This window comes from Notechis scutatus, chromosome 2 (genome assembly GCF_049901735.1).
Source record: "Notechis scutatus isolate UNSWTSFEM ecotype Mainland chromosome 2, rNotScu1.2, whole genome shotgun sequence".
Taxonomy (NCBI): domain Eukaryota; kingdom Metazoa; phylum Chordata; class Lepidosauria; order Squamata; family Elapidae; genus Notechis; species Notechis scutatus.
In genome coordinates this window covers 25,145,804-25,217,499 of record NC_142010.1, presented here as the reverse complement: position 1 = coordinate 25,217,499, position 71,696 = coordinate 25,145,804, and the positions used below count along the sequence as shown (strand labels likewise).

Here is a 71,696-nt window from a genome sequence, read left to right as displayed (position 1 = left end):
GTGGCGAGGGGAGTGCACTTTTTGGAATCTGAGTTAAAGTTAGGATTAGGGAGTGGAATTATGCACACCATTCACACCGCTTGGTTGCTTTTGGAGAAGCACCGTGAGAAGGTCAAACCTGTCCATATGCCATTCCTTGATCTGGAAAAGGCCTTTGGTCGCATCCCACATAAACTCATTTGGCACATCTACAATCCCCCCAATGTCCCTGAAGCCAATGACCAGTGGATTCAATGATTGCACCAGAGTGTCATTAGCATGGAACATCTCCCTTCATCATCAATGTCAGAGTACATCAAGAATTGGCAATTTGCCCCTGTTATTCATCTTTTGCATGGACACTGTGACATTTGAATTCCAACCATCCCATTGCATGGTCTATGCTCTATGCAGATAATGTCTTCTTGGCAAAGGAACAACATACAAGAGCAAACAGCAATGGAATGAACAGCTTGGCAAATATGGACTTTGACTGAACATCAAGAAAACCAAACATATGCAGTGTGGCCCCCAAACTGATGGAACCATCAACACTGCTGAAGAAAGTAGAGCAATTTAAGTACCTCAGTTCCCTCATATGCAGCGACAGCAATAGCTTTCTGGATGCCCGCACCAATGTCAATATCACCTGGGTGAAGTAGCACTGGGTGACTGGATTCCTATGTGATCGTTGGATACCCCTACACCCCAAGGCAAAGATTTAGAGAATGATAATGCACCCTGTTGCCCTCTACAGATTGGAGTGCTGGCCACTGACAGCAAAGCATGAGGCCCAACATAAGATGGAAATGCAAACATTTCCATGGTGCTTTTGACTAACATGATTCGACCACGCCATGAATGATGATATATGACGTTTACTGAGAGTCCCATCAATCATAGCAAAACTGTGGTAAGGAAGACTTAGATAGTATGAACACCCCCTACACGATAAAGAAGACTCAGAGGCGAGGACATCCATAATGATAATACAAGAATTAAACCTGCAAGATACATGGAGAGACAAATTAAAAAAAGAACCCATATATAAAAGGCACTACTGACAAAATCAGCAAGATCCTCCAAAAACACAACATTAAGACAGTATTTTGCACAAACAGAAAGATATCCACCATCCTAAGAAACCCTAAGGACAAAATCAAGTTAGAAAACCAAGGAGTATATGAAATCCCTTGCACTGCCTGTCCCACCACATACATTGGACAAACTAACAGAAGAATAAGTGCACGCATTGAAGAACATAAGAACTCAATCAAAAAAGAAGAACCGACCTCTTCCCTGGTCCAACACCTCAAAGCCACAGGACATGAGATTGACTTTAAAAATACCAGAACTATCGCCAAAACCGAACACTTCAGCAGCAGAATAATCAGAGAAGCCATAGAGATAGAAAAACGCCCACACAGCATGAATAAATGAGATGACACCTCCCCCCTACCAGCCATTTGGAAACCCGCCCTCATGAACAGACGAGTACCTAACATGAAGAATGACACCAGACCCACACCCATGAGAGCCACACAAGATGCCACCACCACACTTCCAGGTAGAAAACAGACTCACACCCACACAGAAGATGAGACACGACCACGGACCAGAAGCCGCACTGCAGCTGCATCACTACCCACTTCAAACCCCTCCGAGCCATACATGAAGCGAACTGACACCCACCATGAAGATGCAGCACGACCACGAACTTGAAGCCAAACAGCAGGATCACAGCTCACCAGCTCAAATCCCCCAGGAACTAAGACTAACCTGAGCACAACCAAGCCCCCACCTGAACAGAACACGCCTCCAGCGTGTATATATATATATGAGTATTATCGATGCTGGAGTGCTGTAAAGATTGTAAAAGTGATTATAAAATGATGAAATATGTTTAATAAAAATAAATATTTAAAAAAACCATAGCTGTGGTAAGGAAGACTTAGATAGTGTGGACACCCTGTACACGATAAAAAAGACTTGGAGGCGAGGACATGCGTGTGTCTAGAACCTGATAGCCAGCATCCCCATGGCAGACTTGAGATACAGTGGATGGATTGCATCAACAAGGACATGAAATGCATGAATATCACCCCTGAAAGTGCCCTAGATCGAACCAAATGGAGACGGATATGTTGACAAGTAGACCCTGCTATAGTGCGGGAATAATGCTAGGAAGAAGGAATCTGCTTGGATTTTGGAATGGAACTATTTGCAGGTACTTTACCAGCAAGGAAAAAGAAATATATGCAATTATGACCAAAAAAGCAAATATTTTAGGTATTGGTAAAGTATGGTTCACATTTCCTCCAACTGAGATTTTTCTGGACCCTGGCAACAAGGCTGAGGTCCAAACCAGATGAATTACAGATTATGAGACTGCAAATAGCCCAAGCAAGTTATGGCACTGATCAATTTACCTGAAGTCTCTTCAATATCTGCATTGCATTTGCATAGCACCTGAGACTGCTGGGAAGAGCTGCTCACTGAGTTCAGGAGGACTGAGATGAAATCTAGTGGACCAAGGTAGTTGTCCACACACCTAAAGGCATGTGAATCATGTAACTGAAAATCTACAACATTAGAACAGTAATTCATCATTGGAGGTGCTTCTGTGATTACAATTTTATTTTAGAATGTTTGACTTGTTTCAATGCAATACTAGTTTTGCAGCTGTCTTTCATAGTACTCTTTTTTTAAATGTGGATACTGTCCTATTTGTAAGCAAATTCTAGTCTACATGGACAGATTGCTTATCTAGAATCTCTCGTCTGTGCTCTCCAGGCAGAAATTAGGTATCCAACTCAGCCATTCTGTTCTATTGAGCCCCCTCTGCCATAGAGATCCTGCAGGAGAAGGAGAGTAAGGACAACTGTGGGATCTGGCCGGGTGAGAGCTGTGAACCATAAATACAAAGCTTTGGTATCTCCTTACATAACAGATACACTGCTGTTGCTGAACTTAATAGGGATATTAAGGTGGCAGTCCAAGCTGTTTGTGATGACAATGATAATTCAACTGAACAGGAGATTGTGGTTTGAGAGGAAGACTTTGTTTTGGATAGAGGAAGGTATGAATCAGGTATTACACATCAGTCATTTGAAATGAGCAAGGTATCTAAAAAGAGAAGCCACCTTCTGATTGGTGATTCAATTGTAAGAGATGTCAATTTAGGAAAGGATGTGGAGGTTCTGGAAGAGGACAGGTGTCTGCCTGGTGCCACTGCCAGCAGAGAGAAGAGGCACATTGTTAAGATACTCAAGAATGCTAGTAAGGACTGTGGTGTTGGTGTTATTGTACCCATCTGAAAAAGATGAGTTTTCTGTGCAGAATGATTTCTGTTATTCTGTTAACAGCTAATCTGTCTCCTGGCTGGGCATGGATCATTGAAGGAATAGAAGCCACTTTGAGATCAAGACACCCTGAACTCCAATCAACAATTTGTTGATCCTCACCCAGTCTATGCCAAGCAAGAGAGAGAGAAGGTTTACACAACTCGTGCGTAGAAAGAAGAACCTGCTTTCCTGCTGGTGAAAACACTACAGGAACAGACCTGAAAATGCACAATGACATCAACATGGAACCTGAACTGACAGTCAGTAAGAGACTTGGCACCACTGGTTATAGATGTACAGTTAGTGTTAATAGAACCCTGGCTCCCCCACAACAATGGCTAAGGATTGTCTTTTGATTTGGTAGACTTCAATAGGAGAATCTGCAGTCACTTCAGGAACAGTTCCCTAAGCGATTGAAAACTAAACAGCATTGGACTTGGTTAACCTGTACTGACTGTCTACCTTAAATTCTACTGCTCCTTTTCCTGCTGGTAACCCCAGACACCAAGCTCCCTCTAAAGCAGATCATTTTTGTATCTCATTTTTGTAGCTACCCCCACAGGCAAATCTTGTGCAATCCTAGGTTGAGTTGGAACCCCAGGTTATTCTTCTGACAGTAGTTTGGTTGGCAACTGTGGAAAGAGTTAGGCAGATAGAAAGGTGTCAAATCCAGGATGAATTTATTGGGTTTGCAACATTTTTATATATTTTAAACATTGTTTTTTTCCGTAAGTTAATAAACCCCAAATTTTTGTTTACAAACAGCTGGGTCAACATGGAAAAATGTTTTAATCCAGCCTCAGGAGAGACAATTATTTTTTGTTTTAAATCTACCTAGGTATTGCATTTTCAGGATCCTGTCTCTTCAGAATAGAGCCTTTTCTTACAAAAAAAATACTATAACATTTATTTGGTGACCTCTAGGGATGCTACAGGGGCTCAGAATTCTCAACCAACCTAGCCATTGCCGCCCCGAAAATTGAATACTTGAAAACTGTAGTTGTCAAACATCTGGGAAAACAGGTCATGGTTTCTGAGTGCTAATGACATTAGGAGTCTAGAATATTTCAAATGTCTTGAATTTGAAGGTAGTGAAAGCTAGCTTTGCTTTGTGAGCTCAGATACATTAATTATTATGGTAATATAGGTCTCCTTAGAATTGTAACATCACTTGAAGCATATTTCTTTGAATGTGAAGTTTTGTATAGACCATATGTTTAGTAGGAACTCTCACAAATGTATCTTCATTTTATTGCATACTTATTCAGAATATTTATTATTACCTAGAGAAGTTTGTCTGAAGTTCTATATTAGTGTAGGACTCTAATTAGAAATGGATACACAATGCCCAGTGTCCAATTAGACTTCTAATTAGTGCTAGCTAAGCTTCAATAGAAGAATTTGGCCAAGACTCAAGTCAATAAGTACAAAGTAATTGCATGAGTTTCTTCTCTTCAATTCTCTGCCGTGTCTGAACTGCTCAAAATAAAGTAATTCTCCATGGACAAAACATTGAATAAATAAAGTTAATGGTTAATTGTGTCTCCTTTAAATCAGGAGAGGGCAATCTCAGGTCCAGGGCTGCAAGTCCCCTGAAACAAAGTTGTGTAAGTGTGTGTATGCGTGCATATGCCCCCAGAGATACCACTGACTAGAGTTTATGAAAATTGGTACCATAATATCCTACTATTCTGAGATAGAACCCCACCCCCAAGTCATGCTTTAAATCATTGGTTTTAACCCCAGCAACCCCAGCATCCTGGTTGGGGAATTCTGGAATTCCAGAAGTTGAAGTTCACATATATTAAAGTTGCTGAGGTTGAGAAACACTGATTTACAGGCATTCTGCTGAATCCTAATCCTATTGCAACTACCTTAGCGCTCCAAAGTAAGTATTTGAGATTTCCTAGAAGTATTTTTTTATGCCTTCAAGTCAATCAACTCCTGGTAACTGCCAGTCTCTGCGGTCTGTGCATTCTGCTACACATATACAGAACATGAATATGGAAGACAAATTGCCTTGTTTTGTTCACTTCACCTTTTTCCCCAATGGCCTTACAGTACAATTTCTGTATATCAACAAAGAATACCTAATAATTCCAAAGGGAGGGAGGGATAAAGGTCACCCCAAGTCTAATGGTCAAATGAAAATCGCTGTTGTGGCCTGACCGCAGCCAGTTGAGCTGGCGGCAGATTCGGACAGTGAGGAGGTTGGGGAGGAACTTGGGCCAGTCCTGGAGTCTGGGGAAGGCTCTGACAAGAGCTCTGCGTCATGGTGATATGGAGTCAAACAGAGATAGGCATGGTGGCCCATGATGCCAATTGAGAAGGGAATCTTTTACCCAAGCTGCAGATGCATTCTTAAGCAGCCACATTCCCTAAAAACTCTTCCAACATCACAGATTTGGCCCTGACCCAATAATAAAGTGGTCATTGCATTGGTTGCCCGTTCATTTCTGAATTCAGTTCATGCAGAAATTCCTGTGTGGCTCAAATCCTGTGTACCTATGGTACTATCTCTTCTGACAAGATCTGACTTGCCCTGTGTATTTTTTTTAGGGAGGGTGTATAAAATATGCCCATCCCTTGATTGGCTCCACACTTTGGAACTGTTGCAAAATGACTGAAATTTCCAATTTACTTTCACCTTCATGTCTCATGTCCACTCAGTCCCTGTGTGCAGATCAGAACAAGAGGATACATCATCCTCAGATCAGCCAGCAAAAGAATAGCTTGATGCTTAGCAAGCATCAACAAACACCCGGACTGTAAACTGGTGAAATAGGATGAAGCCAGGAAAAATCAAGCAAGAATTGATGTTATATTTATCAAAAGGCACGAAACTTTCCAGAGCTCTAGCAACCATACTGTGAATAACCAACAGTCCCCAAATAGCTTATTCTCAGCCGATTCTCTAAATCATGGCATAATAATGGAAAGCAACAGCTGCCAGTGATCCATCCTTTCTTCCACACCCGGAAAGAAATAGTTCCTGATAATATTCCAGTAAAAATTTTAAAATTGCTGGAAGACAATGGGAAGGAATTTTTTTCTGCAGCTCTTCAATCGAATATGTGAAACAGGGAAGACACCAAATGATTGGCGAAAGTCAACTTTTGTGACAACCCCCCCCCAAAAAAATATGCAAAGAAGTGTACTGAATACAGAATAATCTTAGTCATACCCTGAAAATATTCCTAAGAATAATTGACACAAGAATATACAAAAAAATGGAGGAGCTTCTAAATAACACACAATCCAGTTTCAGAAACAATCTTGGTACAGGAGACACCCTATTCAGCATTCAAGTTCTTGCACAGCATTATGGAGATGTCAATCACAGTGTTTACATGTGCTTCATTGATTTTGAAAAAGCATTTGATAAAATAAGACACAGCAAACTATTACAAATCCTGAAACAAGGGGGATTAGATGACAGAGACATCCAAATCATAAAGAATCTATTTTGGCATTAGGCCGAAAATACTCAGATGATGCAGAAATATGAAAAGGGGTCAGACAGGGGCTGTATTCTGTCTCTGCCGTTGTTTAATATCTACTCTGAGTCAATTTGCAACGAAGCACTAGAAAACATTGGTGATGGCCTCAAAGCAAACAGTGTTCAGATCAACAATTTAAGATATGCTGATGACCCAGTTCTGCTTGCCAGTAAGCATGAAGACCTTCAGTTCCTCATCAACAGAGTCACATAAATATCTGAAAAACACGGCTTGAAGCTTAACACTTCAAAAACCAAGATCATGGTAATCAGCAAACAACCCATTAACTTAGGAAGAAATGCCACTAAAAAAAGTTGATCACGTGCCTCAGTTCTAATTTATATGAAAGCTGGAACATGACTACTGAAGTAAAAACAAGGATAGAGAAAGCTCAAAAAGCATTCTTCAAAATAAAAAAGGTCTTCCGCAGTCATGACATAAACCTCAGATTGAAAATCAGGCTTGTCAGATCTTTTCTATCCTGCTCTATGGAGTGGAGATCTAGTATGTGACCGAAGAGACTTAAAAGCAGTTGAAATGTGGTTTTGGGTTGATAAAATCAGGAATGAGGAGGTGATAAGCCAAGGGAAATCATCAAAACCATAAAAAGCTATGTTCCTTCCTGCTTCAAACACTCTACTATCATCCCAGTGCCAAAGAAGACCTCCATCAAGGAACTGAATGATTATAGAACAGTTGCTCTAACATCTGTAGTTATGAAAATCTTTTGAAAGGCTTGTGCTGTCCCACCTAAAAACCATCACGGATCAAGAGATATTTATATTAGGCATTATACCTGAAACATACAGTAGAGAATTGATATATTTGATTGTAAATGTACTGACAGCAGTTAGAATTGTATTTGCTAAAGATTGGCAAAATGATAAAATTCCAATGGAAGATGAAGTCATTAAGAAAATAATGGACTGCGCAGAAAAGAGTAAACTGATATTTGAAATTAGCAAGAAGATAAACAATTTTATAAAATATGGGATTTATTTTATCAATGGTTAGATAATAAAACAGGGAAATGAAATATTTTATAATACTCTATAATATAAGTATAATAGAACTGTAGAGATAATGTAATGTAAGGATAAATTACTATTGAATAGATTGGTGATGATGAAATGAATGTTATAAAATAGGCTAGGTTAAAATGAGTAGGGAGTTGGGGGTTCAGGGAAGTGTCCTGTTAATCATTAAAGCAATCTGAAAGACCACCCTTTGGGCCCAGCGGGATGCTCTTCACCCAGCTCAGCCAAGAAACTCAGGAGCCCCTCCTCTCTGCCCCCTCCCTGCCCCCCCCCCCCGCAGTGTCTGCTCTGCTCAAGTCAGAGATGGGGGGCAGAACTGGTCCTTGGATTCCCAGAGCGCACAAGGGGGGCTTGTCTAGGCTGGAAACTAAGCAGGGTTGGAGCTGGGATGGGGTCCCCAGGAGAGGATTTCCAAGGCTGGAGAGAGAAGTTTAAAAGAGTGGGACAGGAGAAGACAAAAGCTTCTTTAGCGACCCTCCTGGGATACAAGTGGTTGCAGTGGGAAATCGGAGGCGGGGGGAAATAGGGCTATTTGAGGGGATGAAGAAGAGCTGCTGGCTCAGGAAGCAGAAATGCAGCGGGAATCTTGGGGTCATCTGATATTTACTCTGACAACAGCATATGTACGCAGTTGAGTTTGCAGTTGGGAACCTGATGCATAGCCACACCCCGCCCCGAAGCAGCTGGTGACTCTGCTTTTGGGGAACTTCCATCGGCCAATAGAAACAGCTTCGTGGCGAGGGGAGTGCACTTTTTGGAATCTGAGTTAAAGTTAGGATTAGGGTGTGGAATTATGGACACCATTCACACCGCTTGGTTGCTTTTGGAGAAGCACCGTGAGAAGGTCAAACCTGTCCATATGCCATTCCTTGATCTGGAAAAGGCCTTTGGTCGCATCCCACATAAACTCATTTGGCACACCTACAATCCCCCCAATGTCCCTGAAGCCTATGACCAGTGGATTCAATGATTGTACCAGAGTGTCACTAGCATGGAACATCTCCCTTCATCATCAATGTCAGAGTACATCAAGAATTGGCAATTTTCCCCTATTATTCATCTTTTGCATGGACACTGTGACATTTGAACTCCAACCATCCCATTGCATGGTCTATGCTCTATGCAGATAATGTCTTCTTGGCAAATGAACAATGTGAAGACATACAAGAGCAAACGGCAATGGAATGAACAGCTTGGCAAATATGGACTTTGACTGAACATCAAGAAAACCAAACATATGCAGTGTGGCCCCCAAACTGATGGAACCATCAACACTGCTGAAGAAAGTAGAGCAATTTAAGTACCTCAGTTCCCTCATATGCAGCGACAGCAATAGCTTTCTGGATGCCCGCACCAATGTCAATATCACCTGGATGAAGTGGCACTGGGTGACTGGATTCCTATGTGATCGTTGGATACCCCTACACCCCAAGGCAAAGATTTAGAGAATGATAATGCACCCTGTTGCCCTCTACAGATTGGAGTGCTGGCCACTGACAGCAAAGCATGAGGCCCAACATAAGATGGAAATGCAAACATTTCCATGGTGCTTTTGACTAACATGATTCGACCACGCCATGAATGATGATATATGACGTTTACTGAGAGTCCCATCAATCATAGCAAAACTGTGGTAAGGAAGACCTAGATAGTATGAACACCCCCTACACGATAAAGAAGACTCAGAGGCGAGGACATCCATAATGATAATACAAGAATTAAACCTGCAAGATACATGGAGAGACAAATTAAAAAAAGAACCCATATATAAAAGGCACTACTGACAAAATCAGCAAGATCCTCCAAAAACACAACATTAAGACAGTATTCTGCACAAACAGAAAGATATCCACCATCCTAAGAAACCCTAAGGACAAAATCGAGTTAGAAAACCAAGGAGTATATGAAATCCCTTGCACTGCCTGTCCCACCACATACATTGGACAAACTAACAGAAGAATAAGTGCACGCATTGAAGAACATAAGAACTCAATCAAAAAAGAAGAACCGACCTTTTCCCTGGTCCAACACCTCAAAGCCACAGGACATGACATTGACTTTAAAAATACCAGAACTATCGCCAAAACCGAACACTTCAGCAGCAGAATAATCAGAGAAGCCATAGAGATAGAAAAACGCCCACACAGCATGAATAAATGAGATGACACCTCCCGCCTACCAGCCATTTGGAAACCCGCCCTCATGAACAGACGAGTACCTAACATGAAGAATGACACCAGACCCACACCCATGAGAGCCACACAAGATGCCACCACCACACTTCCACGTAGAAAACAGACTCACACCCACACAGAAGATGAGACACGACCACGGACCAGAAGCCGCACTGCAGCTGCATCACTACCCACTTCAAACCCCTCCGAGCCATACATGAAGCGAACTGACACCCACCATGAAGATGCAGCATGACCACGAACTTGAAGCCAAACAGCAGGATCACAGTTCACCAGCTCAAATCCCCCAGCAACTAAGACTAACCTGAACACAACCAAGCCCCCACCTGAACAGAACACGCCTCCAGCGTGTATATATATATATATGAGTATTATCGATGCTGGAGTGCTGTAAAGATTGTAAAAGTGATTATAAAATGATGAAATATGTTTAATAAAAATAAATATTTAAAAAAACCATAGCTGTGGTAAGGAAGACTTAGATAGTGTGGACACCCTGTACACGATAAAAAAGACTTGGAGGCGAGGACATGCGTGTGTCTAGAACCTGATAGCCAGCATCCCCATGGCAGACTTGAGATACAGTGGATGGATTGCATCAACAAGGACATGAAATGCATGGATATCACCCCTGAAAGTGCCCTAGATCGAACCAAATGGAGACGGATATGTTGACAAGTAGACCCTGCTATAGTGCGGGAATAATGCTAGGAAGAAGGAATCTGCTTGGATTTTGGAATGGAACTATTTGCAGGTACTTTACCAGCAAGGAAAAAGAAATATATGCAATTATGACCAAAAAAGCAAATATTTTAGGTATTGGTAAAGTATGGTTCACATTTCCTCCAACTGAGATTTTTCTGGACCCTGGCAACAAGGCTGAGGTCCAAACCAGATGAATTACAAATTATGAGACTGCAAATAGCCCAAGCAAGTTATGGCACTGATCAATTTACCCGAAGTCTCTTCAATACCTGCATTGCATTTGCATAGCACCTGAGACTGCTGGGAAGAGCTGCTCACTGAGTTCAGGAGGACTGAGATGAAATCTAGTGGACCAAGGTAGTTGCCCACACACCTAAAGGCATGTGAATCATGTAACTGAAAATCTACAACATTAGAACAGTAATTCATCATTGGAGGTGCTTCTGTGATTACAATTTTATTTTAGAATGTTTGACTTGTTTCAATGCAATACTAGTTTTGCAGCTGTCTTTCATAGTACTCTTTTTTTTAATGTGGATACTGTCCTATTTGTAAGCAAATTCTAGTCTACATGGACAGATTGCTTATCTAGAATCTCTCGTCTGTGCTCTCCAGGCAGAAATTGGGTATCCAACTCAGCCATTCTGTTCTATTGAGCCCCCTCTGCCATAGAGATCCTGCAGGAGAAGGGAAGTAAGGACAACTGTGGGATCTGGCCGGGTGAGAGCTGTGAACCATAAATACAAAGCTTTGGTATCTCCTTACATAACAGATACACTGCTGTTGCTGAACTTAATAGGGATATTAAGGTGGCAGTCCAAGCTGTTTGTGATGACAATGATAATTCAACTGAACAGTAGATTGTGGTTTGAGAGGAAGACTTTGTTTTGGATAGGGGAAGGTATGAATCAGGTATTACACATCAGTCATTTGAAATGAGCAAGGTATCTAAAAAGAGAAGCCACCTTCCGACTGGTGATTCAATTGTAAGAGATGTCAATTTAGGAAAGGATGTGGAGGTTCTGGAAGAGGACAGGTGTCTGCCTGGTGCCACTGCCAGCAGAGAGAAGAAGCACATTGTTAAGATACTCAAGAATGCTAGTAAGGACTGTGGTTTTGGTGTTATTGTACCCATCTGCAAAAGATGAGTTTTCTGTGCAGAATGATTTCTGTTATTCTGTTAACAGCTAATCTGTCTCCTGGCTGGGCATGGATCATTGAAGGAATAGAAGCCACTTTGAGATCAAGACACCCTGAACTCCAATCAACAATTTGTTGATCCTCACCCAGTCTATGCCAAGCAAAAGAGAGAGAAGGTTTACACAACTCGTGCGTAGAAAGAAGAACCTGCTTTCCTGCTGGTGAAAACACTACAGGAACAGACCTGAAAATGCACAATGACATCAACATGGAACCTGAACTGACAGTCAGTAAGAGACTTGGCACCACTGGTTATAGATGTACAGTTAGTGTTAATAGAACCCTGGCTCCCCCACAACAATGGCTAAGGATTGTCTTTTGATTTGGTAGACTTCAATAGGAGAATCTGCAGTCACTTCAGGAACAGTTCCCCAAGCGATTGAAAACTAAACAGCATTGGACTTGGTTAACCTGTACTGACTGTCTACCTTAAATTCTACTGCTCCTTTTCCTGCTGGTAACCCCAGACACCAAGCTCCCTCTAAAGCAGATCATTTTTGTATCTCATTTTTTGTAGCTACCCCCACAGGCAAATCTTGTGCAATCCTAGGTTGAGTTGGAACCCCAGGTTATTCTTCTGACAGTAGTTTGGTTGGCAACTGTGGAAAGAGTTAGGCAGATAGAAAGGTGTCAAATCCAGGATGAGTTTATTGGGTTTGCAACATTTTTATATATTTTAAACATTGTTTTTTTCCGTAAGTTAATAAACCCCAAATTTTTGTCTACAAACACCTGGGTCAACATGGAAAAATGTTTTAATCCAGCCTCAGGAGAGACAATTATTTTTTGTTTTAAATCTACCTAGGTATTGCATTTTCAGGATCCTGTCTCTTCAGAATAGAGCCTTTTCTTACAAAAAAAAAAAATACTATAACATTTATTTGGTGACCTCTAGGGATGCTACAGGGGCTCAGAATTCTCAACCAACCTAGCCATTGCCCCCCCGAAAATTGAATACTTGAAAACTGTAGTTGTCAAACATCTGGGAAAACAGGTCATGGTTTCTGAGTGCTAATGACATTAGGAGTCTAGAATATTTCAAATGTCTTGAATTTGAAGGTAGTGAAAGCTAGCTTTGCTTTGTGAGCTCAGATACATTAATTATTATGGTAATATAGGTCTCCTTAGAATTGTAACATCACTGGAAGCATATTTCTTTGAATGTGAAGTTTTGTATAGACCATATGTTTAGTAGGAACTCTCACAAATGTATCTTCATTTTATTGCATACTTATTCAGAATATTTATTATTACCTGGAGAAGTTTGTCTGAAGTTCTATATTAGTGTGGGACTCTAATTAGAAATGGATACACAATGCCCAGTGTCCAATTAGACTTCTAATTAGTGCTAGCTAAGCTTCAATAGAAGAATTTGGCCAAGACTCAAGTCAATAAGTACAAAGTAATTGCATGAGTTTCTTCTCTTCAATTCTCTGCCGTGTCGGAACTGCTCAAAATAAAGTAATTCTCCATGGACAAAACATTGAATAAATAAAGTTAATGGTTAATTGTGTCTCCTTTAAATCAGAAGAGGGCAATCTCAGGTCCAGGGCTGCAAGTCCCCTGAAACAAAGTTGTGTAAGTGTGTGTAGGCGTGCATATGCCCCCAGAGATACCACTGACTAGAGTTTATGAAAATTGGTACCATAATATCCTACTATTCTGAGATAGAAACCCCGCCAAGTCATGCTTTAAATCATTGGTTTTAACCCCAGCAACCCCAGCATCCTGGTTGGGGAATTCTGGAATTCCGGAAGTTGAAGTTCACATATCTTAAAGTTGCTGAGGTTGAGAAACACTGATTTAGAGGCATTCTGCTGAATCCTAATCCTATTGCAACTACCTTAGTGCTCCAAAGTAGGTCTTTGAGATTTCCTAGAAGTATTTTTTTATGCCTTCAAGTCAATCAACTCCTGGTAACTGCCAGTCTCTGCGGTCTGTGCATTCTGCTACACATATACAGAACATGAATATGGAAGACAAATTGCCTTGTTTTGTTCACTTCACCTTTTTCCCCAATGGCCTTACAGTACAATTTCTGTATATCAACAAAGAATACCTAATAATTCCAAAGGGAGGGAGGGATAAAGGTCACCCCAAGTCTAATGGTCAAATGAAAATCGCTGTTGTGGCCTGACCGCAGCCAGTTGAGCTGGTGGCAGATTCGGACAGTGAGGAGGTTGGGGAGGAACTTGGGCCAGTCCTGGAGTCTGGGGAAGGCTCTGACAAGAGCTCTGCATCATGGTGATATGGAGTCAAACAGAGATAGGCATGGTGGCCCATGATGCCAATTGAGAAGGGAATCTTTTACCCAAGCTGCAGATGCATTCTTAAGCAGCCACATTCCCTAAAAACTCTTCCTACATCACAGATTTGGCCTTGACCCAATAAAAAGTGGTCATTGCATTGGTTGCCCGTTCATTTCTGAATTCAGTTCATCCAGAAATTCCTGTGTGGCTCAAATCCTGCGTACCTATGGTACTATCTCTTCTGACAAGATCTGACTTGCCCTGTGTATTTTTTTTAGGGAGGGTGTATAAAATATGCCCATCCCTTGATTGGCTCCACACTTCGGAACTGTTGCAAAATGACTGAAATTTCCAATTTACTTTCACCTTCAGGTCTCATGTCCACTCAGTCCCTGTGTGCAGATCAGAACAAGAGGAGACATCATCCTCAGATCAGCCAGCAAAAGAAAAGCTTGATGCTTAGCAAGCATCAACACCCGGACTGTAAACTGGTGAAATAGGATGAAGCCAGGAAAAATCAAGCAAGAATTGATGTTATATTTATCAAAAGGCACGAAACTTTCCAGAGCTCTAGCAACCATACTGTGAATAACCAACAGTCCCCAAATAGCTTATTCTAACTTCAGCCGATTCTCTAAATCATGGCATAATAATGGAAAGCAACAGCTGCCAGTGATCCATCCTTTCTTCCACACCCGGAAAGAAATAGTTCCTGATAATATTCCAGTAAAAATTTTAAAATTGCTGGAAGACAATGGGAAGGAATTTTTTTCTGCAGCTCTTCAATCGAATATATGAAACAGGGAAGACACCAAATGATTGGCGAAAGTCAACTTTTGTGACAACCCCCCCAAAAAAATATATGCAAAGAAGTGTACTGAATACAGAATAATCTTAGTCATACCCTGAAAATATTCCTAAGAATAATTGACACAAGAATATACAAAAAAATGGAGGAGCTTCTAAATAACACACAATCCGGTTTCAGAAAAAATCTTGGTACAGGAGACACCCTATTCAGCATTCAAGTTCTTGCACAGCATTATGGAGATGTCAATCACAGTGTTTACATGTGCTTCATTGATTTTGAAAAAGCATTTGATAAAATAAGACACAGCAAACTATTACAAATCCTGAAACAAGGGGGATTAGACGACAGAGACATCCAAATCATAAAGAATCTATTTTGGCATTAGGCCGAAAGTACTCAGATGATGCAGAAATATGAAAAGGGGTCAGACAGGGGCTGTATTTTGTCTGTGCCGTTGTTTAATATCTACTCTGAGTCAATATGCAACGAAGCACTAGAAAACATTGGTGATGGCCTCAACGCAAACAGTGTTCAGATCAACAATTTAAGATATGCTGATGACCCAGTTCTGCTTGCCAGTAAGCATGAAGGCCTTCAGTTCCTCATCAACAGAGTCACATAAATATCTGAAAAACACGGCTTGAAGCTTAACACTTCAAAAACCAAGATCATGGTAATCAGCAAACAACCCATTAACTTCTGAAGAAATGCCACTAAAAAAAGTTGATCACGTGCCTCAGCTCTAATTTATATGAAAGCTGGAACATGACTACTGAAGTAAAAACAAGGATAGAGAAAGCTCAAAAAGCATTCTTCAAAATAAAAAAGGTCTTCCGCAGTCATGACATAAACCTCAGATTGAAAATCAGGCTTGTCAGATCTTTTCTATCCTGCTCTACGGAGTGGAGATCTAGTATGTGACCGAAGAGACTTAAAAGCAGTTGAAATGTGGTTTTGGGTTGATAAAATCAGGAATGAGGAGGTGATAAGCCAAGGGAAATCATCAAAACCATAAAAAAGTGATAGAACCCTGGCTCCCCCACAACAATGGCTAAGGATTGTCTTTTGATTTGGTAGACTTCAATAGGAGAATCTGCAGTCACTTCAGGAACAGTTCCCCAAGCGATTGAAAACTAAACAGCATTGGACTTGGTTAACCTGTACTGACTGTCTACCTCAATTTCTACTGCTCCTTTTCCTGCTGGTTACCCCAGACACCAAGCTCCCTATAAAGCAGATCATTTTTTGTATCTCATTTTTTGTAGCTACCCCCACAGGCAAATCTTGTGCAATCCTAGGTTGAGTTGGAACCCCAGGTTATTCTTCTGACAGTAGTTTGGTTGGCAACTGTGGAAAGAGTTAGGCAGATAGAAAGGTGTCAAAACCAGGATGAGTTTATTGGGTTTGCAACATTTTTATATATTTTAAACATTGTTTTTTTCCGTAAGTTAATAAACCCCAAATTTTTCTCTACAAACAGCTGGGTCAACATGGAAAATGTTTTAATCCAGCCTCAGGAGAAAAAGGTCTTCTTCAGTCATGACATAAACCTCAGATTGAAAATCAGGCTTGTCAGATCTTTTCTATCCTGCTCTACGGAGTGGAGATCTAGTTTGTGACCGAAGAGACTTAAAAGCAGTTGAAATGTGGATTTGGGTTGATAACATCAGGAATGAGGAGGTGATAAGCCAAGGGAAATCATCAAAACCATAAAAAAGTGAAAGCTAGAATATTTTGGACATGTGATGCAACACTGGGAAAAATACGGCATCCTTCACTTAATCCTCCAGGGAAAGATTGAAGGCAAACGAGGTCCAGGCCAAAGTAGAACATCATTGGCTTCAAAATCTAAGGGACTGGTTTGGACAAAACTCAACAGCACTTTTTCTGTGTGGCTGTTGATAAAAATCGTCAACATCCGATGAGAGTTAGGGAACAAGAACAAGAACAAGAAAAAGAAGAAGAGAAACAATTTGGTGGATGGAGATGAAGTACCTAAGGGGGTGGCACCTTTGCTCACTAAAGTACAGGGTGCTGTAATTGCAGAGGTGTTTGCAGGATTTCATGCATTCATCAGAGTGACCAAAGCAGCATCGCATCATAAGTGCTGTTCGGTTGTTGTGACTCCCAACAAAGGGACAGAAGGAAACTTGGGTGGGATCACTGCAAATCATCATCAGCCTTCGTTTGGCACGCGCACTGATGCCTCTATGATGGCGTTTCACAATCTTAGTAAAACTCTTCAGATGTGTGGACCTCAACTTGCAGAATCCTAAAAGTTGCCAAGGTTGAGAAATGCTGCTCTGTGCCAAGAAAGAGAGATATCTTGTTTATTGAAGAAGGACGGGTGGCCAAACTGGAAAAAGTTTAGTTTCTTTGCCCACGAGAGGGCTCTCTGGTTTTTCTTTGCTAGACCCGAAGTACCTGCTTGTTTGTTTTTTGGTTTGTTTGGTGTTTTTTTTTTCCTTTTAGCTGCGAACAGCATGCAAGAGTCCCGTTTTGTTTTCCGGGTTATTGGGAAGTTATTGCTGTGATTGCTCTGCTTCCACGGCCGTCTTATTTCGATGCAAGGAGGTCTTAAAAGCAGAGACCTCTTCCTCCTTTTTTGCCTTAACGCTAAAGTAAGAATTCGTTTCCTTCTTTAGATATTCGGTTAAGGGGTCTTCTTGACACGGCTGAGTCTGAGCAGCCCCTCCCCCCTCATCCTTCCGTCCGCCCACCCGCCTGCAGATCCAGCTTCGTTGGAGGGACTTGACAAGCGCAACGCCCGGGGGTCTCTTTTGAACTCCGGCTTTGCTGACGAGATTTTTTCTCCGACTTGGAAAGGGGGAACTGGATGAAGATTTATTTCTCAGTATAGGGCGAGGGGGGAGGGAATTCTGCGGTGAAAAATCGGTTTCTTTCTCTCTGAGGGGAACGTGTTATGGGCAGGGGAACTCCAGGCAGCATGGGAGGGCAAGCAACCGGGCCCTCTTATTTACAAGGAGAATAAGGTAGCAGAATCAGAGGGAAAACATTTCTCTCTCGAGATGACAGAATGAGCCAAAACAGCAAGTGTGTGACCGTTTCTCTCTGTCAGTTACGAAGTATTTTACATGCCTTGTGTCTTGCTTTTGCAGTTTTGCTATTTTTGTTTTCAGCATGGCCCAATATGTAAAAAAATTTTTTCTCTTTTTTTCTCTTATAACTAGTTGCAAGATTTTCTTTGAGATGGACCCCCAGACACTTTGGCTTTCCCAAGACCCAGCAGAGGAAGCAATTTCTTGGGTGCCAGTGAATCTACTGGATGGCTGGTGTAAAAGAAGATCTGCTTGGTCAACATCCATGAAAGACCCAGAAGCCCATCGCTTTGGGAAAGAGGAACCGGAGGTCAAGGTGGATGCCCTGCTCAAAGACATTGAGGAATACAACAGGCAGAGGTTTCGTTCCGACGCTCTTCCTTTGGGAAAGCGTCCCTGGCAGACTCTGTTCCAGCTGGGAGAGGCCGCTCAGAGGTGGCTAAGACCACAGGACCGCACTAAAGAACAGATTGTAGATGTGGTCATCTTGGAGCAGTTTCTGCATGTGCTTCCTTTGGGAATGCAGGCTTGGGTGAGATCCAGGAAGCCAAGTACTAGCCAGGAGGCAGCTCAGCTGGCTGAAGCTTACCTGGAGCAACAGGTATCCTTGCTAATAAGAAAGGAAACCCCTGATTCATAGCCTAATGCTAGGAATGTTGTTGTTCCTCTGACCACAAGCACTGGCCAAGGAAGAAGGGATCTCCAGTAGGCTGGATTCTGAACCCACCTGAATTTGTCCTGCAATAGGTTACAAATGGAATGGGCAGTAGAAAGAGGGAAGGCTAAAAACTTCATCTCCTTTGATAACAGTTGCCAGATTTTCTAGGAAAGCCTGTTCTTGGAGAGCTACAGATATATTTTAGATAAAATATACCGCAATATCTTGGTTCATACTGTGGTTGGTTCATACTGAATATTTTTGTTAAATAGCATGGCTACCAGTCATCAGAATAGTAGAGAGATCAAAAGCATTGATTTATTCCATTTTCTTCCTCTTATAGTGTCCTTTGGCATTCCAGGATGTGGCTGTATACTTCACCCAAGAGGAATGGGACCTTCTAAATGAGGAGCAAAGAATATTGTATTACACCGTCATGCAAGAAAATTCTGAGACCATAACCTCTTTAGGTAAGGTTTCCATTCCTATAAGATAATGGAATCCTTTCTGAAGCTGTCAACTCCATTTTGCTTATACAATAGTCCTTGCGAGATTTATTTATTTATATAGCAAATGTAATAACCCGGGAGCAAGGTACATTTTACTTGGGCATCTGTTTTATCTCCAAAGCAGACTTTTGTGCTGAGACACAACAGGTGCAAGGTTCCCTAAGGTTTCCATGGCTCAGGGTGGACTTTAACCTGGTTCTTCCCAAATCTAGTCCATCATTTCAACTACACTACATTAGTAGACAATTCTAAGCTATTTGGTTCTTGGTATTCTCTGAGCTTGGCTGTTCTCCCACAAATAAGTCAGATGACCAAGAGGTTCAATATCATTTTGCACCGTGCAGGAAATGGAACCAGAGAAACAAGGAAGAAACAATGTTGTCATCAGGGCACTATCAAAAAGGAAATTATATAGATGACAGATTGGAATCTACCTTTATGAGGTGTACCTATATTGGAATTCTGAGCTAGCTAATTTACCCAGCCTGTCCCTGGATAAGACACTTTATTGTGTTAGAATAGCTATAAAGAAAATCAATAATCTTCCTTTATTTTGTTGTGTTTCTTTCCCTTCCTCTAGAGCTTTTGATTTCCAAACCAGATCCAAGTCTCCAACCTGACTGGGATGAAAAGGCACAGAGGACTGATTTCCAGAACTTCAAAGGGAAAGACTCTATTGTTCAAGGAGTTATGAATTGGGAGGACATAACTGTGGTCGGTGAGAAAGTCTTACTCTAACAACAACAACAACAAAAACCTACCTATTTTAAGTCTTATTGGATTACATACGTTACTTTTTTTCAAAGTCAAGCACTTTGAATCACCTCTCACACATCCACACCTCTCACACATGGCAGTTGGAACATACAACATTGATCAGAATGTCCACAATGTCCTTTGGTACATACAGTTTAGCTCATATGCTGGTGACTTTTTCCTTTTCCGCCATTAACTTAGCTGTTGCCCTGCTGATTTCATTACTTCCCACTGTCAGGGACCTGGGCTGGAAGTATAAAATCAGAGACGTGTTTCTGAGGGCTCACATTAACCACTGGATGGATGCCCTCAGCAGAATCTGGGGGACGTCCGTTCCAATTCAGCAGCCCCCTTTGCCCATTTTAATTGGCCCATTGCAGCTGCCGTAACTCTTAAGTCCCAGTAAATCTTAACTCCACCCAATAAGGTAATCTCTTCGTGTCTGCAAATCACAAAAAGTTGCACACACTTGAATCCCTCATCAAAACTGCGACTGAGATTACTTGGGTAATCAGCGGGAAAGATCTTAGACCCATTGAGAGTATAGTGGCTGGCAAAACATCCCAGGAAGACTTGGGTGTTCCCCTAAATCAACCCTAGCCAGTTCCAGCGTGGTAATATGTTGAATTAAAGCCCGAGAAAAACTGGTCTCCACTCAAGACAAAAATTTCATGACTTTTAGGCATCTGGTACTAATTTCTTGCATGGTTTCTGACATTTCCTCACTTTTTTCCTTATTTTAGAATTGCCACCCCAATATCCATATGACCGCTTCCATAATGGCAAATCTGACACGATCTTCCAGATCAGAAGAGATGGGATGACACAGGAGTCTGAGGAAAAGAATAATCTGAGATATTCTTCTCCAGGTAAACTGTTAGGATTAGGGTTTGGGGGGGAGGTTGAAACCACCTGGGGAAGGTGAGGATGGGAAGAAAGAAGAGGACAGATGACACTGTAAGACAGATCCAGATTCCTTTTGAATGAACAAAACATAAGCCTTCAGGAACCAAACATTCTAAACAATGCAGAACTTTGTTTTCCTACAGGCCGTGTATCTGGCACCCCTGAGCCCAGCCGTTTCCCCAGTGTTCAAAATATTCCAGTGCCACAGCAATTTCACTCCATCCTTGTTATTACTTCTATATCTAGAATGTCAGAGAAAGTGAGGTTTTTTTTAGTACTCTGTTACTTCTTTTGCTTCTATCATCAAAACTTAGCATATATCTTCTTTGTTCTTGCAGAAAGCCTGACTACCAGGAAAAAAATGCACCAAGAAGAGTTTGGAGCAGAGCAACTTCAGGAGCCAACGCAGTGGGATGTGCTCTTTGATCCCGAAATTTCTGAACCAATGGAGGTCAAATCTAGAAGACAGCAAGGGTTATTCCTGGAGCTGATACAAGCTTCTAAGGCTGACGAGAAAATGCCCAGCAGAAGCTCCCAAGTAGGTTCTACTGTATCAAAAAGAAACTACCCCTGTTCTGAATGTGGGAAAAGTTTTGATCGCCGTTCCAACTTAATTAAACATCAGAGGATCCACACGGGAGAAAAGCCATACTCCTGCACTGAATGCGGAAAATGCTTTGACCAGCAGTCCAATTTAAACGTCCATCTGAGAGTTCATACTGGAGAAAAACCATATGGCTGCACTGATTGTGGCAAAAGGTTTAGTATCAAGTCACATTTACATGGACACTATAGGATACACACAGGGGAGAAGCCATTTGAATGTGAAGACTGTGGGAAGAGCTTCCGTGTGAAATCTTCCCTAAATAAGCACCAGCGAACCCATACAGGAGCTGCCAAACCATCTGAGATCAAATCAGAGGGTCCCCGGGCAATATTCCCAGAAGTGACACGCGTTTATGCAGCTCCCGAAACAGAAAAAATAATTAAAATTATGAGTAGGAAGCCCCCTATAGAAATCACAGTGTCAAATAAGAATTTTTCCTGTTCAGAGTGTGGGAAATGGTTTGATCGACCTTCACATCTCATCACCCACCAAAGGATCCACACTGGGGAAAAGCCATATCTGTGTATTCAGTGCGGGAAACGTTTTCATCAGCAGTCTAACCTTAATGTCCATTTGCGTCTCCACACTGGGGAGAAACCTTATGGCTGTCCTGAATGCGGCAAAAGATTCAACATCAAATCCCATCTACATGGACACTACAGGATCCACACAGGTGAGAAGCCATTTGAGTGTGAAGACTGCGGGAAGAGCTTCCGGGTGAAATCTTGTCTAAACAAACACCAACACATCCATACAGGAGAAAAACGATACAAGTTTTTCTCCTGATAAAAAGACCTGCAGCTCTATCTTAATTAAATACCAGGTCATTCTGGAGAGGAAGATTACAATGCTTTAAACTTGGGGAAAAGCAACTTTTGCAACAGACGAGACTTTGCCAAAGAGGAAAAGAATTTGCACAGGAGGAAATTCTTCTGTTTTCCTTCCGCAAGAAATAACCATCTGAAAATCTACAGAGAAGGAAGTCCTTGTGGGTGCTTAAATCTGTGGGGAAATGTTCAAGAAGATAGTTCTAGCAGTGATTGGAAAGGGCTGGATTTAAACACACAACTGATCATAGCAGCACAAAAGCAGGCAATTAGTACATGATCCATAGAAACAGGGGTCTACTATCTAGACAAATGCAAACTCTGCAGAGGCGCCTCAGAGACAGGCCAACACATAAGTGTCTAGATACAACACATAGATGCAGGCAGAAACAGCACACTCTGAGCAGCCCAACAAGATAACTAGCATTGTGTACAGGAATATATGCACAGTGTATGTGCCACATCACATCCAGATGGGAGTATCAGCAGAAGGTCATGGAAAATAATAGGACTAAGATCCTGTGGGACTTCCAGATTGAGACAGATAGGCAGGTACTAGCCAATCAACCAGACCTCATGGTAATCGATAAGGATAGAAGACAGCAATGTGATAGATGTATTGGTAACCAAATGACATCAACGTGTGGAAGGAGGAGTATAAGAAATTGGAGAAGTTCCAGGCCCTGAAGAAGGAAGTAGAGGAGAGGTAGAAAGTCGAAGTGGTCCCAGTGGTGGGAGGACTACCTGTGGCTGTGACTCCTAAATTAGGATAATAGTTCCAACAGGCCTCAAGAATAACACCAGAGCTCTCTATTCAAAAGAGTGCAAGGTTAGGAAGCTAAGATCCTACCAGAACCTTCAAACTCCCAGGCCTCTGAAGAGAGGGCCAGAGATTGAAGAAAACACATCACCATTGGGGTGAGAAGGGAATCCTTTGAATGTACAATATAATTCATATGGTACAAGCTGTAACCATTCAAAATGCAACAATTGAGAGATGTTTCCATGTTGTTGTTTTTTTGAAGGAGGCTATTGTTTAGTAAATTCCCTAAGGAACAAAGGCAAATGCTTCTATGGAGTCAGATGGAACTTAAATGTCTTAAACTTTGTGTTTGGAACTTAAATGCCTTAAACTTAGAACACATTGAGAGCCAGTTTGATATAGTGGCTAAGGTGCTGGTCTAGAAACCAGTAGACTTGAGTTCTACTCCCTTCTTTCTCAACCCAACCAACCTCACAAGATTATTAGGGAGAAAATAGGCAGAGGAAGTCGTGTTGGCATAGCACAAAGTTCAGTGGTTCATTTCACCTGTGCAATTTAGCCAACAACCACACAGAAGTGGGTGGGAATACATTAAGTACTTCATTGCTGCCCAAAAGAGCTCACACTTGGATTAGAGTCACAAAGCAAGCACCCTCTGCATTCCCCTCACAACAGATATTTATATACGCTACAGATTGCGTTGTTTTGGATGGTTGAATCCATTTGCCTTATGATACCTCTTTTTTTTTTTTTTTGATGGGTTCTTCCCTTTCTCTGAACAGATATTCTTAATGACCTTATGAGGGTGCCTGGTGACTGCCCATTTTTCCCTTAGAAAGTTCGCACAGCTTCTAGTGTGGTGCAATTAGCTCATGACTTTTATTGTTTTAGCAATGTATAAAATTCAAAGAAAAAGAAGAATGGGACATTAAGGGAAGGAAAAAGTTGGGGGGGGAATATGAGGTACAAGGAAAGAAAGGAAAAACCGGTGACTTCCGACTTTTTTTAATACTGTACATTACAGCCTCAACTTTTTACTTTTACACATTAGTATATAACTAGCCATTTATATCACAAATCTACCTAATTGGCAAAGCTAATGCAGACCCATTGTCATATGGAAGATCTTGTGGGCGATTCTAGGACACTCTAGCCCAGGAAGACCTATAAACTGAAGGAATGCCAGTTCCTTCTGTTGGTAAATGGAAAAAGCTACAGTCCAGGAAAAACCCTCCAGGGAAATGTCATCAGTTGGCCATTTTTTAACTGGAAATCAATGTGGTGCAATTATTTGGTATGTTGGTCCCCTTATATAAAAATAACGAAGATGGGGTAAAAATAACTTTTTTGTTCATGCCCCAAGCTGATGGGAAATGAATCTTCACAGCCCTTAAGCCCTCTGCTGCTTTTTTATGATTGGCTTGAAGGAACTTAGTAAACAATCCTTCCATGTGAAGGATCGATGCCAGGCTGGCTGGCTTTGATTTTCCTTGCAACAAGTGGCATTACTTTCCAGATAGGTAGTTCTGCACCTCAGTATAACCTGAAACTAAGTAATAGTCGTTAGCGTTTTCTAAGAAAATTGAGTTGAGAAGAGAAAATCTTTAGGTTAATCGTGTTTATGGCTTCCCACTCGTGCATAACTTTTACTGAAGCTTATCTGAAAATAGCACAAGATGCTTCAGGAAAAGATGTCCTTGATCTGGTAGCTGTAAGGCAGAAGATTTTAAGACTTGCCTTTCAGGCCCAATGGGAGTCTAAATGGATTGGATGGAATACGCACATTGGAAAAATAAAATTGTCAGATAAGGAATGTAGCTTTTATTTCATGATACTGCTTTCTTCAGAAACATCAGTTGAAAAAACGAAGTGCTTTTCCTCCTCTTCCTGAGTTTTCATTTCTGTTCCATTCCATTTATACATCTAGATGACAGTGTTAAACAGCCTGGTTCACACAACATACCTGAGTCATGAAGACTATGTTGTGTGAACCCAAAAACTGTATTGATTGATTTCACCAATTAGCCCTTAGAGAATTCATCTTTAAACGGTCCTAGTTTTCTGGAGATAAATTAGTCCACACAGGCACAATCTTTAAGTTGAATATTCTGGACAGCTGACTTGGAGGTTAAGTTGGAGGTTTGTCTGAAGTAGTGTGGGGTTTCCTCATGCCTAGACAGGGGGTTGGACTAGAAGACCTCCAAGGTCCCTTCCAACTCTGTTATTCTATTCTAATATCTCTGCCTTCAGTGGCCAGGTCTTAAGAGTCAATTTTGCCCTACAGGTAGTCCTCATATAATAACCATTAGTTCAGTGACTGACCATGATACAAGTCAGGCACAAAAGAGTCTACACATGAAGGGTTCAATTAAATCAACGTATTGCTAAATAAGCTATACATGGAAATCTTCTCAATGAATAGTTAAGCACCTGTTTGGCATTAGATAAAAACCATCAGAATTCAAAGAGGGGTGTGTGTGGATGTAAGGATTCTAGGCTGATCACTTTTTTAAGCTTGTCCCCAGGTCTTGCCCATTCCTTCTCCTACAGGCACTGAACAAATGGTCATTGTGGCCAGTCCCTGAATGTATGGGTGTTTGCAATTCCACATGGTCACACGGATCAAAATTTTGGTGCTTGTGCACGCTTAAAACCATAGGGGCACTTCAACTCCTTTTGCTCGATTATTCTCACCATCTCTGCCCTTGGCTGCCCTGCATAGTGGCATTCTTGTGATTTCCTCCCACTGCTGACAGGGTGTGCCTTATGTAAGGTAGCTGCTGCCCATGGCAGCAGCCCTTTTTCCTGAGGCTTCCTGTGGTTCAAAATGTCAAAAGAATGGGGCGAACCATTTGGAAAGCAACACAGCCTCAGGAAAAATTGTAGTAGTGTAATGGCAATAAGTGACAGGACTTGGCCTCCTTTGTTAAATCACTTTGCCTTTAATCCTTTGATTATAATATTTTTCTGGCTTTCTCTGGCAGTTGCTGAATGTGTCCGAGCAATCTGTCCAAGGGCTTACAATATTCCTTTGCATTAGGATACATTCAGTTAGGCTTTTCAGGCCTACTATGTTTCTACATCAACCTTCTTTAATGATATCTAGAGCATCATGAGGTTTTCTTCCGTACAGTTATTAACTCAAAGGAGTTGAATACTGTGGAAGCCTGGGAATTTCCCTGTATGCAAACCCATCAGCCACATATCTGCATGTAGATATTTTAGCAGTGCTGATTGAAAATTGGTCCCTTGATCCATCAGGATCTCATTTGATATGCCTACAGCACTGAAGATTTTAGCTCCTCTGCTGTTTGCTTGGCGATCACATTGGACCAACTTCATAATGGACCAACTTCAAGGTACCAAGTGACATAGTCACAGACAACCAGGATACACTCATTGTCTTCACTAGATTGTGGCAAAGGGCCTGCAATATCCACGGCTACTTTAGATAAGGAAATAGAGACTAAAATGTACCCTTTTCCATAGGAACATTTTTCTGTTCCCCTTTTAGCTTTACCAACTGACACATAGGGCAGATCTTGCAATACCATCACTCTTCAGTTCTCTGGCCAATACCACTTTATCCAAAATTCTATATCCACCCCTTTTCCTACCCATACATCTGGACCATGGAGTTTCATGGGCTAGCTCTAACGTTGCTTTGTGATATCCCAGAGTAGCTACTATTTGTTAATGTTGTTCCTTTGTATAGGGATGAAGCCTTATTCGTTACAACATCTCTTCTTTTTTCCTGAAATCTGGGTGTTGTGTCCTTGTTTCTCTCCTTTTCTGTTGCTACCCAACAATGTTTTAGGATTGGCTCTTTCTTTTGGAAGGGTCGCAGGTGAATTTCCCATTTAGGAGTCTATCCCTATGGGTTCACCCCTAAAGCTTTGTTTTTCCTGGAACATCTCACTTCTCCTTTAAGTCAAGATTGTTAGGAAGAATCCCAGGTTAGCTCCCTTCCTTTTTCAAGCTGCATTCTCATCCTTCAACTGGTTCCTTGTGGTTACTCCCACTATCTTAGCTTCTTTCTTGACTCCTTTTCTCCAGAGCCAACCTTCAGTAAATGGGAAGTCTTTTCTCATTATTAGGTTATGTGGCATGTTAGGGATTGCTCCTACTACTGTTGTATGTTCCTTTCCCTTTGCCTGTTCTTTGGCTTTAACCAATGCGACCATCTCAGTCTGCTAAAACACTTATAAGAAGCTCTTTCTCCATACATGCTGCCTTTTTGTTACTAAATGAGGATGCAACAGGGTTAGTTTACTCCCAGTATCTACTAAACTTTTCACACTGGCCCCATTACTTTTTGCTGAGATAATTTTTCTTCCCAAAAACATTTGTACTATTGCAGTCATCCTTTTTTTTTGTTTGTTTGTTTCCCCTCTGGCTTTTACAGACCTTGAATAAATGGCCATTTTCCCCACAGGTGTTAACTGCTACAGGTTCCTGACCTCCCAATGCCTTCCTTTGGTTTGGGTAAGAACTAAAGGCTTCTTTCTCCTTTTACCTTTCTCTCTTTCAGCTCCTTAAAGTTCTTATTTTCTGGAACAAGCTTTCTTATTCCTTAACTCTGCCCTTTCCTTTCTAATATCCTCTGGTTTCTATATTGCCGCATACTCTTCAGCTAGTTCAACATTCCTTTGATCTGACTTGGTTATGTTCCTGCACCCAAGACCTCAAATTGGTAGGAAGTATCTGTAGAAAAACTCTTCTAAAATTACTTCCTCTACCACTTTTTCCTTGCTTCTTTCATCTGGTCTCAACCACTTTCTTGCCCAGGTCTTCCCACCCTGACCACAATTCACAAATCCCTTCATGTTTGTTGTAGGTGTAGCTCCTAAACCTCTGCCTATAGATGTAGGGAGTGACTAATATAAGATTGTCTCTTTAACATGAGAGTAAACCACTACTTCTCTTGCTGGAAAACTACTATAAGGTCTCAAAGCTTTTCCTATTAAACAGAGGGCTACTCTGGCCTCCCATTGACAAGCCACTTGCAAGAGGTAGCCACTTTCAAACGTTGTAAAATAATCTGTCTTCCTCTCACAACTTAAGTATTGTGATGTCTTTGGGACCACCTCCACACTCTATGCCTTATGAAAGTTGAATATGCTCCTTCTGGTGACTGTATTTCTTTTATTATTTATGTATTGGATTTATATTGCCTATTCACCCATGGTGACTCAAGGTGGCTTACACAATGTAAAACCATATTTAAAACAGTAAAATTAATAAGAGTCAAATAAATTAATAAAATCTCCTCCCATCCCAGCAACAGCCAGGTCACATGAGCCATTTAATGGGCTCCATCCCACTCTGGGTTCCCCAGGCCCACTGGTAGAACCAGGTCTTCAGTGCCTTAGGGAAGAGAATTAGAGTGGGGGCCATTCTAATCTCTGGGGGAATGATGTCCCAGAGAGAGGGAGCCACCATGGAGAAGGCCCTTCTTCTGGGTTTGAGTAGATAACCACCCCTCAAAATTCTCTTTTTTCCTTTTTACTCTTTTCCCATTCCAGGCAATCTTTCCTTCCCCTCCAGAACAACCCTTCTTCCTCTTTCATTATTTGCAGCCTTTCCTCTTGTTGCAGCCTTATCAGTTACCACAGATTTAGTGTAGACTCCCATTTTTAACCCAGTTAGTAGCCTCTTCTAAGGGAGAAGCTGTCCCTTCTTTTTCTATGTTGGTGTGCTTGGTGTAAGCTCTGGAACAAGGTTTGCTTTCCTCATCCAGGATGTTAATTTCTGTAAGCTCTGGGCTTCACAAGGACCAAGCTCTCTTCTTTTTACAGCTCCCCTTTTAACCAAGGCTTGTTTTTTTTTTTCCCCAGAGCATACTGAACTGCTTGAGTTTAAGCCACTGTCACCTCCACCAGTATGACTGCTCCCTTGTATTGGATATCCCCTTTTTAGATATCCACCTTACTTTATGAATATCCCACTTCATGGATATCCTACTGCCACCATTTTGTCAATGGTTCCTTTATATATACCCATATCAATGGGGTGGAAAAAAATGCCAGAAAGCCAACACAGCCCCACCTAGACACCCATCCACAAAAACTTAAAAGGTTACTACTCATTGTTTACCACCTTTCCCCAATTCTACTACAACTCCCATTTCCCCACTATTCTTTGTTAATCCTACTTCTGGAGAAGGGTAACTTCTATTTCCCACAGGCTGCTTCATGCCATTTTTAGGTTCCCAAACGAACACAACCCACTTTCTCCCCTACCGCTCCCACACCAAATGCGCTACAGCCAGCTGCCTCTCTGCTCGCCTTTTATATCCACAATTGCTGGGCGGGCTAGGGAGCGGTCTTAAAGGGACAGGCAGCCCAGGTGCTGGCTATTTTGTTAGCAGCCATTCCTCTCACATTCAGCAAACGCGCAAGCTGTGATCTGGTGAAATAGAATAAAGGCAGGCAAAATTAGGCAAGAATCGGGATTATACTCATAAAAAGGCACAAAACTTTCCAGAGCCCTAGAAATGATAGAGAATAATTAGCATAAAGGGTCTCTAAGGAAGTAGAATAGAATAGAACAACAGAGTGGGAAGGGACCTTGGAGGTCTTCTAGTCCAACCCCCTGCCTAAGCAGGAAACCCTACACCACTTCAGACAAATGGTTATCCAACATCTTTTTTAAAACTTCTGGAAGATTAATTGTTCTAATCATAAAACTTCTGGAAGATTAATTGTTCTAATCATGTCAGGAAATGTCTCCTTAGTTCTAGGTTGCTTCTCTCCATCCATTAGTTTCCACCCATTGCTTCTTGTCCTGCCCTCAGGTGCTTTGACTCCCTCTTCTTTGTGGCAGCCCCTGAGATATTGGAACACTGCTATCATGTCTCCCCTAGGCCTTCTTTTCACTAGACTAGCCATGCCCAGTTCCTGCAACTGTTCTTCATATGTTTTGGCCTCCAATCCCCTAATCATCTTTGTTGCTCTTCTCTGCACTCTTTCTAGAGTCTCAACATCTTTTTTACATCGTGGAGACCACAACTGGATGCAGTATTCCAAATGTGGCCTTACCAAAGGCATTATAAAGTGGTATTATTAACACTTCACGTGATCTTGATTCTATCCCTCTGTTTATGCAGCCTAGAACTGTGTTGGCTTTTTTGGCAGCTGCTGCACGCTGCTGGCTCGTATTTAAATGGTTGTCCACTAGGACTCCGAGATCCCTCTCACAGTTGCTCCTTTTGAGCAAGGTACCACATATGCTGTACTTGTGCGTTTGATTTTTCTTGCCTAAATGTAGAACCTTACTTTTTTCACCACTGAATTTCATTTTGCTTAGATAGCGCCCAATGTTCAAGTCTGTCAAGATCCTTCTGTATCTTAAGCCTATCTTCTGGAATGTTGGCTATTCCTGCTAACTTGGGGTCATCTGCAAATTTGATGAGTTCCCCATCTATCCCCTTGTCCAAGTCATTGATAAAGATTTTGAAGAATACTGGGCCTAAAACAGAGTCTTGGGGTACTCCACTGCATATTTCCCTCCATGTAGGTGCAGTTCCATTGAGGACAACACGTTGAGTGTGGTTGGTGCAGAGTTTGTCTCCCAATTGATATCAGGGTAGTTGAAATCCCCCATTACTATTGTAATGTGCTTCCTGCTGTTGGAAGTTAAAACCCATCCCTCTCCTAGGAAAATGAAATATTTTAGGATATACAAAAAAGGCAGAATATTTCTCCTAAAAAAAAAAAAGTAGAAACTCAAAAAGGCAGGAACTCATCACCCCCCCCCTCCACCTTTGCTAATGGACCATTACTCTGGCCTGGGCCAGTCTATTTTACATAACAAAGTTCTACTCCAGGTAGAGCTATAATAGGAATTGCCCAAAGCCCTTTCATTACATCATCATCCAGTAAGGCTCAACCAAGCCTGGGACTCAGGACAGCCTACAGAGTTGCCCCTGCATGGCCCCATGGGAGTCTGACAACCAATCAGAATACAAGCTCAAATTCAAATCCCAACAGAGGGTATAAAACAATTGCACTCTCAGCATATCAGCCATTCTTCTTTCCCTTTACCCAACATCTTGAAGTATGTGATTGTCCCTTTTCACTTTGGAGTTCCAAGCCATGTGGTCCTGTCCACCATTAAAGCATCTTTCCAAACAGCCTCCATGTTTCCAGTGTCTTTTCCCCCACTTGGAACTGAACCCAGAAGGATAATTCTTCCAACACTACCTACCTTACTTAGCTGACTACAAAAAGTTTGTCTATTTCCCCTGTTTGGTTGAGTGGTTTATAGTATAGACCTATGGCAATGTCATTCCCCGCCCCCCCTTTAATATTGATTGACCCAAATGCATTCAAGTGGCCCTTGGTTATTCCAGCTTCAGCCTGTTCTGTAAATCATGACATAATAGAGGTGGAAAGCAGCTCCCAAGTGATTCCTCCTTTATTCCGTACTAGGAGGAAACAATTTGGTGAATGGACACTTCCTCCCTGGTGCTCTAAGCCCGAAGCGTCTACAGGATGCATTCATCCGAATGACCAAAGCAACATTGCACCATAAGCTCTGCTCTTTTTTTTAGAGAGAGTAACTCCCAACTATGGAACAGAAGGAGACAGGACGATGCTTGAATGGGATGACTGCTGTTCATCCGCCTTCATTTGACACGCACAAACCACTGATGCCGCCATGCCAGCATTTCGCAATCTTAGCAAAACTATCACATATGTGGACTCCAACTCCCAGAATGCACCAAGCCAATAAAGCCCTTGCCCTCTGAAAGATGAAATATATATATATTTAAAAACCCTTTTCTTTCCCTCTGCCCACAAGAGGGCTCTCGGTTTTTTCTTTGCTAGTCCCGAACTACCTGCTAGCTTTTTTCTCTTCGCTGCGAACGGCATGAGAGATTCCTATTTTGCTTTCCGGGTTATTGGGAAGTTGCTGTGATCGCTTCGGTACATGGCCGTCTTATTTCGATGGAAGAGAAGAAACTCTCTCTCTTTTTTGGCTCAACTCTAAAGTAAGAATTATTTGCCTTCTCTAAATATTCGGGTAAAACGGCTTCTTGACACATGATTGAATCTAAGCAGGTAGAAACCGAGAGGGAGTGAGATTCCCCATCCTTCCGTCCGCCCATCCACCCGCCTGCAGGTCCATTTTTGTGTAGTCGTTCCTAGCCTCGCGGAGGCTCCCTCGGCAGCAGAGAAATTGGCCGGGTTGCAGAGTAGTCAGAAAAGAAGCGGCGGAAGAGGACTGAGATGGAGGGACTGGCAAGCACAGCAGTTTTTTTCTTCTTCTCCAACATGCGAAGGGAACAACTGGACGAAGATTTATTTCTGAGTATTGGGCGGGGGGGGGGTAGGATTCTGCGATGCAAAATCGCTCTCTTCTATATGCAGAGAAAATCCTAAAAGCAGATGAACTCCAAGCAGCATGAGATGGCAACCAACTTGGTCCTCTTGTTTACAGGGAAGCCATCTTAGTACAATTAGAAGCAGGTCGTGGTGATGTTTCTGTGTGGAGAGGGGCAGAAGAGCCAAAGCAGCCAGTGTGTGTCTGTGTTTCTCTCCGACCACCCCATTTATCGCTTAAGAAATATGGCTGTTGGTTTGAGCTCCGTGCTTGGCAATTTGGTTGCAAACGTTTTGTCGAGGAGACATCAATACATTTTGGAATTGTCGAAACAATGTCTCTTCAAATGGTGATGAAACGTTTGGAATCAAATTGCCAAGCTTGGAGCTCAAACTGCCTAATTACCAACCAGAGCTACTAATATTCAAACACATGTCAACACTTGAAGTATTTTACATGCCTTGTGTCTTGCTTTTGCTGTTCAAACCATCTTAGTGGAATTAAAAGCAGATTGTGGTTATATTTGTCTATGGAGAGGGGCAGAAGAGCCAAAGCAGTAGATGTGTGCCTGTAATTCTCTACTCACCCCATTCTGCCAATTATTAAGTATTTTACATGCCTTGTGTCTTGCTTTTGCTGTTCTTGGGTGTAATTTTTCGTTCCCTTTGCTATTTTTGTTTTCAGTGTGGTTCATTGCCCAATAAGTGAGATGTATTTTCCTTTTCTCCTAAAACTAGTTGCCAGATTACCTTTGAGATGGACCCCCAGACGTTTCTTCTTTCCCAAGTCCCAGCAGAGGAAGCAATTTCTTGGGCGCCAGTGAATCTACTGGATGGCTGGTATAGAAGAAGATCTGCTTGGTCAACATCCATGAAAGATCCAGAAGCCCATCGCTTTGGGAAAGAGGAACCGGAGGGCAAGGTGGATGTGAATGCCCTGCTCAAAGACATTGAGGAGTACAACAGGCAGAGGTTTCGTTCGGACACTCTTCCTTTGGGAAAGCGTCCCTGGCAGACTCTGTTCCAGCTGGGAAAGGCCGCTCAGAGGTGGCTAAGACCACAGGACCGCACCAAAGGACAGATTGTGGACGTGGTCATCTTAGAGCAGTTCCTGCATGTGCTTCCTCTGGAAATGCAGGCTTGGGTGAGATCCAGGAAGCCAAGTACCAGCCAGGAGGCAGCTCAGCTGGCTGAAGTTTACCTGGAGCAACAGGTATCCTTGCTAATAAGAAAGGAAACCCCTGATTCATAGCCTAATGCTAGGAATGTTGTTGTTCCTCTGACCACAAGCACTGGCCAAGGAAGAAGGGATCTCCAGTGGGCTGGATTCTGAACCCACCTGAATTTGTCTTGCAATAGGTTACAAATAGAATGGGCAGTAGAAAGAGGGAAGGCTAAGAACTTCATCCCTCTTGATAAGAACTCCTAACTTTCTAGGAAAACCTGTTCTTATTTGGAGAGCTACAGATCTAAAGTCAATATCTTGGTTCACACCCTGCTGATTTACAAACTCTGGGTTGGTGTCCCAGGTTCACATAACATCTTATAGCCGAACCATATTATGACTCAACCCGTGACCTGCTCATATTATAAGTCACTGACTGGGCTGCTACAGCTAAATGGAATGGTTAGTAGTCATTGGAAAAAGTAGACAGATCAAATGAATTAAATCTATCCAATTTTCTTCCTCTTCTAGTGGCCTGTGGCATTTGAGGAAGTGGCTGTATACTTCACCCCAGAGGAGTGGGACCTTCTGAATGAGGAACAAAGAATCTTGTATTACACGGTCATGCAAGAGAATTCTGAGAATATAACCTCTTTAGGTAAGGCTCCCATTCCTGTAGGACCATACAAACCTTTCTGAATGTGTCAGACCCAATCAAAGAATCGGCTCCTCCTTGCCTATGTGGAACAGGCAAATTGCATGTTTGTGTAAAGTCATCTTCCTTACTTTTAAGGTTTTTAGGCAAGCTCTTCATATCCCCAAGGGCTGTTCCTGCCTCGTGCTACCTAGTCTAAATGAAACTCATCATACTTCTGAAAATTACGACTTGACATTGACTATCCAGCATTGGCCAAGGAGGCAAGCAGTTGAAATCTATAATGCTTAGGACTTGCTCTACCAACAGTGACTTTAAATTAGCATAGGTTGATCGGAAAGAGGTGGATGTCAGGAACACAAATAAAATTTTCCACGATTGCACAAATAAAAGTATCCTTGACTTATAACTACAGGGGGTGCTTGGAATTTTGGTTGTAAGTCATTGCACTTGTAACTAAAGGCACCATATGATTGAACTTTGTCTTCCAAGTGTTTAACTCTGTTTTTAAAGTAAGTCACTTTAGTTGTTAAGCAAATAGAAATAGCACTTAGACTTATGTACTGCTTTACAATGCTTTACATCCCCCTCTAAGCAGTTTACAGAGTCAGCCTATTGCCCCCCAACAATCTGAGTCCTCATTTTACCCACTCCGGAAGGACAGAAAGCTGAGTCAACCTTGAGCCTGGTGAGATTCAAAGTGCCATATTGCAGGCAGCCAGCAGGCAGCAGAATTAGCCTGCAGTACTACGCTCTTAACCACTAAACAATAATGATATTAAGTGAATCCAGCATATCCAATAGAAAATTGGCAAATTGAGGTCACATAACCACTGGATGGTGTAACTTGTCTTAAATCTGAGCAAGTTGCCAAACACCCAAAATACAAGTGTCTGTGTGTACCTGCAGCAGTTATAACTTTAAGGGTGAGTCATGAATACCTTTCTTGAAGTCTATCATAATTGTTGTTAAAGAACCAGACATAAATTGAGGACTACCTGTAATGGATTAAATATTCCAGAAATAAAAATGTCTGTTGTATCACATTTCATGCTTAATTTCAAATAATGGTATTTTTTTTCCCCATAGTGAATACTAAGGAATACTTCTAAGATTTAAAAAGTATTCAGCAGCTGAGAATAGCATAGTCCTCTTTAGGAGAATCTGGAATGCCTTCTAACCAATTAAGATATTTTCTAATTTGTGGTTTCTCAAATTTCTATCACAGGAACAAAAGAGAGGTTACTTGGGAACCTGTTTTGTCCCTACAACAAAAATAAGAGACAAGGACAAATGCAAGGTTTCCTGAAGTTCCCATGGCTTGGGCTGGACTGATTCTTCCCAAATCTAGTCCAGCACTTCAACCATACTATACCGGTAGACGATTCTAAGCTATTTGGTTCTTGATGTTTTCAGAGCTTGTTATTCTCCCACAGACATCTCTGAGACAATCAAAAGGCTCGGTATCGTTGTTGTGCAAAATAAGGAAATGGTACCAGAGAAACAATGAAGAAAGAAATAATACCCTGATCAAGGCACAACCAAAAAAGAAAGTGAACTCCAACCAATCATCTATAAACAACCAGCAGACTTCTCCCTTTCATGCACTGATGATGTTATCTTGCTTGGTAAATGAAATGTGTGCAGGAGAACATCCAAAATAACAGAACACCTGCATGTTGCAAAGTGTCAGCTGTTAGTCATATGACCCCAGGAACACTGATGGTTGTAAATGCAACACTCATTGTGAAGTTTTTGTTTTTTTAGTGCCATTGTAAGTTTCAATGGTCACTGAACTAGACAATTGTTAAGTGAGGTTTTCTTGCATTGGAATTCTGAGGTAAGTAACTGCACCTTGCCCAGGATAATACACTTTGTCATATTATATAGCTATAAAGAAAATCAATAATCTTCCTCTCTTTTGTTGTTTCTTTTCTTTGCTCTAGAGCTTTTGATTTCCAAACCAGATCCAAGTGTCCAGACTGAATGGGAAGAAGGGTTACAAATGGCTGATCTTCAGCTCTTCAAAGGAAAAGACTCTATTGTTGAAGGAGTTGTGAATTGGGAGGACATAACGGTGGTTGGTGAGAAGGTCTTACTTTCTCTGACAAAAGAACTCTTATGTTTTATTGGGTTATATATTTTAATTCAAGCACTTTTGAATTTCCTATCTGCCACCCAGACTCAAGGCAGCTGGAATATACAATATCTAATTAATCAGAATGTCCTCAATGTTAGGTTGCATTCCTTTAGTACATAAGGTTTAGCTCATGTGCAGGATAACATATTCCTTTTCTTTCCTTAACATAGTTGTAACTGTTGCCCTGCCTATTTCATTATCTCCCACTGACAAGCAGCTGGCTTGGCTGTAGGATGTCGAGATGTGTTTCTGAGGGCACATGTTAACCACGCAGCCACTCCAGTGGATGCCCTGAACAGAATAGGGGACATTCAGTAAGAGCCATTCCAATTCATCAACCCACCTGTTTTAACTGGCCCACTGCCACTGACGTAGCTGTAAATCCCACTAAGTCTAAGCCCCATACTGTTGTTTCTTTGTGCCTGCAAAGCCACAGAAAGTTCCACACATTTGGATCACTCACCAAAAGTGTTATTGAAGTGTGTCTCATAATCAGTGGGACAAGATCTTCAGTGGACACACCCACTGAGAGTATGATGGACAACACAACAACCAAGAAGGACATGGGTGTTGTCCCTAAATCAACCCTAGCTAATTCCAGCATGGTAATACGTTGAATTATAGCCTGGCAAAAACCACCTGAATGGTTACCACTCAAGGTAAAGCTTAAGATCTTGATGGTTTTGAGACAGTTTAAAAACTCTATTTTCCTGCATCAGTTTTGATGTTTTCTCTGGTTTCACTTCTTTCCTTAATTCAGAATTGCCAATGCAATATCCATATGAGACTTTCCATAATGGTCAATCTGACATGGCCTTCCACATGAGAGAAGATGGAACAATTCAGAAGTCTGAGGAAAGGAGTAATCTGAGGCATTCTTCTCCAGGTGAGTTATTAGAGCAATTGTTTTTGAAACAAACCTGTGAAGGTGCAGGTAGGAAAATAAAGTTCCAAGAAACTGTGAAAGCAAGAAAAGAGGAAAGATCCTTCTACATTATGAATGAGCAAAACATAAACCTTCTGGGAACGGACCATTTATCTGTAGTGGTGCAGTGATTAGAATGCAGTACTGCAGGCTACTTCTGCTGATTGCCAGCTGCCGGCAGTTCGGCAGTTCAGTTCTCACCAGCACAAGGTTGACTCAGCCTTCCATTCTTCCAAGGTCAGTAAAATGAGGACCCAGATTGTTGGGGGCAATATGGTTGCTCTGTAAACTGCTTAGAAGGGGCTATAAGGCAGGGATCCCCAACCTTTTCGCGCCGCGCCCGGTTCCGGCGCTCAGCTGGGCGCGCATGCCGGTTCGGCGTCAGCTGGGCGCCGCCATCTTTTTGACGAAAATCACTTCCGGTGACGTCACGGTGATTTTTCGTCAAATATGGCGGCGCTAGCGCTTCTGGTGAGCTTTTTCGGGTAGAAATGGCTTTCTACCGGAAAAGCTCACCCAGCGCTAGGCGCCGCCATCTTTTTGACGAAAAATTGCTTTTTTACCAAAAAGATGGCGGCGCCCAGCAACCAGCGGCCCGGTAAGGCTTGTTCCGCGTGCCCGGTACCGGTCCGCGGACCGGCGGTTGGGGACCCCTGCTATAAGGCACTGTGAAGTGGTATATAAGTGCTATTGCTATTATCAAAATTCCTGAAAGGAATGTTTCTCTATTAGTTGTTGGGACTCTTACCCCAATAGCCTGGTTATCAGATCCTTGTCCCACTTTACTGGTTAAAGCCACCTGGGAAGTGACATACATTTACGTCCATGAAGTGCTTTGACTTACCTTAGGGAGGAGGTAGTACATGCCATTCTGAAGATATCATCTCCGGACTGATCTCTTCTGTATCATATTAATCCAGTCTCCAACCTCCCTTTTTTGAGAAAGTTGTTGATTGCACCTGAAGAAGCACTGATCATGCTAGTAGAGGCTAACCAGGCTTCAATGGGGAGAAACTGTTTTAAGCTCAGCCTTAGCAAAACTGAGTAGCTGTGAGTTTTTCAAATACCTGTAGTTCCGCTTTTGTCATTACAAGTCCTCCCACAAATGAATTAACATGCCCTTAAGAATTTCCTGGTGAAGAAGGCGGAGCCTCCTCACTGACGGACCGTAGATCGCGACTCTCTGCAGCTATGGTCCGTGCTCTTTCGTTGGAGAGCCCCCATCATTACGATTAGGGGCTGAAGCTGCCTTGGAGGGGCGGCGGAGTAAGGGGAAGCCACAAGCCAGGTTGAGGGGAGCCGCATCTCCCCCCCCCCAGGCTTGGTCTCCCCCGAAGATGACTGCAGCGGTGGTTTAAAATGGCCACCCCAAAGAGGAGGACTCAGCTGGATTAAGATTTGTGCAGGAGGGAAGAAAGAGGTGGATAACATCTGAACCGGGACAACTGGGCAATACAACTAAACAAAAGTACCCCGGGATTAAGGTAACATGGAATTTTTAAGAAAAGAAAAGTGAGCGGCGAAATTACAAAGGGACAGGAAAAAAAATAAGAAAATATTTTTGACAGCTAAGCGGGGCTTCGAACCGGGAAAGGAAGAAGCCGGAACTAAAGATTTAACTAAATTGGACTAAAATATTTTGGGAATAAATAGGCATAAAACAAAGCTGGACTTAAGATTGTCAAAAAATAATAATAATCAACTTTACAAATTGGAGACTGGACTGTGCTGGAATATTGAGGTTCGAAAAACCCTAAATAAAAAAATTGGGGGAAAAGGTGAAGACTTTGTATAATGGAGAGTGCCACCTTTTGACAAAAACTTGAGCTCAGACAAAATGGAAAGCATCCTGTTTCTGAAGGAACTTGTGTGGATATAACATTAAAGAAATATTGAAACAAAGTAAGAATCTTAGAAAGTGAAAGCAGAACCAGAATAAGGGAAAAAGCAAGGAAAGACTGACTGTGGGATTGATTGATTGATGTTTTTGGTATAGACCCTGGGCTGGAATAATTGAGAACTTTAGAAAATTGAAAGAAGAAGGAAAGTAAAAGTGGTTGGTTTTTTTTGTGGACTTTAACGATCATAAAATATAAGAGTGTGTAATGATATCTCTTCAGGAATTAAAAATGGAACTTAAAAATATGAGAGAATTACTACAGGAAAGAGGCGAATCACTTTGCTCTGTTGTTAGAAAAAATGGAAATGGCGATTGAAGAACAAGAAGAAAGAGCTTCAGAGGAGGAGGAGTCGACTCAAGGAGAAGGCATTTTAAATAGACAATTAACACAAAGAACACTACAAAGAAGTGGGGAAAGAAGGAAGGTTAAAAAGTTGAGATTTAAGAAGGCAATCAAAGGGAATACCTGCGAAGTTGGGAAAGGCAGAAAGACCCAGCAGAAAAGGGGAAAGGAAGATATTAAGAAAGAGAGGGATATAAACTGGAATGAGAAAAGATATGGGGAAAAGAAGGGGAGGAGAAGCAGTAAGAAACAGGTGCATGAAATAAAGAAATACGGAAACAGTAAAATGTTGAAAAGAAATTGTTTTTTCAGAGATAATGGTTGATGAATTAAAAAGGGGATTCTGCAGGGTGACAAGGGGTAATAAGAATATTTCTGCAATTAAAAATACTTAGAAAATAGGGTAATATAGATACTGATAACTCTTATTAAAAATCAAGGGGGGAAAATATGCTGCAGAATCCAAATGAAAAGATGTAATGATTATTATTGTAACTTCTTAAAAATAATGGTTTATTGGGAATCAAGATGAGAGAATAAAGGTATATTTTAATCATTGAGGTGTCACACTCAAAGCAGTAAAAGGGGGGGAACCTATACTTATTTTTTTTTAGTGTTAAAATTTGTATTAATCTAGAATTTATAAAAAGAATGTGTAATGGAAAGGGAATCTGAAAGACTAAAGAACCAACTAAATTAATAAGTTAACACAGACTATTAAAAGCAAGGAGAGACATTGGTAACTTTTTTATTATTATTATCATCATTATTATATTAGGCAAACACATTGTTTATCTTTATTTTTAAAATAAATATTAAAGGATTATATTTGAAATAATTGAAATGAAACAAAAAGATGTTTCGATTGAGATTAATGAAAGAGGCTAGAATTAATGTGTTTGATTCTCTCCTTACTGAAAATTTGGAATGGAAAAGGTAATAATAGAATTAAGTATGCATATATGAATGTATAATTGCTGTCATATTTGTATGTAAAGGTGATGACCCGGAAACATGTTGTCCACTAAAAAGAGATTTTTGTTTTTAATGTGAAAAACTGAATAAATTTGTTTAAAAAAAAAAAAGAATTTCCTGGGAGATACTTTGAATCACTATTGACCATCCTTTCCCATTCTTGACTCTTAAATATTTTGGGACTATAGTTGTCAATTGCTCATGCATCCAAGGCCACTGGTCAGGAGTGAGTTGGAAAGTCAAGTTAGGAAAAGTTATTTCCTTTCATATGTTGAAAGCTCCTACAGACCTTGCCTTTTTTTAATGATTGCCAGAAAAATTGTCTGTACCATTGTCATTTGTTATCCTTACGTTACTGGCAAGCATAATTTTGCATCACAGATTAACTAACAGAATCTTCCTATTGAAATCAAGACTGTATTTTTGCCCTTTTCTTGCTTTGCTCACCCACCCCCTTATTTACTTCTTCTGCTTCTATCATCAAAACTTAGCATATATCTTCCTTGTTCTTGCAGAAAGCCTGACTACCAGGAAGAAAATGCATCAAGAAGAGTTTGGAGCAGAGCAACTTCAGGAGCCAACGCAGTGGGATGTGCTCTTTGATCCCGAAATTTCTGAACCAATGGAGGTCAAATCTAGAAGACAGCAAGGGTTATTCCTGGAGCTGATACAAGCTTCTAAGGCTGACAAGAAAATGCCCAGCAGTAGCTCCCAAGTAGGTTCTACTGTATCAAAAAGAAACTACCCCTGTTCTGAATGTGGGAGAAGTTTTGATCGCCGTTCCAACTTAATTAAACATCAGAGGATCCACACGGGAGAAAAGCCATATCCGTGTATTGAATGTGGAAAATGCTTTGACCAGCAGTCCAATCTAAACGTCCATCTGAGAGTTCATACTGGAGAGAAACCATATGGCTGCCCTGATTGTGGCAAAAGGTTTAGTATCAAGTCACATTTACACGGACACTATAGGATACACACAGGGGAGAAGCCATTTGAATGTGAAGACTGTGGGAAGAGCTTCCGTGTGAAATCTTCCCTAAATAAGCACCAGCGAACCCATACAGGAGCTGCCAAACCATCTGAGATCAAATCAGAGGGTCCCCGGGCAATATTGCCAGAAGTGACACGCGTTTATGCAGCTCCTGAAACAGAAAAAATAATTAAAATTATGAGTAGGAAGCCCCCTATAGAAATCACAGTGTCAAATAAGAATTTTTCCTGTTCGGAGTGTGGGAAATGTTTTGATCGGCCTTCGCATCTCATCACACACCAAAGGATCCACACTGGGGAAAAGCCATATCTGTGTATTCAGTGCGGGAAACGTTTTCATCAGCAGTCTAACCTTAATGTCCATTTGCGTCTTCACACTGGGGAGAAACCTTATGGCTGTCCTGAATGCGGCAAAAGATTCAACATCAAATCCCATCTACATGGACACTATAGGATCCACACAGGTGAGAAGCCATTTGAGTGTGAAGACTGCGGGAAGAGCTTCCGGGTGAAATCTTGTCTAAATAAGCATCAGCAAATCCATACAGGAGAAAAGCCATATAAATGTGTCTCCTAAGAAAATTTGACCTAATTCAACACTGCTCTCATCCTGGGTAGAAAAATTGCCTATGCTGTGAAGTTGGGAAAATAACTTTTGCAACAGATAAAATTTCACTAAGCATGAAAGAATTCACACAGGAGAAAATCCTTGCCTGTGTTCCTTTTGGCTGAAATAAGCATCCATAAATCCATACAGAAGACAGATATTATGGGGGACCCATCTGTGGGATAATGTTCAGGAATGATTCACAGCAGAAAACTTGGAGACACATATACATACACCATATATTTAGTTATATGGTTATTTTTCAGTGAATTCCCTAAGAAACTTAACTCTTGCAAATGTTTTTATGGGATCAGAGGGAAACAGTGTGCATTTGGAACTAAAATATTTTTCTCTGAGGCCTTGGAAATGACTAACTTCTACTGTCCTGAAGTCCCCTGTTATTTAAAATGCCTTCTTTAAGGATGGCCCAAAGGAAGCTAGTAAACAGTAGATATTCCATATGAAGAGGTTTATGCCATGCTGGCTAGCCTCGATTTTCCTAGGAACGTGGCATTACCTTCCAGCTAGGTAGTTCTGCATCTCATTGTAACCTAACCTTAGTAATAGTATTAATGTTCTCTAAGAAAACATCAATTTGGACTATTAGAATACCTTTAAATTAATTAATAATAATAATAATAAATAATTTTGTTTCCCACTCATGCATGGCTATTTCACTGAAGTTTGAGGTGCTTCAGAAAAATATGTTCTCAATCCGGTAACTATAAGGCAAGAAGCATTTAAGACTTGCCTTTCAAACCCAGTGGGACTCAAAAGGGGTGTATGAAACGTGCACAGGTTGGAAAAATTGAACATTAGCATATAAGGTATGTTCCTTCCATTCATGATACTGTTTTCTTCAGAAATATCATTTGAAAAAAGAAAGTGACTTCCTGAGTTTTCATTTTTGTTCCAGTCTATTTATGCACCTTATGACTGTAACAGCCTGGTTTACACAAGATAGTTAACTAAGTCATTAAGTGTCATGTGTTATGTGAACAGGAAAAATAAGTTGATTGATCCTATTAATTAGCCTTAAGAGACTTCATTTTCAAAACAAATTGCCATAGGTTTCTGGACATAAAGTAGCCTGTGCACAAGAGCAGACACACAAACACACATACATGCACATGCAGACACATCTAAGCTGTATTGCCTAAACAGCTGACCTGGAAGTTAAGTAATATCTCTGCCTTCTATGGCAAAATCTTAGAATTGAAATGAACATTCTAGGCCAGGGGTCTTCAAACTTGACAGCTTTAAGACTTGTGGACTTCAACTCCCAGAATTCCTCCTCCAGTCATGTTAGCTCAGGAATTCTGGGAAATGAAGTCCACAAGTCTTAAACTTGCCAAGTTTGAAGATACTTGTTCTAGGCACTCCATTTTTGTGGCTCTTGGCTCTCACTATGAGAGCCACATAGAAGTTGTGAAAAGGGGGATAACTTGGTGGATAAATGGTCCAAGCCCCTAAAGTCTATAGTGAATTGAGGATGGTTGTGCCAGGGCAGGATCTCCCCTCCATCATAACAGAAACCCAGGAAGCTCTGGCCTCTCTGCCTTTTCAGCAGCAAGTGGAAGGTGTAACTGCTAAACAGTTGGTGCTGCCCCAATGGTACATAGGTAATTGGGTGAGATGCCAATCAGCAAGGTTGTATGAAAATGGACTCCAGGTCCTACCAATCTTTGCATGCTTGTCTTTGTAGTAATAGTGGGGAGCATTCACAAGTATTTCTATTTTCTTGTTCTACAGCATTTGTCAGTATAACAAATGATCCTTTTAATACCAACATTTCAAAATCAGGTAAAGTTGTAAGAAACAACTTGCTCAAGAATAATCACCTGCCATTTTTAATGCATAACAAACCCAGTTAAATCTGGGTTTCCCACTTATCATCTGCAGACTGTGGGTCTCTGATGTGGAATAAAGACCCATTCCTCTTGTCCTGAAAGAGGAACTTTTTGCCATACAGGTAGTCCTCATTTAACCATCTTTCATTCAGTGACCAAAGTTAAAACGGCATTGAACAAATGGTACTTGAATCCAGTCCCTGAAGATACGTCTTTTACAGCAACCCCATGGTCACATGAGGAAAATTTGGACACTTGGCAGCCCATCTGCACTTAGGATTGTAGGAGCACTTCAATTTCTCCCTCCCTCACACACACACACACCTACCTATTGCCTCCCACCATTATTCCTATCCTTTTGAAGGCTTCTTTCTGCTGCTGTTGCTGAAGCGCAGCCAGCCTAGTAATGTGCAAGGCAACTGCTGTCATGCCTGGCCTTGTTCCTGAGACTGCATGCACCATTCTCCCAAAAACTTGAGAACTTGTTTTCATTTAGAAAACATGTGCAGCCTCAAAAAAAGAAAAAAAAACTACTGTGGGCAGCAGGTGCCTCATGTAGGAAGAAGGTCAGCTGCATGTGGTAGGTCTGGCACAAGGTATATCAAACTGGGGTTCTGCAGTGGGGTGGGTGGCTGCAGCATGGACTCGAGGTAGCACTCCTTGAGGGCAGTGGTGGCACCTTCGGTACTGAGGCCGAGGTAGAAGTCGGGGCAGCTGAGATTACTGAAAATCCTAGGCCTCTATGACAGGGAATTGTGCAGCCGGTGTCCAGATGAAGTCAGAGACACTGACACAACTTGTGGTTTTATATAAATAACTATATATGCACCAAAGAGAGTCAGGCAAACAGGAGCGTCATAAATCATAGAGCACAGAGACATAGGGGTGGAAGGAAACTCCCTCTCCACACCCACAGCAACCAATCAGAGTGCAGATTGCCTCACACATGAGCTACCGGTAGCACTCTTCAATGATCAGTTATAATTGTGTGTTCTGGCCCATCGCACAACCCTACTGCTCCAGCTACTACTAAATTTAAATGTCTTTTAACACTCTATATCAGCCCCAGCACTGGTATCATCAACAGGAGGCAGTCCCTTAACCTTACTTAGTGAGGCTTGAGACTGGAAAAGACCAAGCCAGGAATGTTTTGTACTGAGATGGATCCTCCCTTGATGAATTTGGTTAGTGATGGCAAAGAAGACTGCCAGGATTTCCATAGCTAAGCAATGGGGTTATGTGATGCTATGTTTTACAACTGCATCGCTTATCTGTGGAAATTCTAGTCCCGATTGTCATTGTCAACCAAGGACAACCTGTACAACCTATAATAGTTGTGTTATATGGAAGTCCCAATTTCTTACCATGTTTGTTTTTTGGATGCCTTGCTAATTAGTTAAACTTTGTTTTTGTCTAGGAGATTGTGCTAAACTCTAGAATGCTTATTTTTTTAAAAAAAGCAAAGAACAATAAATTAAAACTTTTCCAACAGATTTAGTCCTGGGATAATAATGCAATGGTCACCATGTAGGTTATACCCACACTGTTAACTGGCAAAACAGAATAAAAGCAAGCAAATCCAAAGAACAATTAACATTATATTCATTAAAGGGCACACCAGAAACCATACTGTGAATAATTAGTACAAACAAGTTCCCAAGAAAGTGGCCTTTGGTTATTCCAGCTTCAGCCTGTTCTGTAAATCATGGCATAACAATAGAGATGGAGAGCAGCTGCCAAGTGATCTCTTCATTCCACACCTCGAAGCAAACAATTTGGTTAACGGAGATTTCCTCTCTGAAATACAGGGTGCTCTAAGCCAGAGATGTCTGCAGGATTTGATGCTCATGCATCTGAATGAGCAAAGCAGCATCGCGCTTTTAGGTGCACATACGACTCCCAATAAAAAGGACAGAAGGAGACGGGGGCGAAGCTTGGATGGGATCATCACTGTTCACCTGCCTTCGTTTGACACGCACACACCACTGATGCTTCCCTGCCAGTGTTTCTCAGCAAAACTCTCAAATGCGGGGGCTTCAATTCACGGAATTGTTAAAGTTGCCACGGTTGGGAAACGCTGCTCTGGGCCAAGCCAATAAAACCCCTCTGTTCGCTGAAGAATGGCGGGAGGCAGTTTAACTGTAACTCAGCAGAGGCAAAGCTAGGAAACGTTTCTTTCCTCTGCCCACGAGAGGGCTGTCGGGTTTTTCTTTGCTAGACCAGAAATACCTGCTAGCTTTCCTCTTTGCTGCGGACAGAGTGCAAAGAGCCCTTCTTTTGTTTTCCGGGTTATCGGGAAGTGGCTTATGATCGTTCCGCTACATGGCCGATTGGCCATCCTATTTCAATGCAGGAAGGCGTAGCAGAGAAAAATATCTCTTTCTCGGCTTAATCGTAAAGTAATTTTCTTTATTTTCCTTCTCCAGCAGCCGGATATTCGGCTAAAAAAATATTCTTGACACAGGGCTGAACCTGGGCAGGTAGAAAGCAGGTGGATCCCCATCCGCATCTTTGTGGATTTGGCCATCCTGCAGGTGCATCTTTGTGTAGTCGTTCACAGCAGCAATCTCTCTTTTGAGCCCCGGCTTTGCTGACCGTTTTTTTTTTTTCCAACCTGGAAAGAGAACTGGACGAAGATTTATTTCTGAGTATGGGGAGGGGGGGGAATTCTGCGATGCAAAATCGCTCTCTTCTCTATGCAGAGAAAATCCTAAAAGCAGATGAACTCCAAGCAGCATGAGATGGCAACCAACTTGGTCCTCTTGTTTACAGGGAAGCCATCTTAGTAGAATTAGAAGCAGGTCAGGGTGATGTTTATGTGTGGAGAGGGGCAGAAGAGTGTTTCTCTCCGACCACCCCATTTATCGCTTAAGAAATATGGCTGTTGGTTTGAGCTCCGAGCTTGGCAATTTGGTTGCAAACGTTTTGTCGAGGAGACATCATCAATACATTTTGGAATTGTCGAAACAATGCCTCTTCAAATGGTGACGAAATGTTTGCAACCAAATTGCCAAGCTTGGAGCTAAAACCGCCTAATTACCAACCAGAGCTACTAATATTCAAACACATTTCAACTTTTGAAGTATTTTACATGCCTTGTGTCTTGCTTTTGCTGTTCAAACCATCTTAGTGGAATTAAAAGCAGATTGTGGTTATATTTATCTGTGGAGAGGGGCAGAAGAGCCAAAGCAGTAGATGTGTGCCTGTAATTATCTCTACTCACCCCATTCTGCCAATTATTAAGTATTTTACATGCCTTGTGTCTTGCTTTTGCTGTTCTTGGGTGTAATTTTTCGTTCCCTTTGCTATTTTTGTTTTCGGTGTGGTTCACTGCTTAATAAGTGAGATGTATTTTGCTTTTCTCCTAAAACTAATTGTAAGATTTCCTTTGAGATGGACCCGTATACATTTCGCCTTTCCCAAGTCCCAGCAGAAGAATCAGTTGGTTTTGCCCCAGTGGATCAGCTCAGTGCCTTCTCTGGGAGAAGATGCATTTGGTCAGCCTCCATGAAAGCTTCAGTAGAAGTGACTACTCTGTTCATGGACATTGAGGAGTACAACAGGCGGAGGTTTCGTTCCGACACTCTTCCTTTGGGAGAGCGTCCCTGGCAGACTCTGTTCCAGCTGGGAGAGGCTGCTGAGAGATGGCTAAGACCACAGGACCGCACCAAAGGACAGATTGTGGACGTGGTCATCTTGGAGCAGTTCCTGCATGTGCTTCCTTTGGAAATGCAGGCTTGGGTGAGATCCAGGAAGCCAAGTACTAGCCAGGAGGCAGCTCAGCTGGCTGAAGCTTACCTGGAGCAACAGGTATCCTTGCTAATAAGAAAGGAAACCCCTAATTCATAGCCTAATGTTAGGAATGTTGTTGTTCCTCTGACCACAAGCACTGGCCAAGTAAGAAGGGGTCTCCAGTAGGCTGGATTCTGAATCCACCTGAATTTGTCCTGCAATAGGTTACAAATGGAGTGGGCAATAAAAAGAGGGAAAGCTAAAAACTTCATCTCCCTTGAGATAGTTCCCAACTTTCTAGGAAAGCCTGTTGTTACCTGGAGAGCTAGAGGTTTAACATAAAGATATTATCCCAGTACCTGGGTGACACAAGTTGTAATGACAAATCCTGGGTTAGAATCCCAGCAATATTATTAAGCCATTTTATGACTTAACTCAATTTCCTGGTTCACCTCATAAGGCAGTGGCTGGATTTCTATAGCTTGCTGAATTACAATCCCAACCAAAAGTCCAAACAGTGAATTGTGTTTCAGTTATAAGAGTACAGTTAAACCTCTAATCTCCCTCCTCTTGCCTTAATATGAGTTGGGCAGGCCCTTCTTCAACATTGTGTTTGTCATTCAAGCTTAATATAAACTTTATATAAACTTGAATAAGGAATTACAAATTCAAGATACAAAGCAAGCATAATTGCTGAATATTTTTGCTAAATGACATAGCAGCCATCAGAATAATAGATCAAATGCATTGCTTTGTTCAATTGCCTTCCTCTTCTAGTGCCCTGTGGCTTTCCAGGATGTGGCTGTATACTTCACCCCAGAGGAGTGGGACCTTCTGGATAACGAACAAAGAATCTTGTATTACACGGTCATGCAAGAGAATTCTGAGAACATGACCTCCTTAGGTACCTATGTACCCTATGACTATCATTAAGTGTTGTACCTTATGATTCTTGACTCTTGACAAATGTATCTTTTCTTTTATGTATACAGAGAGTATTTGCACCAAGACAAATTCCTTGTGTGTCCAACTACACTTGGCCAATAAAGAATTCTATTCTATTCTATTCTAAGGTTCCCATTCCTGTAAGACCATACAAACCTTTCTGAAGGTGTCAGCCCCAACCAAAGAATCAGCTCCTCTTTGCCTATGTGGAACAGGCAAATTGCATGTTTGTGTAAAGTTATCTTCCTTACTTTTAAGGTTTTTAGGCAAGCTCTTCATATCCCCAAGGGCTGTTCCTGCCTCATGCTACCTAGTCTAAATGAAACTCATCATACTTTTGAAAATTAGGACTTGCCATTGACTATCCAGCATTGGCCAAGGAGGCAAGCAGTTGGAATCTATAATGCCTGTGGAACATTGTTTTTATATATGATATCTGCACTGAGATTATTATATGCGCAAAGAGTGAAAGATTTGACTTACCCACTATGGAGGAATGCATGGTAAAGATGATGACAGCTTTGGTCAGAGAAAACCTATTGTCTAAGTTTAAAACTGATTGGAAACTCCTTTACTGACTTTTTGCATAAAACAGGAAAATGGAAATAATTTTAATCATATAAATGATTATATAATAATTATATATTTGATTATTATAAAAAATAGTTGATACTAAAATTGTAAGTAATGCTCTAATGAGAGAATAAGAGGTTAAATTACATTTTTACAACTGCGGTAAAAGAAAATGATAAAATCACTTCTTTATATTTCATTTTTTCTGTACTTCTGGCTGTCTTTTCTTACCTCTTCTTTCTCTTTTATTCTAAATCTTAGTTTTTGTTAGTTCTTATCTTCGTTAAAACTATATATATAAAAAACTAGAACACCCAGGACTACCTCAGCCAACAATGGCTGGAAATTACCATACTGAAAAGGAGAGAATGTAAGGAACACAAGTAGTTAAATAGCCTGAAAAAGAAAATGTCAGTTAGATATCTATCCCAGAAGCTAAATCTTATTTGGGCATCTCATTTCATCAACAACCCTGTATGGTAGGTTGAACTCAGAGAGAAGGACGGATGCTAAGTCACTGGGAGTTTCCATGGCATAGGTAGATTTTAATTTGGTTCTCCCCAAGTCTAATGCACTATAGTCTAATGCACTTTTACTATACTACACCAGCAGATAATTCTAAGCTATTCAGTTCTTGATGTTGTCTGAGCTTCGGTTGTTTTCCTACAAATATCCCTGAAACAACCAACAGCCTTGGTATCATTGTTGCATACTGCAGGAAGCAGCACCAGAGAAACAATTAAGAAAGAAAAAATATTCTGATCGAAGCACAATCAAGAAAGCAACTGAACCCCAACCAAGCGTCTATGAACAACCAGCATACTCCACACACTCATGCATTGATGATGATATCTTGCCTGGTAAATAAAATGTCTGCAGAAAAACAACCAAGTTAAGAGGTCCAAGGAATAAATAGTTCAACTTTGAGCTCCACATCTTCTTTACTATAAGTAGTTCTTGCTTAGTGACAATAATTGGGACCAGCAAGTCTGTCACTAAGCAGCATAGTCACTAAGCATAACACATGACCATGATCAATTTAGGAGTTCAGTTCTCCTTCGGTCATTAAGCAAATAACCATAAGTTGTAAAGCAACATCATGTGGCCACAACCTGCCAGTTTTTCCATTGACTCCTCTTGTTGGAACCTGGTTGTGAAGTGCACAAATAGTGATCACATGACTGTGGGATACTGCAATGATTATAAACACTGTCCACTTGTGAAGTTCCTGAACGGTTATTTATGACATTGCAACAGTCATAAATGTGAGGATTGATCATTAAGTTATTTTTTCAGTGGCATTGTCACTTTGAATAGTTGCTGAACTGGGCACTAAGTGAGGTTTACCTATGTTGAAATTCTAAGCTAACTAACTAACCAGCCTGACCCAGGACATTTTATTGTGTTAAATGGCTATAAAAGAATCAATAATTCTCTTCTCTTTTATTGTGTTTCTTTCTCTTACTCTAGAGCTCTTAATTTCCAAACCAGATCCATGTCTCCAGCTTGACTGGGAAGAAATATCACAGATGACTGATCTCCAGACATTGAAAGGAAAAGACACTATTGATCAAGGGGTTGTAAATTTTGAGGACCTAACTGTGGTTGGTAAGAAGATTATTTTTTTTTTTGACAAAAGAATCCTTTTGTTACATTTTATTGGATTATATAATTTATTTATTTTTATTCAAACATTTAAATCTGTTTACTGCCCAGATCCAGGGGAGTTGGAAGATACATCTAATTGATCATAATATCTCAAATACATAGGTTTTAGCTCATGTGCAGGATGACATATTCCTTTTCTTCCATTAACATAGCTGTAACTGCTGCCCTGCTGATTTTATTACCTCCCACTTTCAAGCAGCTGAGTTGGCTCTACTAAATCAGAGACTATTTCTGAGGGTGCATGCTAACATCTCAGCCATCCTAACCTTCAGCAGAATCAGGGAGACCTTAATAGCCATTCCAATTCATCAGCCCCCTGGAAAATCCTTTTTTAATTAGCCCACTGGGGCTTCAGTAATTTTAAGTCCCAGTAAGTCTAAACTCCACCCAATAAGGTTGTCTTTTCTAGGTGGCCACCACATGCTTTTAGACTTACAGAAGAAATATATTTTCCTGCAATGTTTCCATGATTTCGTCTGCTTCACTTCTTTCCTTAATGTAGAATTCCTGCAGATAGCCCAACAATTTCCCAGTGTTCTTCAATATGTTTCCCGCCCCCCCGCTTCTAATATGTCTCTTTTGCTTTTCTATGGTTTTGCCTCTAATTTACTGAGCTGAGGAGCAAGCAATAATGCCACTAGGATGATCTAGGACAATCTTAGCTCTTCCAGGTATTTCTGAATTGTTGCATCCCTCAGCATGGACTAGGAAGTTGACTGAGAGAGCATTCCTCGCTTTTGCCTAGACTCCTCAGATCACCCTTCAGAATCCATGTGTTTCTGGTTACCACCCTTAGGAACTATTCCAATAATAATTGGAATGTGTTAAATGGAGTTGGAAAGTTGAAACCACATCCTTAAAAAGTATTGAAATTTTAAGCCGTCGTAAAAAAATAATAATTAAGGGGGAAATACTGTATAATTATAAAAATTCCTGAAAGGGTGTCAGGCAGAAGGAATGTATCTCTATTAGACAGTTGTTGAGACTCTTGCTCCAATAGTTTGCTTATCAGATCTTTGTCCATCTTCACTGATTAAAGCCACCTGGAAAGTAACATGTGATTGGGTCCATGCAGTGCTTTGACCTGTTTGAGGGAGGAGATGGTACATGCCATTCTGAAGAGGCCACATTTCGACTCAAGTGATGTAGATCATTTTCATCCAATCTCCAACCTCCCCTTTTTAGGGAAAGTTGTTGGTTGCACCAGAAGAGGTACTGATCATACTACTAGAGGCTAATCAGGCCTCAATGGGGGAGAAACAATTTTAAGCTCAACCTTAGCAAGACTGAGTGGCTGTGGGGTTCTTTGACCATCTATATTTCTACCCTTGTCGTGACCTGCTCTTCCACCAACAACTTTCCTATTGAACCTGAGACCAGAGGTGATATTCAGCAGGTTCTGACCACTTCTGGAGAACCGGTAGTGCAAATTTTGAGTAGTTCGGAGAACCTGCAAATACCACCTCTGGCTGGAGATTTTACAGTATCCTTCCCCTGCCACGCTCACCAAGCGACACCTACAGAACCGATAGTAAAAAAAATTGAATCCCACCACTGCCTGAGACCGTTTTTTTTCCCCTTGCTTTCCTGGCTACTACCTTGTTGCTTCTTTTGCCTCTGTCTTCATTACAGAATATCTTTGTTGCTCTTGCAGAAAATGTGGATACAAGAAAGAATCCTCATCAAGAGAAGCCTGGAGCAGAGCAATTTCATGAACCGTTGCGGTGGAATGTTTCCTTTGATCCCAAACATTCTGAAAAAATGGGGATCAAATCCAGAAGGCGGCAGGAGTTATCACTGGAATTATCACAAGCTTCTAAGGCTAACAAGAAAATACCTAGAAGTAGCTCCCGGTTAGCTACTATTGCAACAAGAAAAAAATATGGATGCTATGAGTGTGGGAAAAGGTTTGATCAGCCGTCACAAGTTATTAAACACCAGAGGATCCACACAGGAGAGAAGCCATATCCGTGCCCTGAATGTGGGAAGCGTTTTAACAAACAGTCCAATCTTAATGTCCATTTACGTCTGCATCGTGGAGAGAAACCTTATAGCTGCCCTGATTGTGGCAAAAGATTCAATGCCAAATATCATTTACGTGGACACTACAGGATACACACAGGGGAGAAGCCTTATGTATGTGAAGACTGTGGGAAGAGATTCCCTGTTAAATCTTCTCTAAATAAGCACCAACGAATCCATTCAGCAGATCCCAAGCTGTCCATACCATCTGAGATCAAATCAGAAGGCAATACCCAGGCAGTATTACCAGAAGTGATACAGGTGTGCACAGTTCCTGATACAGAAAAAATAGTGAAAATTATCAGCACCAATTCCCCAATAGGGATAACAGTGTCAAACAGGAATTACGTCTGTTTTGAATGTGGAAAATGTTTTGAGCGGCCTTTACACCTTACTAAACACCTGAGGATTCACAAAGGAGAAAGGACATACCCATGTATTGAATGCGGGAAACGTTTTAATAAGCAATCTAATCTTACTGTCCATTTACGTCTCCACACTGGAGAGAAACCTTATGGCTGTCCTGAATGTGGCAAAAGATTTTGTACTAAATCTCATTTACTTGGACACTATAGGATGCACACAGGGGAGAAGCCGTATGAATGTGAAGTCTGTGCGAAGAGATTCCCTGTTAAAGCTTCTCTAAATAAGCACCGCCGAATCCATACAGTAGACCCCAAGCTGTCCAAACCAACTGAGACCAAATCAAAAGGCAATACTCAGGCAATATTACCAGAGGTGACATATGCAATTCCTGATCCAGAAAACTTCATCGAAATTATAAGTAAGAAACCCCCGATAGGAATTACAGTATCAGACAGGAATTTTGTCTGTCGTGAGTGTGGGAAAAGTTTTGATCAGTCTTCACACCTTACTACACACCAGAGGATCCACACAGGAGAAAAGCCATATCCATGCAATGAATGTGGGAAACGTTTTAATAAGCAGTCTAATCTTAATGTCCATTTACGTCTCCATACTGGAGAAAAACCTTATGGCTGTCCTGATTGTGGCCAAAAATTCAACATGAAGTCCCATCTACAAGGACATTACAGGATCCACACAGGTGAGAAGCCATTTGAGTGTGAAGACTGTGGGAAAAGCTTCCGGGTGAAATCATGTCTAACTAGGCATCAGCAAATCCATACAGGAGAAAAGCCATATAAATATCTCTCCTGAGAAAAAAAATAATCAGCTAATTAAACACCAACTGTTTCACTCTGGGAACAAAAATTGCCTGTGCTTTGAATGTCAGAATACTTTTTGCAACAGATCAGATTTTATTAAGCATGAAAGAATTCACAGAGGAAAAAATCTATCTATGTTGCTGCAAACACTGGAAATGCACTGAGAAATATTTCCATGCAATTTTTATATGATTATTTTCCAGAAATTCTCGAATAACTCTTGCAAATGCTTTTATGGGGCCAGAGGGGAGCAGTGTGCGTTTGGAACTTAAATTTTCTGTCCATCTTCTATAAGAACTGCAGGCCTCTGTTGTTTAAAATGCCTTTTTTCGGATTGGCCTGAAGAAGGTTAGTAAACAGTAGACATCCCATGCGAAAGCATTGATGCCATGCTGGCTGGCTTTGATTTTCCTAGGAACAAGTGGCACTATCTTCCAGATAGGTGGTTCTGCACTCCAGGATAACCTGAAACTAAGTAATAATTATTGCTGTTCTCTAAGAAAGCCTCATTTGGGACTATGAGAAACCTTTAGATTAATTTTGTATCTGTTTCCCACTCATGCATGGCTATTTTATTGAAGCTTGTCTTGAAATGACATGAGGCACTTCAGAAAAAAAATATCCTAAATCCAATAGCAGTAAGGCAGAAGAAGCATTTAAGACTTGCCTTTTGTTCTCAGGGGGTTTCAAAATCAGAGGTATGAAATTTGCACAGGTTGGACAAAATCAAAAACTGACAGATAGAAATGTAGCTTCCACTTCAAGATGCTACTTCAGGAACATCACTCGAAAAAGGAAGTCCCCCCTCCTCCTGAATTTTGATTTCTGTTCCAGTCTTTTTATTCAGCCAGATGACTATATAACAGCCAGGTTCACCCAACATGCTTAACTGAGTCATGAGAGGTAGTGTGTTGTGTGAATAGAAAAACTGTTATGATTGGCGCCCACCTAAGAAAGTTTATTTTTAAATCAAGCAGCTCTAGTTTTCTGGAAATCAAGTAGCACGTGTGTGAATGTACAGAACACACAACCTTCCATAACCTAGTGCTAGAGTCAACTTACAAGGCATGGACATTCTAGGCCAGTGTTTCTCAACCTTGGCGATTCTTAAGATCTGTGGACTTCAACTCCCAGAATTCCCCAGGTAGCACAGCTGACTGGAGAATTCTGGGAATTGAAGTCCACAAAACTTAAAGTCACGAAGGTGAGAAACACTGTTCTAGGCATTCCATCTTTGTGGTTCTTTTGGCTTTTACCAACAGAGTCACATAGAAACACTGAAAAACAGACAGAACATAGTAGATATGTTCAGGCCCCTAATATTGTCCATGGTGGATTGATGGTGATTATGCCAGTGCAAGAGCTCCCCTCCAGCAAAACAGAAGCCCAGGAATCCTGGCCTTTTTGACAACAGTTGGGAAGACTGTTGATTTAGATAGAGTGGCCAGACAGCTGGTGTACCCCAGCAATGAATGGAATGGAGGAAAGTGACTGGGTGAAGGACACCAATTAGCAGGATTGTCTGAAAATGGTCACCAGGGTTCCATCAAGCCTCGCACTGTTGAGGCTTGCTTACTTTTGTAGAAGTCCAACAGAGAATATTCTAAATTATTTCCATTTTCTTGTTATACAGCAGGGATGTCAAACTCAATTTAATTGAGAGCCCCCTCAGGACTGTGGTTGGCCTTGGAGGGCCAGATGGGCATGGCTAACTGGGTGGGTGTGGCCAGCTTGATGCCACTCACTGGGCATGGCTGAATGGGTGGGTGTGGCTACTTGATGCCACTCCCAAACTGCTGGTATATTTCCTCTTTGCATTGGGTAGACTGGGCCGAAGCCACGCTGGTCCGATGTTTCTCCTTCACATTGGGTAAACCGGGCCAAAGCCATGCTGACCCAATGTTTCTCATTGGGTATCCCCAAAGGTTTGCCCTGCCTGACATCAATAGTAAACTATTTTAACATATTTTAAGAATAAAGAATAAAATATTATGGTTGCTTCAGCAGTTCTCTGTATGCAGCCTTTCCTGAATGTGCTACTTACCGGTAGGTTCTTTGGCTGGCTTCAGACCACTGGAAAACATCTTAGTAAATATGTGAGTTCAGGGATTCTAGTCCAGTGATTTGTCTCAAGAAAGCCTGTACCTTGAAGTGGGCATGGTAAAAAGAGAGATTAAGATACAGATAGCTATAAACAAGGCTAAAGTTTGCTCTCTTGTGCAGCTAGTCCCTACAATCTTGGTCTGAAACATCCTGTTTTTACCTTCAGAAAGCCTTTAAAAACCTGGAATTTTTTTCTAGGCTTGAGGGCCTGGATATTGGCAGCTTGCATTCTTGCCCTGGGCTGATGTGGGTTTTTTCTTTGCCTAACATCCTGTGTTGTTGTTGTTTCTATTATTTTTATCTGTATGTTTCTGATGGCTTGTTGGTTAGTCACCCAGAGCTACTTGATAAGATAAATCTATATAATAAACTAATAAACAAGCTAGCTCTTGGAGATGATTTTCAATTGACTCTAAACATCGACTAACTCATAACTCATTTATGAAAAGTCTTTGATGCACTTTGCATCAGATTTTAGACATGGAGCAACAGTCCTGTCTTTTAGGATGCCTAATCTACCATTGCTGGGAATCATAGGTACAAAATAGTACTATGGAATGGAAGGAAATAAATAATAAGTTACTCTTTTATGAAAGTATTAAGTGTATTTTTAAGCTATGATGTCCTTGTTGTTCCAAAGTATGTCCATTTAAATAGTACATGATGACTAGCTGCAGACTTGTTGGAAAACAGGAACATCTCCCTTAGGCAAGGCCACAAGTAAATAAGATAGGAACATCCACCCAAGGCAAAGCTACTTGCAAACAAAATAAGATATCTGTGGTCTTTGAAGAAAATGGTCAAGTTGACCCTTTACCTTATAGTATGAATTAGAAATAATAAGGGAGTGGGGAGGACTTCTTAGGTGTGGCATGCATTGTGTAGAGAGTATAAAATGTATTGCTTGACTAGTGGATTTTACTCTCCTTGTATTCAATCCACTTGGGAAGGGACTTGGAGTCTGCCTTTGCAAATAAATGCCTTTTAAAAAATAAATAAATAAACCTTTGAATTGTGAATCAGACTTGTCTCAGTATTGTGAGGATAAAATAATTCATGCCATGCATCTCACAGAATGGAATGTGGGAAAGACCTTGGGAGACAAAGAGAGCCTGCCTAGAGAATGGGCAGATAAAAGGGGTCTTAGACTACAGCTGGATAGTGAGTAGAGCAAGAGACTCAAAAGGGACCCTCCCTAGTTTCTCAAGCTATAAAGGAAATGGTGGGAGGACTGTGCTTTCATATTTTTAAGCTTCTATTAATGTAGCTTTTCTGCTTGTGTGCTTCCTGTGTGGTCTGCCTGTTAAGGCTGACATCATGCTCGAAGCATTTTCCAGCTGTAAGCTATGCTCTCTCTTATCTGACTATTCCCTAGGCTGCATTTCTTTGCCCCCTCTTCCAAGGTCTTTCCTGTATACCATTGCATACCAGCAGCATGTCGCATGAAATTATAAATCCCAAAGCAGAGAAGGCCTTGTACATTAATACAGCAGTCCCAAAAATTTCTGCCTCCACGGACCGGCAGCAGCAGTGGTGGCAGGGGAGGGGAGGGTTTTACATGCACAGCCTAATTCTCATGCATGTGCAAATAAAGCTTTGTGTACTTGCCCACCACTTGTGCAGCTTGGTCCCCAATAGGCTGCAGCCCAGGGATTGGGGACCTGTGCATTAATGCACCTGAATGCCTCCCCTTCTGCGGTTTCAAAACCAAGGTATAAGAAGATCCTGAATATAAAATTCTTTTTGTTGCACTGGGCGTTTTGAGCTGGCTTGAGCATGGTGCCTGCTACATGAAGGCACACATTAATGTTCCCCATAATGGAACATTATCCCCCCTGGAATTGGATTGTCTTGGGGCCCTGAATGTAGAAAAGAGGCCATTTTTTTGAATCAACATTGCCTGGCTGCTATGTGTCTTATTTGTATTTTTGATATTGTGTATTTTAGGTATTTTACTTTATTTATTTTATTGTAAACCTTCTAGGTCATATAAAAGTGAGGTGGTTGGCTACATACATGGAATGAATGAATGAATGAATGAATGAATGAATGAATGAAGGCCAACAGGGCATGCTGATCAGACACACTTGCAAATTGAACTGATCGTTTATATTTCTTCAATAACATCCAAAATGCTTCTTTTTGTGTGTGTGTTTTGTACTTATGTTTATAAAATCCATCTGGAATTGATTAGGAAAAAAGATTAGCAACTTTGGTAAATTTTAAGGTGCTATTATATGAACTTTTATTTATTGCAATCTACACTAAACTGATAATTTCTTATTTTAGATGTATAGTTGATTTCTACAAAAACTATTTTATAACCTTGTACCATAGCATTTATATTTTCTCAGTTTATGTTAGTATTATTAATTAATTCATTGGAGTTGGAGCTGTAATATTACAATGTTAAGCTACAATATTAAACTTCAGTTATTGTTCAAATTGCTGTCATTTTTATATCCTCATGGTTTCATGTTGTGCTGGCCTGTGACCAAAATAAAGAGTTTTGTTATTGTTGACTAAAAATCATTCTAGTACAGCCTTCCTGATGATCTATATTGGTCTAGATCATTAAGAGTTTGGTTAAACCAGATTTAGGAAATAGATTTAGTTCATGTTAATTTAAAGGAACAAAGTTACCAATTCTGTTCATACCAAAATAATAGCCAATAGCCATTAATGGCATTTCTTGGTTCAAAACTTCCTAAATTAGATTTTCCCATGTGGATGTCTCCAGATGTATACACAATTCCCATCTCTTTCTTTCTGGGAAGAAATGGTTGTGCAACAAAGAGGGCAAATACGTGTGATGGTTGCTAGTCCTCAGCATTTATCATTTCCCATAGAACTAAATGGGTCTCATATATGTGTGTGTGTGTGTGTGTGTGTGTACATATATACATACATACATACATACATACATACATACATACATACATACATACCCTGTTTCTCATATAATAAGGCCGGGTCTTATTTTTTTTTGAGCCCCGAAAAAATGGCTAGGCTGTCTTTTCGGGGGTGACTTAATTCCCCCCCCCTTGCATCTTCGGGCAAGGCCTTAATTTGGGGGGAGGGGCTTAATTTCATTTCATGCCTATAAAGCATGCTGGGACTTCCTATTGGGGGAGGCCGCATTGTTGGAGAAACAGGGTACATACATACATACATACATACATACATACATACATACATACATACATACATACATACATACATGTGTTTTCTTAAGTTTTCGCGGGTACTTACATGTATGGTATTCAGCTTTGTTCGGGTATTTTCCACGTCATTATAGTTGTGCTTTTAAAGTTGTAGCAACGTTTCAGCAGAATCTCATCTGCCATCATCAGGCTTCTATATTGTGTTCGTCGGTGAGTCAGACTTTCACAGCCATTTCAGTTTTAAATTTGGGGCTAGCCTACTGCTGGGTACTTATTCTTCTGTAGCAGCAGATGCTGTTTCCAAATCAGGACTCAAGACCACGAAAGGTTGGAGAATACAGGTTTATTTGTGCACAAGGTTCAGAGCATTAGCATGGCAAATTCTGAACCCCTGGCTCTTCCTGAGGCGTCACTTTTATACATTTTATGGCCTCAGTTTAGCCCGAGGCGTTTCCTTTATTAAACTATATCATAACATATGTACCAAAAAGGAGAAGTTCATTCAATTAGTCATTTTATCTTACACCATCTATTATTTTCCATACCCACCCTTGTTTACTGGAACATGGTTAGTTCCTTGGTTCAGTAACTTCGTGGTTTTGCACAATATTGTATTAAGCAAAGCTTGGGGGTCAGGGGACTTCTGCTAAAAATACAAATATTTTATTTGTATTTTTCCATACCGCTTCACTATTGGTCTGTCCAATCTATGTGGTCGGGCATGATGCACAGGAGACTTCATATATGCCTTGGTTTTCCAGGTCAGTTTTATCTTTGGGGTTTCTAAGGATGGCTGCCGGTAATTTTGCTTTTGTGGAAGCCGTTGGCTGTCAGTACTTTAGTCAGGGTGCATAGTTCAGTCTTTATGTGTGCTGTTTCTTTTATCGGGACTTGAGTGAATAGTGAAACCACGTCGAAACTTACAAGCAGATCTTCTTGTTCCACGTGTAGATCTTTGATCATTTCCAAGAAGTGGTATGAGTTTTGTACATGTGAAGCTGCTGTTTCAGCATGGGGCTGTAGCTGTTTTGCTAAGTGTTTAGCTAGGTTTTGTAGTGGTGCTCCTCTGGAGCTGACTATGGGTCTGAGAGGTATGCCTTCTTTGTGTATTTTTGGGAGGACGTATAGTTTGGGGCATCTGGAAGATTTTTTTCTTGGGATGATCGTCTGTTGAATCTCTTTGCTCATGTGGCAGGTTATAATTTTCTTCTTGGTTATTTTTTCCAGATATGTGGTTGGATCCGTGTTTATGGGTTTGTATGTGGAGTCTTGGAGTAGGTCTGCCAATTTTATTTCGTAGTCTTTTCTATCCATTACTACTGTTCCTAACACACCTAAACAGCACACACCCCAAAACCAAGTTCACCATGGAAATGGAAACAAACAAACAACTACCATTCCTAGATGTACTAATCTACAAAAAAACAGATGGCACACTAGGACACACCATATACCAGAAGAAAACACACACCAACCACTACCTCAACGCCCAATCCCACCACCACCCAGCACAGATAAACTCCGTGGCCAAAACACTAATCGCCAGAACCAAACGCCTGGCAGACAAGACACACATAAAGACTGAACTATGCACCCTGACTAAAGTACTGACAGCCAATGGCTTCCACAAAAGCAAAATTACCGGCTTGATCCACAAAAACACACTGAGACATAATGGAGACCTAGAAGATGAACAGACCTATGGAACAGCTGTCCTGCCCTACATAAGAGGTACTACAGACAAAATCAGTAAGATACTACACAGGCATCACATCAAGACTGCCTTCAAAACAGACAGAAAAATAGCAGCCATCCTTAGAAACCCCAAAGATAAAACTGACCTGGAAAACCAAGGCATATATGAAGTCCCCTGTGCATCATGCCCGGCCACATACATTGGACAGACCAATAGTGAAGCAGTATGGAAAAATACAAATAAAATATTTGTATTTTTAGCAGAAGTCCCCTGACCCCCAAGCTTTGCTTAATACAATATTGTGCAAAACCATGAAGTTACTGAACCAAGGAACTAGCCATGTTCCAGTAAACAAGGGTGGGTATGGAAAATAACAGATGGTGTAAGATAAAATGACTAATTGAATGAACTTCTCCTTTTTGGTACATATGTTATGATATAGTTTAATAAAGGAAACGCCCCGGGCTAAACTGAGGCCATGAAATGTATAAAAGTGACGCCTCAGGAAGAGCCAGGGGTTCAGAATTTGCCATGCTAATGCTCTGAACCTTGTGCACAAATAAACCTGTATTCTCCAACCTTTCGTGGTCTTGAGTCCTGATTTGGAAACAGCATCTGCTGCTACAGAAGAATAAGTACCCGCCTGGATGAACACAAAAATGCAGTAAAAAAGCTGGAACACACTTCCTCACTAGTCCAACACATGAAAGCCACAGGTCATAGCATCAACTTCAATGGCACCAAAACCCTAGCCACTATAGAAAACCCCAGCCACAGAATTATCAGATTAGCCATAGAGATTGAAAAAAGACCTGAAAGCATGAATAGAAGAGATGATCCCACCAGACTGTCAATTATTTGGAAGCCTGCAGTCACAAACAAAAAAATCTCTACACCACAAGCCAGGCAAACACCTGGGCACAAACAGATCCTCCCTGATACCTCCAGCTCAAACACACCCCAACCAGGCACCCAGATGAAACCTAGCTTCCTAACAAATGATAGCCATCCATTTACTTGGAGCCAAGCTGCACTAAAAGCCTCCAATACAGGAACACAATGTTGCCAGCCAAACAAGACAAAAAAAGCCACAAAACAGACAGAAGATATTAGAAACACCAATCAAGCAGAACACAGCAAACTCCAAGACCAATAAACACAGACCAAGACTCCCAACCAATCAGGATGAAGAAAAAACCATTCTGGCACAGCAGTAGGCTAGCCCCAAATTTAAAACAGAAATGACTGTGAAAGCCTGACTCACCGATGAACACAATACAGAAGCCTGATGATGGCAGATGAGATTCTGCCGAAATGTTGCTACAACTTTAAAAGCACAACTATAATGACGTGGGAAAATACCCAAACAAAGCTGAATACCATACATATATATGTATATGTATATATATATCTTGTTCATGACAGGCAAAGAAATAAGAGTTAGGAACATCTATATGTATTTGTTTACTACTACTTAACTACTATATTAATTCATGTTATATTTTAATAAGCATCAATTAGAAGTAGGGCTACTAGGTAAACCCTCTAATTTCTTTTTTTCCAAAATTCTCTTAAGCCATGTGTTCTATCCTTTCCTATTGGTCAATGGACATGTGTGATGTCACAGCCCTCTTTATTCTCCTGTGGGGGAGAGGGAGAGTTCATAATACTTATTATGAAGTGTTGGGCTTTTTGGGTACTACTGTTAACTCTCAAGGTAAAGCATTGTTCTAGCTGACCAATCAAAGGGCAAAGAGCTGGTACCTCATTTGAATACAAGTCAGTATATCACAGAAAAGGGAGAGACATTACTGAGGCACTTATCACTACAAACTTCAGGTGAGCATCAGCACAGAAGATTGAAACAATGGCTATTGTCCAAGCCCAGAAAAAGTTACAGCCTCAGAAGAAACTGAGACAGAAACAGAAAAGGAAACAAGGAAGAAATCAGCAACGAAGGAACTTGGCAATCAGTCAAATCAGGAAATGTGAGAGTTTTGAGGATAAGTTTTTGCCACCTCTTTTCCTTTCCCAGAGAAAGATGCCTCCGTCAATGAAAGGGAATAAAAAGGCAGTCTTTGCACAACGATATCTCCTGGCAACCCAAGACGGGGAGCAACAGTGCTATCTTAGCAATTACATGTCCTCCCAAGCCACCCTGGGCATCAGTGAGGTGTATCCAGCAATTGTGTGGCAATGCAAGCCCCCTGTGGTGAAATGGCCAGTGACCGTGAGACATCAGCAACAAAGTGCCCTCACCACTCACTTGTGCCAAGATGACCCACAACGATATGTCTTCAGCAGCGTCGTACCTTCACCAGTTATCTGTGACAAGATGGGGACCAAAGTCTGCACTCTCACCACTAAAGATCTTCAGTACGAAGTGAATGAAATGATATCCAGGCAGTTGATACCATGCTTGTTTGCCAGTGACCCTAGCATCTCTCCTTATTAGCAAGAGTCATCACGTCCTTCCTCCCTGGCTGGCCCAAACTAGTCTCTGAAGGGGAGAAGGCAGAGTAAAAATGGCCAGCCTGAGAAAAATCCCATCTTCCACCCAATGGAAGACCATCTAATGTACCTCCCAAACCCAATCATCTTAAGACAACAACCTTGCCACCTACAATAGTCAAGGAACATAGCAGATCTTCTCACAGAATGGCCTTGAGGAGGAAAATCAGCCAAGCAGAGGACCCGGTTTTCATTAGAAAAAGATCTTACTACTCAGGATGTTGTACTTCCAAACATTCATATTGTGAGTGAAGAATTTCCCTTCAGAAACAGCAAAAGCAACTAGTTATTGACATACAAATAAAATGGGATTTAGAATGAGTGACACCTGTAACAGTGTGATGTATCTTGACCATGTTTATTGCAAAATTTGGGGGTTGCATACATTGTTTATGGTTCTAGCACCTTTCCCCAACTTCACATCTTCTCAAGCCTTCTAGATGATTGACACATGTGAGTTTTGTCCCTTAAATTTACTAACATACTGTACATGTACAGCATACAATACTATGCTCTAAATTTCTACTATGAATTAATTTCATGCTAGTGGTCATTTCTTCCTATTACAATTAATAAAAGTGAGAAAGGGTGATATTCTTGTCTTTTTGATACTAGCAGGCCAACAAGCCAAGGGGGGAAATCTATTATTCCAAGACGACAGACACACATACTGAAGAGAAAAAAAGAAGTGTGTTTTACTGCATATAAAAATGTTGTGCTCTTTATTTAGCAAGATCTGGATTATAATAAATTCTGCAATGGCAATTCACTTTTGGTACCAATATTTAAATAGCTAACTTCCAATTACCTCAGAATTAGCCATAATTTCCCCTCCCAATGACAGGATTTTGACTCAATTTCCCTATGAATTTTTAATCATCAGTTATGCAACAATTTCCTGGTAAACAAGTTCTCTCTTTGCATTCTGGCAAATAATTTATCCCAAATGATGTAATCATTTCCAAGTGAACTTTTAAACCCAATGACATGCCCGCTAGCTGATTTTTGCATGAAAATACCTTGTGGAAAATTATTTCAAATGCATTCCATACTTCAATCTACATTAGCATGACATACAAGATATAGATTGTAGTTTAGAGGCACCACCACAGAAAAAGTAACACGAGTATAAAAATTACAATTAAGAAGATACATAACAATGATAATGGTCCTGAGCCCAAAAGTCAATGAGAAACTTCTGGAACCCAGAATGCCATGGAAAATTCAGATGTATAGAAGAGAAGAACCTTAGACTTAGACTAACTTTGTCACTTTGAATGTACACTAATCAGCATACATTAAAATGAAATTTCATTGCATACAGCTCTCAAAGGGTCTCTACGTCTAATATACACTACATAAACATGACAAAATAAATACAAAGTTATGCATATACCCACATATATGACATAGAGAAACAACACAGTCTAGTTCGGATATACAAATGTACATGGTGAGAGAAGCAAATCTTGTGAGTTTACCAGACCAATGGCATAGGGAACAAAGCTGTTACAGAATCTGGAAGTCCTGCTAGAAATACTGTACTTCGAAACCTCCTCCCAGAGGGGAGCAACAGAAACACACCATGGTGCGTGGGGTTTCTAACAATGCTTCGAGCTCTAAGCACATAGCACTTATAAGCAGTAACCTGAATAATGGGAAATGAGCTTCCTATAACCTTCTCAGCTGTCCTTACCACTCTCTGTAGGGACATTCTTTTTTTTTTTGAAAATTTTATTGATTTTTAAAAACAAACATAAAAAAACAAAACATAGAACATAAAAACATAAAACATATTTTTTGAAAGCAGCCTGATCCCAGGTTACATCTCTTCGTGCAGACACAAATTCAAGTTCATGCTCATTTTTATATTCCATTCCATATCTTATTATCATTCTACATTTTCTATATAATTTCTCCCCTCTCAACTTTCTTAATTTTATTTTATTTATATCATAATTCAAATCATCATGCTTATATTCTTTGTCTGTCCTGTTTCAGCTGTCTATTATCTTTTCTCATTAAGCAAAATTTCTCCTGTGATCACTAATTGGAGTATGACGCCTTTATATCTTTCCCCTAAAATTATAACACTTAATGTAATACATAATTTCCGTTCGGATTCTGCTTGGTACATTCTAAAACTACACAATGTATTTTAAAAAAAGAAAAAAATGTAAATATATAACATAATTAAAACAACAATCCATACCAATTCAATTCTATCATTAATATTAATATTCATTTAAATCTTGAACATTTTACACATTACTTTTCAAATAAGTATCATACTTCTATGGGAACACTTATAAACTTTCCATAATTGCTTCCTTCCCACTTCACTTATATTTTATAAAACATTGAGTAGTTAAATGTTCCCATTCCTTCCTAATTCAATTCTCTCATTTATTTCATTTCATTTATTTTGTTCACAAAAGTTTCACTAAATTACACAGACTATTTTATTCCACTTTTTAATCATATGTTGTTTCCAATTTTCTAATATTATTTCTATTACAAATATAACAATACAATCTTATGTACCTTTACAGAATCCCTTTTTCAATTAAATTTTCACCCATTATCTCTAAATAAATCCTGTTTCTTTACATCTTGCTCCAGACCTTTGTAACTTCTCTTCCCTTTCTTCTTCTTCTCTCTCCCCTTTTTACCCCCCTGTCTCTCCACCTCCATTTCCCTTTTCTGTATTCCCCTTTTCTGTTGTTTTCTAACATTATATCACCTTTTCACATTATTTCCCCCCTTTTTGGCTGTTTTTTTAGGTCTTCAATTCTCCATTCTCTTTCCCCCCTTTCCCTTTTCTTCCCCAGATAGAATTACTTGTTCATTAAAAATGGCTTCTTCTTTATCCCAATCTTCTTGTTGCGCATTCCTTTCTTGCTGTTTCTAAGAATTGAAAAGTAGAGCCAAAAGATCCCTTCCCTTCTTGTTCCTCTTCTTTATATTTTTTAAAATTCGATTTTCAGTTCATCCAGTTCATCCAGTCCATCCAGAAGTGATGCCATTGTAGAATGTTTTTTTTTAAGGAACCAGCTAATTATTTTTAGTCATTCAAATATGATTTCCAAAAATCCCAAAGTCACCAAACAATCCAAATACACACAAGCTGTTTCTTTTAACACTTTCTTCTTTTTTCACTTTCTCTTCTTGGGGTTACTATTTACTTGCAAAAATCCAGTTAAAATGTATCCTTTAGAAATCTTGTTAAGATTTAACTTTAAGTTCTTTTAAATTCCAAGCAGTCTCCTCCTTCCAAGTCCTGCTCTTATTCTTTTCCTCTCCCTTCCCACTTATAACAAAAAAAAAGGCTTTTTTAATATTCAGAAATCTTTATTGCCCCTTTGGCATTTAATTAAATTTCCAGCTTAATTACCTGTTAGTGCCAAAGTGGATTTTTCCAATTTCTTTATTCAGATCTTCTCATTATCAGCATGAGGAAGGAGAGTGGGAAAAAAAAACTTTCCCTTTTCACTTTCATTCGCTGCTTCCGACTCTTCTTTGGGAGCGATGTATCTTTTGCAAAATTTAAATTCCAGGGTACTTTAGTTGTTGCTTTTTGTCCTGGTCAGCCAAAAACTTTCACTTCTTAACTTCCTCCTGCACTTTCTTTTCTGGCTGAGTGCTTCTTTGAGGTAGCCATTTCTGACCGCCGCTCTTACCGCCTTCGGAAAAGGGAGTTTAGCCAGCTGAGGAGGAGAGGTGTGGCTCCCCTCAACTCTGCCAGGTCTCCCCTGTCTTCACCACCTGTACAGGGTGGCTTAGCCCTGAAGCCGGCTGGCTCGGGGCACTCCGGCGGCGAGCGCAGGCAGAAACCGGGCACGATCGCAGATTCCTGCCTGACGCCGAAGCGCTCTCTGTAGGGACATTCTATCGGAGGCACTGCTGCCACCAAATCAAACAGGGATACAGTTTGCTAAAATGCTCTCAATCATGCCTCTGTAAAAAGTGGCCAAGATAGTGTTGAAAGGGAACTTCACAAAGACAGTGGTGTCACTCAAGCAGGAAAAGCCCAAAGGGAACATCAGGCCAGCCATAAAACAAACTTACATAGGAAAAGGAATCAAATAAAAGGTATTAAAGAAGCCCTTTAGACAAAAGCCCAAATAATTAAGAAAACTAGAGAAATAAGAAAAGAAAACCCTTACAAACACAAGACATGCCAAATCAGCAAAACAAACAGACAAAAGACACAAAAAATATATAAATTACAAAGGAGACAGACAGGAGATTGCCACAAAACAAATATAAGAAACCATTGTAAAGCTTAAAGAGATTAGGAAGAAACCGATAATACGATCAAACCACCCCACAAAGTTCGCCTTCCGCACCCCGCAGAGTTTGTCCTCCGACGGGAATAAAGACAAACCCTGACAAGATTTGAAACATTAAAATACAAATACAAGCACTCACACACAAAAGGAGAAAAGGGTATAAAAAATCAGGGACTTACCATACGAAGGTAGCTAGCCCAGGAACACAGACTTCTTGCTATCTCTCACCTTCCTGAAAAATAAAAAGATCCAGCTTTCAAGCAGTTGTCCATATCCTTGCGCCGGAGCTCTCCCAGTGGGAAAATCGAATCCTCGGAAGAAAGGCATTTTGACACCTTTCAACAATTGGCGACCACGAAGGTTTTCCAGCCAACCCTGCCACTGGACCAGGCCCATGGATCCAAACCCAGCCGGCGTGGACCTTCTTTGTCCAGGGACAACATCCACGGACCCAGCCCGGAAGGCATAAGGGTAGTAAAGGGAGTCCTTGGGCTTTTCCGCTCAACAGCTGCTTGAAAGCAGGTGAGTACCGCTTCAAATTTATAATCTTGCTAGGGAGGGGAGTGGAAGCGTGAATGTACCAGGTGTGTGATTGTGGGTTTTCTCTGCGGAAACAGCGGGACCTCACCTCCTCCGTGATTGCCAGCCGCACCCCAGCCAGCTGCTAGCTCAAAAATGAGCCATGACCGGCTGGATTTGGGAACGCAAGTGGTGACCACGGAGTGTGAGTCCTTTTGAAGGATGTAAGAAAAACCGAGCGGGCTGCAAAAGGAAAGTGGTGTTAGGAAATAAATAAAAAGCAGAGGAGAAATAGTCCCGGTGCATCCCGCAAGCAAAGCCCAGTGCATTTAGAAGGGGCCCGTACCGGCTGCTGGCAAACAGAATTGGAAATAGTTTGTCTAAAAAGCAGAGTAGGTCCTTCCAGATTCCCACCTTTAAGGGAGATCTGAAAACTGACGGCTGAGTGTGGGAAGGGGCCCATACCAGTGCTGCTAGGGGGCAGACAGTCCTCCGAGATCCCCGTTTTTTAGGGGGGGTCTTGAAACTGACGGCTGAGTTTCCCTAAAAGAAAGGGGCCCGTACTCCATGTGTAGGGAAACCGGAGTCCTTTCCAGACCTTTTTTGTCTGAAAACTGACGGCTGTAGCCCGGCTAAACCAAAGTAATCCCCACATCAGGTAGGGAATATGGAAAGCTGTAGCTCGAGGGCAATGGAAGAGACCCCCTTGGATAAATTACTTGAGGCTTGGGACGAAAGGCAAGTGCCTGTCCTGACTGGAATGAATAAAAAAGAAGCGAAAAGAATTTGCAAAAAGTGGGCTTTATTGCGAGATGACACGGGTAGACAAATTTGGCCTGATATCGGTACTTTAGATTATAAAACCCTGAAAGCACTTAGAATACGCATTAAACCCAGCCAAATACCCTATTGGTACTGCTGGGCTGAAATGGCTAGGACCAAAGACCTGACCGAGGGAAAAGATCAGGAAAAGCCTGAAACCCATTCCCTGGAAGGAAAGACTGAGGCACGGATTATGGCTCCCCTTTTAAGCAAACCAGTGCCAGGCAGAAATAGGGGACAACTATAATACGTTTTTACCCACACTCCCTTTTCTGCCTCTGACTTGGTCATCTGGAAAAAGGATACCCCAGCTTTCAGGGCTGATCCTCAAACAGTAATTCAAACCCTGAAATCTATCATAGACAGCCATAATCCATCCTGGGGTGATATGACCCAGCTGCTACAAGTCTTTCTAACGAAAGATGAACTATTAAAACTATTTGAAAAAACAGACCAAATAGCTAAACTACCAACTATCCCTGGACAGGCAGCCCCAGCCTGCATCGCATGGCCAGTACATCGCCCTGACTGGGACTATAATGATACCAATCACTGGGATGAATACACAAGAGCAAAAGATAACTTACTATCTAGGGGCGTGCATAAGCGCACCAACGTGCCCTACCGTCCCTGTCCTATTGTTTCTCTATTCTTTTATTTTTCTTATATGTACCCATCTCATGTATTCACAACTATGTATACACTTATACTTATTATCTTGTAAACAATTGACAAATCAAATAAATAAATAAAATAAATAAATAAATAAATAAATACTAGAAGCTTTAGAAGAAATAGGTAAAAAGCCTTTAAACTGGTCTGAATTTCAAAAAACAACACAAAGAGAAAAGGAAAACCCTGATGCCTTTTGGGTCCGCCTGTCAGAAGCAGGTATTGCATATGCCCACCTAGACCTTAGCTGCCTGAAGGACCAAAGGATTTTAGCTTCAGCCTTCGTGGATCAGTCCACCGTGGATATCAAAGAACATTTCCACCGCTTCATCTCTAACTGGCCAACCTTAGAAATAGCAGAGTTGCGCAAGATTGCTAACTTTGTCTATGATCAAAGAGACAAGCTGAAAGAGGAGGAGAAAGATAGAAAGAGGCGGATAGAAAGACAGGAAGACCTAAAAATGTTTGCTGTAATGCAACATGATGCCAGACAAACACCAGGTAAAAACCCCTATAATTCAAGGAAATGCTGGCATTGCGATAAAGGAGGATGGTCGCAAGGCAAATGCCAGCATAGCTATAGGTGCGGACAGGAAGGTCATTTCAGCAGGCAATGTAGGCAATGTAGGCAATGTACCCTTCCCGCAACCGATATCACCCTCCACCTAGAAACATGCCAGGCAATAATCCAGTCAATTACACTGAACAACAAAGCTTTGATCATCATGCACCACCCAGCGCTCCTTTTCCTCCAATAAATCATAACAATAGACATCAATGGGAGCAAAGAAGAGAAAATGACCTACCCCTTTCCTGACTAGAACATGACAATGAAAGCACTGAATTCATGGCTATCTTTAACGGGCTGGCTATCCCCCTAAAAAATGGCCCTGAAGGGGAACCCATTGTCACCATTCTTATAGGAGGAAAGAAATACAATTGTTTAGTTGATACTGGAGCCACCTCCTCATTAATTACTGAACCACCATATAAAGCTTCAGTGGCTGAAGGGGCTCGGGATAGCATAATGGGAGTGGTGGTGGGGAAATAATCCCTGTACAATTTACCCACAACGTACCAGTAGAACTAGGACCTTTAACAGTAGACCATGCATTCACTATTTGCCCCCAGTCGCCACTATCCCTATTAGGAAGGGATCTCCTATGTAAAATGGGAGCTACCATAACATGTGGCAAACAGGGGCTGCAATTGGAAATCCCGGGAAAAGGCACGCACAAGACAATCATGCTGATAACCAGCAACACGGGGCTTCATGAAGATTTAAAAAGCCTGCCACCCTCCTTATGGGGCTGGGATGCATCAGAAGTGGGACTACTTAAAGGAGCAACACCTGTTACTATCCAAGTGAAACATGGACCACCTCCATGCGTGCCCCAATACAAAATCCCTGCAGAGGCAATTCTCCCCATAAAGAAATTAATACAAGCATACCTAAAGTAAGGAGTTCTCATTAAATGTACCTCTCCCTGCAACACCCCCATTTTTCCGGTGAAGAAATCTACAGTTGACAAAGATGGAAACCCCATCTTTAGATTTGTGCACGATTTAAGGCTCATAAATGATCACGTGATACCAAGAGCCCCCATAGTACCTAACCCATCAACTATAATCACCGAGGTGCCAGACTCAGCCACCTATTTTTCTGTCATAGATTTGTGCTCTGCCTTTTTTAGCATTCCAGTGGACCCAGCATCCCAATATCTATTTGCCTTTACCTGGCAAGACCAATAGTATACCTGGACTCGATTGCCACAAGGCTACACTGAGTCCCCCACCCTATTCTCA

General features: G+C 41.1%; 3 protein-coding genes and 1 long non-coding RNA gene across 10 annotated transcripts; all 4 read left to right on the top strand.

Moving 5' to 3' along the window:
- Nucleotides 1–1,029: 1,029 nt before the first annotated feature.
- Nucleotides 1,030–10,209, top strand: LOC148131931 (uncharacterized). Its single transcript, XR_015747463.1, has 2 exons — nt 1,030–1,142; nt 9,654–10,209. It is a non-coding gene; the product is annotated as an uncharacterized LOC148131931 (long non-coding RNA).
- Nucleotides 10,210–17,355: 7,146 nt separating this feature from the next.
- On the top strand, nt 17,356–24,906 carry LOC113432590 (uncharacterized). Of its 7 annotated transcripts, none has more exons than XM_087953753.1 (6): nt 17,356–17,641; nt 18,212–18,680; nt 19,081–19,207; nt 19,827–19,964; nt 20,746–20,871; nt 21,247–24,906. In XM_087953753.1, the coding sequence occupies exons 2-6, from the start codon at nt 18,231–18,233 to the stop codon at nt 22,299–22,301; spliced, it is 1,896 nt and encodes a 631-aa protein (XP_087809879.1). In that variant the 5' UTR covers nt 17,356–17,641; nt 18,212–18,230; the 3' UTR covers nt 22,302–24,906. The 7 variants fall into 7 exon arrangements, with proteins under 7 accessions (XP_087809879.1, XP_087809880.1, XP_087809882.1 ...); XM_087953754.1 differs by having other exon boundaries at nt 17,486–17,641; nt 19,099–19,207; XM_087953756.1 differs by having other exon boundaries at nt 17,501–17,641; nt 18,219–18,395; nt 19,099–19,207.
- A 6,958-nt stretch (nt 24,907–31,864) lies between these two features.
- LOC148131930 (uncharacterized) lies at nt 31,865–43,019 on the top strand. Its single transcript, XM_087953750.1, has 6 exons — nt 31,865–32,100; nt 33,170–33,644; nt 34,128–34,254; nt 36,198–36,335; nt 37,152–37,277; nt 41,050–43,019. The coding sequence occupies exons 1-6, from the start codon at nt 32,057–32,059 to the stop codon at nt 42,102–42,104; spliced, it is 1,965 nt and encodes a 654-aa protein (XP_087809876.1). The 5' UTR covers nt 31,865–32,056; the 3' UTR covers nt 42,105–43,019.
- Nucleotides 43,020–46,265: 3,246 nt separating this feature from the next.
- On the top strand, nt 46,266–58,743 carry LOC113428404 (uncharacterized). Its single transcript, XM_026690948.2, has 4 exons — nt 46,266–47,794; nt 48,494–48,620; nt 50,705–50,842; nt 52,557–58,743. Exons 1-4 carry the CDS (start codon nt 47,378–47,380, stop codon nt 54,101–54,103), a joined length of 2,229 nt encoding a protein of 742 aa, XP_026546733.2. The 5' UTR covers nt 46,266–47,377; the 3' UTR covers nt 54,104–58,743.
- The last annotated feature ends 12,953 nt before the right edge of the window (nt 58,744–71,696 follow it).

Excerpts from the sequence above, each read along its gene's own strand:
- LOC148131930 (XM_087953750.1), top strand. The coding sequence starts at position 32,057 with ATGGAAGAGAAGAAACTCTCTCTCTTTTTTGGCTCAACTCTAAA. Across the intron at positions 36,336-37,151 it reads GGAGGACATAACGGTGGTTG|AATTGCCAATGCAATATCCA; the intron begins GTGAGAAGGTCT and ends TCCTTAATTCAG. Across the intron at positions 37,278-41,049 it reads TCTGAGGCATTCTTCTCCAG|AAAGCCTGACTACCAGGAAG; the intron begins GTGAGTTATTAG and ends TTGTTCTTGCAG.
- LOC113428404 (XM_026690948.2), top strand. The coding sequence starts at position 47,378 with ATGGACCCGTATACATTTCGCCTTTCCCAAGTCCCAGCAGAAGAATCA. Across the intron at positions 47,795-48,493 it reads AAGCTTACCTGGAGCAACAG|TGCCCTGTGGCTTTCCAGGA; the intron begins GTATCCTTGCTA and ends TTCCTCTTCTAG. Across the intron at positions 50,843-52,556 it reads TGAGGACCTAACTGTGGTTG|AAAATGTGGATACAAGAAAG; the intron begins GTAAGAAGATTA and ends TTGCTCTTGCAG.
- LOC113432590 (XM_087953751.1), top strand. The coding sequence starts at position 17,585 with ATGCAAGGAGGTCTTAAAAGCAGAGACCTCTTCCTCCTTTTTTGCCTT. Across the intron at positions 17,642-18,218 it reads TTTTTTGCCTTAACGCTAAA|ATTTTCTTTGAGATGGACCC; the intron begins GTAAGAATTCGT and ends ACTAGTTGCAAG. Across the intron at positions 18,681-19,080 it reads AAGCTTACCTGGAGCAACAG|TGTCCTTTGGCATTCCAGGA; the intron begins GTATCCTTGCTA and ends TTCCTCTTATAG.